This window comes from Trifolium pratense, linkage group LG4 (assembly GCF_020283565.1).
Source record: "Trifolium pratense cultivar HEN17-A07 linkage group LG4, ARS_RC_1.1, whole genome shotgun sequence".
Classification (NCBI taxonomy): domain Eukaryota; kingdom Viridiplantae; phylum Streptophyta; class Magnoliopsida; order Fabales; family Fabaceae; genus Trifolium; species Trifolium pratense.
The window spans coordinates 18,610,760-18,666,706 of NC_060062.1; the positions used below are offsets into that span (position 1 = coordinate 18,610,760).

A 55,947-nucleotide genomic window follows, 5' to 3' on the forward strand; every position below is an offset into this window, starting at 1 on the left:
ACATGTAATAATTAATAAATATGAAATCAAAGTTTAATTTTGTTTAAATTGAAATCAACCCATTTTTTTTATACAACTCCAATTTTTTTTTAATGTAATTCACATTCAATTTCTTTTTATACATTTTTTTTTTGTTTAAATAGAAATCAATTAATTTATTTCCCTCTCATTTTTTCTCCCATTTTTTACATTAATTAATTTTCCATTAGATTCTTACAATATTCAGTTCCAAACTAATTTAAATCGACACAACAAATGATTATATGTTCAATTTAATTTCTGGTGAAGAAAAAAAATATTTGAGTTATGATACTCCACTTTCACACAATGTAGATGATCGGGTAGTGGATGATGTTCACGCTCCCAAATTTTTGAACACGATTTCTACATCGGAGCTTCCAAATCACAAGTTTGAGACTTAAAATTGGAGATCCAATTATGCTATTAAGAAACTTGAATAAAAAAAAAAAGGATTTTGCAATAGAACAAGACTTATTAACAAGAATGGAAAAACGTGTTTTCGAAGTAAAAATTATTTCAGGAAGTAATTTTTGTGATCAGATTTTCATACCTAGATTGTCTCTGACACCATCTGACATAAGAATTCCTTTTAAATTTCAACGGATTCAATTTCCTTTAATCGTTTATTTTGTGATGACTATTAATAAGAGTTAAGGACAATCTCTTAAGCATGTTGGGATATATCTTCCGTCGCCAACGTTTTCACATGGTAAGTTGTATGTTGCGATTTCAAGAGTTACTTCTAGAGAAGGATTAAAAATATTGATTATCGACGAAGACGGTGAAGATACGAATAAGACTTCCAATGTACTCCCTCCGTACCACAATATATGTCACTTTGGGGGGAAAAATTGTACCACAATATATGTCATTTTATATTACCAATGCAGCATTTAATGTTATTTTTTCTATTATACCCTTAACTATTTATTACTCTATCTTCTTTCAATTCTTCATCTTCAATTTATTTTTTTCATACCATAAATGAAGGACAATTTTGTAAATCAACTCATAATCTCTCTTTTCCATACAACATTAATTACCTTTCTTAATATGTGCAAAAGTGCCAAAACGATATATATTGTGATACGGAGGGAGTAGCATATATAAAAGTATTTCGTAATATACCATGATTTCTGTTGTATGAACATTTTTTAAAATTTATTGTTGAACTAATTTTTAATGTTACAATTATTATATTTTTTTGATTAATATTAGGCTAATTAGACTCGTGCACCGCAGGGTCGAAGTTCTAGTTATATTATTAGGAAAATGCTAAACAGTGTCCACGGGACAGTAGTTAAGGATATTAATAAGAAAATTTTACCTCGAAACTTGTACATTCAATACCTTAAAAATGTAAAAAAATCATTTTTCTATCATTAATTTTGTCATTAATTTTCATTTTTAGTATGCTTAACAAGTGTTCCGCGGCACTGTTTAGAATGACCTATATTATTATACCTTTCAAAAAATATTATTATATTTTTTTAATGAATATTATTAGTATATTATTAGATAGCCGGCTATGTATTAAGACATTTTCTTGTTTGTTTGTGCAAATAAATATTATGTTAGACCATTACCTTCCATTCGCATCTTTACCATGTTTACTAATTTAACTTATATTTCCATGAGTGTGTAAATTCTATTCCTATCTCAAAGACAACGATTGATTAACTTTATAGATTAATGACACATAAGTCAAATTTCATGTGCCAAATATGTAATCCACCTGATTAATATGTTTGTTTACTACAATATTTTTTACATTCAATAAATTAAAAATTATTATTTATAAAGCTTGAAGAGGAAATACAGAGTGAGCGAAAAAAGATTGAAGGGTGAAAGATTTGTGTGTGCATGATGGAAATAGTAAAGTTATTATACAGAAATAGACTGCAGACTGCAAAAAATATTGAAAGAGTAACAAGTTCTGCAGAGGCTGCAAAAAATTACAGAGAAATCAGACATATAGACTGTTAACATAAATACATAGCTACATGGGAGAATATGGCTAAACATATGTGGCATTAATATATTATGGACTTGAGTCAGAATTTTATTCCTTATCCTTTGCAAAATCGCTAGTGTCTCAATTCTCACAGACTCGTTTTAAACAAGTATCCACAAATAATCACAAAACAAAAAAGTATCGACAATGCTAGAAAAGAATGTACAAAAATGGTTAATTGGTTGATTGGTGGACTAACAGGAGCAGAATTAAGATAACTTTATTTGCTTGCCTCATGCCAATACATTATTCAAAACTGGCGTGAAATAAAACATGTGAAACAAGAGCATATGCAATTTGCTGTATCACTAGTACATGAATTTCACCATCTGCAATATCATAAAACTGATAACTTGAAAAATAATTTGGAATTTTATAAACAAACAAACAAGTTGTTTGTTGTAAACTAATGAAAGCTATTTTGTTCACTTAAAGCAATTATATGAGCACATTCAGAAGATTTTCATTGATTTAGTGGTAAAAAGGAACATGAAGGTAGCATGATGAGGCCAAAAAAAAAAGAGAGACAAAGAGAAAATGTTAAGGAAAAATAACCAGTAGTTTTGAATTGAATTTTGAAATGGATAAGGACAAGAGCAACTAATTTGCCAAGAAATAGTTGAGAATAACCCATTCTTTTGGCTCAGCTAAGAATAGGTAAAAAGTAAACATGACCGCAAATGTCGTTTCAAAAAAACTAAAAACATCATAGACTAATAAAGTTGTGAGTGGTGAAGAAACTAACTCACAGAGGGGTCTAGAGGTCCACCGGACTGTTTGTCACCAGCTTCACTGACAACAGTGGCATTATCCATGCCGACAATAAGGGGAGACCCTGCCTATACCAAGTTCAATCAGCGTCTCATATTTACCAATTGATATACCAAATGCAGAACAGGAAAAGAAGTAAAAAAACAGGTTGAGTTGAGGACTTAAAAGTCATTCATTCATACCTCTTCAGCCACAACCAATTTTGGTGGAAAGTTAGAAGACGATAGGGAATATCTACACCGGATAAATATGCACGAGGGAAATGCTAAACCCAAAAGGAATTCACGCATTTGAAGGTATTAGTTACATTTAGAACCTGTGAATATAAAGAGTCAAAGTAAAGGCTTAAACATCACATACATTTTCTAAATCAACTGGAAGCTTATAACTTGCCACAATCAACTTTATAGAATTCCCAGTCCTCAGCATGTGGAAGATTGCCCCAAATATTTTTCTACACAATTTAAAAATATGACAAAGATTTTCCCAGTCCTCAACTCATAACACAAAGATGAAGACAATTTAATTTTTCTAACAAATACTATATTTGAATTGCAAAAAAACAAAAACAGGCCTCAAAGAGACTTTATTTCTCAACAAATTAAGTTCAAAATGAAATTAGTATATGACTAGCAGGCCAACACAACCAGCGACAACAAAGAATATCAAACTATCCTCTTAAAAAAAATTATCCAAACTATTACTTAAATAAAAACAAACACTTTGAAGTAAGTTTCAACTTTTATTAAATAGGAACAAGAATACCACCCTCAAATTCTAACATAGAGTACATTTTCTGAAATATAACAGAAAAAGTTTCGGTTATCCCACAAAAAACACCATACAAGTCATAATATATTCTGGTTTAACAAAATCATTTTGTTGGTTAGAAACATCAACAAATCACAGGTTTGTTGTCAAAGGTTTCTCTTGCTTCCAACAAGTCAGGGCAGAATCTCTTTGTCAGAACTTCAACCTGCTCCATAAATGGCTTCCTTGCATGCTCCCCAAGATGTTGAACCATTTGATCCCATCGTTTTCTGCATGCATCACCAGACCTATGCTCAAGTAGCTCGTCCCACTCTACCTCCTCCATGCAGCAAGCATCCAAAGTATATAAAGCATCTATCAAGCGGAAATCGTCAGTATCACACCATTCACCACGAGTAACCATTATTGATGTTAACTCCTCATACCACTTCTTGCAGCAATATGCACTGTTTCGGGTTTCCAATTTGTGACCAATTGCCTCCCAACAAATATTATCTCGCAACATACCATGTTGTGATTTTCTATAAGGCTCTAAAGACCTTGTGCGCAGATCCATGTTTACTAAATTAAATAAAGTTTGATACTCCTCTTGTGACCAATGTCCAAATCTTGCTTTCTCATATTTTAATCTACGCCATACATCTTTTACCTGATCTCGACTTTTACCCAAAGCATCAGCTATTAGCCTCCAATCAGGTCCATGTTGCTCATAGGACTTCCGTATAAATTCAAGCTCATCAGGTGTCCACTTACATCTCCCAACATTTTCCAACAAAGCATGAGCACGTTTATACACACTATAGTGTGGCCTATGAGGTAGGGCTCGTGCAATTTCTTTCCAACAGCCTCTAACCTCACTGTGTGATGCGGCATGAAGAACCTTATCAAGACCTTCTTCACCCAGACCATGAGAATCTATATAGGCAAAAACAGATGCTTTGAGTGTCTCATCTTCTTCAGGTGTAAACCTTTTCCCACGCACTAAGCCATCACAACAAAACGTCTCTACTTCATCAGAAAAAGTTACTCGTTTGGGTTTCCCATCATTGTTTTTAAACTTGCTAGACTCCTTATGTTTACTTTCTTCACTTAGTTTCTTTTTCTTCATCTTCTTGTCTTGCTCACCATCTTCACATTCATTGCTTCTAGAGTCATTAGACTCATTAAGTGTGTTTCCTTCCATTAGTTTCCGCTTCTTTTTCATCTTCTTCCCTTCGTCGTCTTCACATTCATTGCTTTTGAACTCATTACGCTCCTTATGTTTACTTTCTTCACTTAGTTTCTTTTTATTTTTCTTCATCTTCTTGTCTTGCTCACCGTCTTCACCTCCATTGCTTCCAAATTCATTACACTCCTTCAGTGTGTTTCCTTCAATTAGCTTATGCTTTTTTTTCATCTTCTTTCCTTGGTTATCATCTTCACATCCATTGCTTTCGAACTCCTTATGTTTTCTTTCTTCACTTAGTTTCTTCTTCTTTTTCTTCACCTTTTTGTATTGCTTGCCATCTTCATCTACATTGCTCCTAAAGTCATTACACTCCTTCGGTGTGTTTCCTTCAATTAGCATTTGCTTCTTTTTTATCTGCTTTCCTTGGTTATGATCTTCACATTCGTTGCTTTTCAACTCCTTATACTCCTTATCTTTGCTTTCTTCACTCGGTTTCTTCTTTTTATTTTTCTTCTTGCCCTGCTTGCCATCTTCACTTTTATTGCTTTCGACCAAATGTTGATTGTAATTACTTTTGGCCAAAGGAAGATCATCAACTGCATTGCTTTCAGACATATATGAATCACCTCTGTTGGTTTCACCCTCTTTGTCTTCAGTTCTTTTGTTTTTCTTGCTCGGAGTCTCCATCTTCGTTATGTGCCCCTCTCCTCCAATGACAGCAGAATAAACACCTTCATTATAGAACACAACATGGTTATAAAACATTTCTTTAAAAGTAACAGAGTAATAGCAAAAACATAAAATAATTGAGAAAATCAATAATACAAAATTAAGTTGAGTTATTATAGATGTCCATAAGTTACCATGAATCTTCTATTCTCACATTTCATCAATCACTCAAACATAGATTTTCTGTACAACTCATACTATTACTAATATCATCTTGATAGCAATAACAAACCAAGAACCATTGCCCACACCAAATTATTAATGTCCAGGATCAATCATGAGATGTTGTCTAACTTCCCAGAACTTATGAATTACATTTAATGAACCGTCTAATCTATTATATATTAAACTCAACTGTAATACAGAGTAACCCACCCTTCAAACACTAGTAACTTACTAAAGTATAAAAAAATTTAAGTTAAATTTTATGAACCATATCATATAACTATCGATCAAACTTAGGTATATCAACTATACAGATTAGTACCATACTACAAGATTAGTACCATAGCATTTTTCTGTAAATTCAAATTCCAAAAAATATAACTAAAACATCATTTATCATTCAAACACTACCAGATACAATCTAAATTCTACATCTAGCAAGTAATTTAGGTATATCAACTATACAGATTAGTACCATACTACAAGATTAGTACCATAGCATTTTTCTGTAAATTCAAATTCCAAAAAATATAACTAAAACATCATTTATCATTCAAACACTACCAGATACAATCTAAATTCTACATCTAGCAAGTAATTTAGGTATATCAACTATACAGATTAGTACCATACTACAAGATTAGTACCATAGCATTTTTCTGTAAATTCAAATTCCAAAAAATATAACTAAAACATCATTTATCATTCAAACATCTACCAGATATTAATTTTCATTCCTACATCTAGCAAGTAGCAACAAAAAAGGCCAAAATAAAAACCTAATTAAATGTAAGATTATACAAATGAAACATAAACATATCTATTTCTTAGAACTGAGAAAATCAATGAAAAAACATAACAGCAAGCATATAGTACCAAATTTAGTATCAAACAACAAAAGGGTTTGAGATTAGAAATAACCGCAACCAAAAATGGAAGAAGTCACGTGATAAAAATGATCGCGAAAAGAAAAAAAGAAAAAAAAAAGAGTTCAAGATTCTAACCAGAATCGCCGTTGTTGGAATCGGCGTTGGAGCTCTAGTGGCTGCTGGCAAGACCTATGACAATTGTGCCGCCATTCGCAAATTTTGCTTACCATAAAGAATTGTCATTCATGTACAGGGATTACTCTCCCGTCGATGAACCTTTAATTATAAAAATAAATAAATATAAGAATTAAATACAAAGTTGAAAATAGGAGAAAATAAATGACATTTTTTTTATCCGTAAAAAGAAAGACATTTTTTTAGAAATAAATTAGAATTTATTTTAGGGTAAATAGGCTTTTACCCTGCAAAATAGGCGAATTTTGCTTTATCCTGCAAATTTTTTTTTTGACATTACCCCCTGCAATTTGAAAATTTCTTGCCTTTAGCCCCTGGTTGCACAACAAGCGGGTCACATGGACAAAATCTTGACATGGCACGTACACGTGGTATTTATCTAATTTTTATTTATTTTTAATTCACACCAATTGTACAAGTGGAATTTACCTATTTTCTTTAAAAAAAAAATCAAGATAATCATATATATATATATATATATATATATATATATATATATATATATATATATATATATATATATATATATATATATATATATATATATATATTATTTTAAATAAAAACAAATTAATTGTCAAAAAAAAAAACTGCAGAAACGTTCATCTCTTTTCTCAAATCACCATAACCTTTCTTCATCTACTTCTTGAAACTCTTCACCGTCATTTTGAAACCCTTAGCCGAAACTGACAGAAACATTCATCTCCTCTCAAATAATCAGGAATTAAAACTCTTCACCGTCATCTTGAAATCCTTTACCGGCAATTGAATCTCTTCTCTCGGATCGCCTTCGTTTTTGTCATTCACAGAAGCAGCCCAGAAAATTAAATTCATCAAAATCAAACCTTCATAGGTAAACCCAGATATGGGGTTGATTTTGGAAATTTTTCTTTTAATTATGCCCTGAAAATTGTGTGAGGTTTGTGGAGATGATGAAAGTTTAGAGGTTGGGGTTGGCGTTCATAATCATGGTGATAATTTTGATGATGGAGTTACATGTTTTGATGATGATAATTCTCAGTTCTTCTCTAATCTCTCTCAATATTGCAAAACTTTTTTTTTAATTTAGAAGGAAAAAAAGTTTCTTTATCGTATATTATGATTTTGGTTTTGGTGTAGCACTATTTGATCACTTAATCGTCCCTTGAATTTCCCCTAAAACCTATAATAACTAAGTGTTAGTTGGGTTTGTTCCATGAATTTCTGGGGTTTTGTTATGATTTTTGGCTTTGTGCCATGGAACCTTTGCATTGGAAGAAGAAGGAGGATGAGGATGAAAGATGGAAGAAGATGATCAATTGGTTTTAACTTCCTGATTTTTATTGAATTGGTTTTAACTTAACTCAGATTACTATTTTTTTTAGTAAATAAAAAAGAACTAAACAAATTATATATTCGAAAAAAAAACTAAACAAATTATTTATATTATGAGGCATTAATTTTTTTAAAAAAAAATGGTAAATTCCACGTGTACAATTGACGTGGCAATTAAAAATAAACAAAAAAAATAAATAAATACCACGTGTACATGCCATGTCAAGATTTTGTCCATGTCACCCGCTTGTTGTGCAACCAGGGGCTAAAGGCAAGAAATTTTCAAATTGCAGGGGGGTAATGTCAAAAAAAATATTTGCAGGGGGTAATGCAAAATTCGCCTATTTTGCAGGGGGGTAAACACCTATTTACCCTTTATTTTATTGGAACAAAATTCATTTGTTATCGATACATTGATCATTCTTTTGGAATAGATTGGTCATCAATACATTCCGCAAAATCTCTATTTATTCTCACGGAACTTGTGTTTTTACTAATATATTATGTATCTATTTTTTTAATAATTTTACGGGTTATATTCATATTAATACGAGAACCTACTTTTTTTTGTTATATCTACTGACCTTATATTTTTACTCATATATTAATAAAGTTGTATATATTTTTAATAATGTTATACTCATTTATTAATACGGGGACATAATCTTTTGTGTGAATTCTGAGATTTTTCCTCTTATTAATAAAGTTTCCTGATCTTTAATAATTACACTTTTGGTCCCTTATTTTTATTTTAGGTTTCAAGTTGGTCTCTTATCTTTTAAAAGTTTCAAGTTGGTCTCTTATCTTTTTTGCAGGTTTCAAGTTGGTCCCTCTCGTTAAATTTTTCACTATTACTGTTAAATTTGGACACGTGGCAAACGGAAACCACACTTGGACAGATGACATGTGTTTCAGAAAGTTGCGATTTTAGCCCCCTATGTTTCAAAATAACACTTTTAATCCATATCCTTAACTCTTTTTGCAAAAGGCAAATTTTGACCAAGTCAATGTCAATGTGGCAAGTTACTTAAGTGACTCAGCTTTTTTTTTCATATAATTAAAAAAGGGAATGGAATAGCCACGTTTGATAATTTCTCAAATAAAACTTACCATACTTGCTCATTGAAGCTAGAAATTCATTCTTTGAAATGTTAGTCCTAAATAGGGTTGTCAATTTTCATATGGTGGAACGGATTCCCGCGGGGATTGCCCCGTTCAGAGTTCCGAAAACAGAGATTTTATTCTCGTGGGGATGGGGATGGAGGCACCCCCCGCAGGCACTTCAGGACGGGGATCGGGGACGAAGCATTCGTGCCCCGAATCCGTCCATATATGATTATGCATACTTTGCTATGGAATATTTTGGCTGTTAGATTTTGTATGATTATTAGTAGCCAAATGTTTTTGCAATGTTTTTTGGTTATGAATGTGTTATGTGTTGTTTTTATTTATCTAAAAAGAAAGATGCAAAATATTTATTTTTTGAAATAAGAGAGAAAAAAATAACGTCATAATACTGTCATTATTTGACCGAAAAATATAGAAATTTTGTTAATATTTGATATCCGTGGATCTCCACATGAACCGTGGGGATCTGTGGGGATGGGGTGGGGACGGGGATGGAGGCAAAATCTCCTCCGCATAAACTTTGGGGCGGGGAACGGGGAAGCTTCCCCCGCACATTCCCCGCCCCGTTGACATCCCTAGTCCTAAATATATGCTGCTTCATGACAAGATACATATCAGCTCCACAACTCAATCTTTTCCTATGGTTCCATCAAATTTTCAAAAGATTATGAATCTTAATTCACTGATCAAGTCAACTAGCAGGAGACAACGATTGCTGAGAATTAAGACACTAGCGATTTCGCAAAGGATAAGAAATAAAATTCTGACTCAAGTCCATATATTAATACCGCATACTTTTAGCCATATTCTCCAATTACATGTTTTAGATTCCAAGCTTCAAGCTTTCTAAATGTGGCTATGTAATTATGTTAAGCTTTGGTTCATAAAGTTACAAAATAAGTGCAGTTTTCTAATAGTCTTTATGTCTGATTTTTGTGTAATTTTTGGCAGCCTCTGCAGAACTTGTTACTCTTTCAATATCTTGTCGTTGTGCTTGAAAGCGATTTTCTACCTCGTAATGGTGGTATAAAGTTGAATGAAATTTCTGGCATTGCCAATTTGCCATTACTTGAACCACTTGTGAATTCTAAGTAACTGTTCTGTTGCAGCCACTATGAACTGGAGCTTGCAGAGGGAATCTTTACTCTACATGTTACTTGTAATTCACTATAAGATTCTACATGACTAACTAATCAACAATTAACCATGTTGGTCAGTTTTATGTGAATGCTAATACTCTTCTTTCCACATGTTATGTTGAGATCTTGTGCATCTTGATTCCACTGCATTGATTTTTTTTTCATTCTGTTGTTTCAGAAACATATATCTTGATCTAGTTTTTACAGGGATCTAGGAAAATAAACTACAAAAGTTTGGTGAAAGATTGCATGGAAGTTATCTGATTGAAGTAGGCAATCTTGTATTTTGGTGCATTTGGTACAGAACACCTTTGGTGGACATTATTCTGGATGATCTAGCTTACAACCAAGATAATGTCCCTCATTTTCTTAAGGTTACTCCTGAAAACTGTCTCTCCACCCTTTCCCTCCCACCTTTCATCTGGCCAATTTCTTAGTGTGTGGTTGTTGCATGTTTTTCCTTTAAAACCCTTTTCTGTCTGATCAAGATGTGAAACAAACCAATCTCCCATTAATGATATGATGGTTATGATGGTTTACCATTATTTACAAAAATGACGTAAACAAAAGATAAGGACTAAATCGTTACCTGAAATTAAGTTAAGGGACTAAAGATGTAATTTTGCCTACATTTTACCTATGCTGTTACTAGTCAACTTTCCAAATTGCAATGTTAAGTCATATTTTGAGGAAGTTATCTTGTTGCTAACAGTTTCTTCTGCATTTCATGAGAACTGATGTAGATCTTCAGCGAGCCTAAATGGAAGCTGGAAATAGTTGTGCAGTATCTTTGTAAATACATAACTAAGGTAATCAACAACTTGGCTGTTTGAAAAGGGAGACTCTCTTGGTACTAGGCCAGTAGCTTTTAATAACTTCGACCTTTTTTTAATGCAAAATTGCAGCCTTCTGCTCGCACTCGTCGATCAAATGGTTTTACTGAAGATACAACATTTGACGGGGCTTTGAAATGCTTTTCAAATAAAACCGGCACTAAGAGCATAATAAAAAAAAATTGTGCAGATGTAGTTCAGTTGCTTTTGGCTCATGGTTTTCAGGTAAACTGTCTCTATTCAACAAATCAATGCACAATATATATTGATTTGAACAACATACATAAACTTATGACAGCGACTAGGAACTCAATAATTGCTGAGGATATTTTCTTTTTTGCTCCCTATTCCTTTATTTCCACTTCTTCTACATTCAGACACTGTAATCAGTAATCACCTTGATATAGGTCTGCAATCTACATTATTACAGCGAATTTCCATTTCTATCCTTTGTTATATTTCTGTTATTTATTACTTGTCATAAACTGTATGAGGAGCTTCTAAATTTAGTTCTTTCTTTAGAAATTAGAATGGATTTTTACTGGTTTTCAGGCTCAATTGTCAATATTGTCAGAAAGAAATGCAAATGACAACATTGGTGGAGATGGAGAAGAAGGAGCTGGTGCTCTTGTAGATTTGTGTCAGGCGTTTATATCTGCGTTTGATAGTTTGAGAAAAGATGTGCTATTTACTGCTGCAACTGCTATCTCCATGCAGTCATAGGAGTGTAAATAACAGCATTGACTTTATTAGCTTTATTACTTATACTTCTTTAAATAAAGGGCTTGACTTAGATCAACTCATTCTTTATTGGAGTCTGAGGCTTTGTAGCTTTAGATTAAATGCATGAAATGCTTTTCCATAGGGAAATTTTGTATCTTTAATGTGAATAACATGGTTGTTTCATGAAAAGCAATTATGTGGAAGAACATGAAAAGGATATATAAAAGATTATCCTTAGTGAATAAATGTGAACAACTATTGCATTTACAACTCTACACTAAACAAAATCTGTGTTTCAAGATGAACTCCAGTAACAGAAAACTTGTAGTGAAGTCAATGAATCTAGTTATAAATGCAAGAATTGTGTAATCTATATCTCTCTAACTTCTCACATATGCATGCTACAATCTCTTCTTTTCTCCCCATGCATTTTCCCTCTCACAACTTTCACTAAACTCATTTTGTCTATAGCAGCTACAAAAGCTTGAAAAAACTTCTGTTTATCCTTTGCAAAATCTTGAACCAGTGACTTAGTTCGCGGGTCCAAAGCCAAAGCCTGATCAGATGCTAACAAACCCATCTTGCTTTGCAAGTTACCATAATATGCATGGTCAAATATGAAAGGAGTAGTGGCATCAAATGGTGCAACAATATCTGAGTTTCCACCAAAATTTGGACAGTACATTCTAAGAGCTTGCAATAGTTTAGGGTTCATATCCGGATCAGGTTGACCCTTTCCCCGGTAATTGTAGAGGCGGCTCACAAAGTTCTTGCAATGAGCAAACCCAATTGTATGTGCCCCAGAGAGTGCAACCATGTCCTGTGTGGTTAAGCCTTTTGAGCCGAAAAGTTTGATAAGCTCATCGACGGTTGAGTTTGCACGAGGGATGTTGGACCCTACCCTTGATGCCATTGATATCTTTCCATCCCATCTTCCCTTCTTTACTTGATAATAGGGTCCCCCTGCCTGTGTCACACGACACACTAAAATTAAACTCAGCATCACTAGCTATTCTTAACAGAACATAATATAACTCAGCATAATATTGTTTTGTTTTCAGTTTTTATTTGGTTTTTTTTTAAGAAGCTAAATTAGTCCACTCAAATTGGCACCAGAGAGAATCGAACTTGAGACCTTAAGGAGAAGCACACTCCCAGGTCCCATTGGTTTGTTTAATTTAACTTGTATTATTTTCATAGTGCTAGGCTGCTACATGTGATTATCTTTCCATCTGATATGATGTGGCATAGAAAAGGACAATAAATGAAAATTGAACCTATAAGATTAAGAAGTGAGTGTTATAATTGGTGCCTAAACAAAATTCACATGTAAAGTACAAAAGTTTGGTTGTTATAGAGCATAACATACCAAACAGTATATGACAACATTATAACAGATTCAATTTGACTTTATGCAGAATTATGCAGAACCCTTGTATGAAACAGTGACTCTGCTAAATGCCAAAACTACAATTAATATTATAGTGAGTCATATTTGTATTTTTAATGTTGGAAAATACTCTTAAAACCAAGATTAACTTGTTTGTTTCTAACCTCTAGAGATAACTTGGTTAATATAGAATCAAGACCAGCCTGTAACAATGTAATTAGCAAATGGAAAGATGGATTTATTATACAATAATTGTTAACTCTTTTGTCATGGTGTTGGAAAAAATATATTTAGCTATATTGTCTTTTTGCATTACAAAGAAATTTATTTCCAAAAACTAATAATATATCCAGTTTATTGATAAATAAATCTAGAACACCTTTTCACATTTAACAAAGGCCATGCACCTAGATCTTTTAGAACCATTTCTCTTTGTTTAATTGGTATTTTCACAAAACTTCTCTGTTATTCTGTAAAGGCGAAAACAATTCTTTTTCTCTAGAAGATTTGTTCTTCTATTTCTAAGAAACAAAGAAGATGATGTAAGAGAAAAGGGAAGAAAATTGAGCCTGCAATCAAAATATATAAAGAAAAGCATATTAATGATTTCTGGTTTTTATTTTTTATTTTTTTTGGGCATAAATTAGGTATCGTCTATGCGCAACTGCAGAGACTAATCCCATGAACCTTATGAGACCCAAATGGGTGGCAAACTCTCCCTAAGAGTTTTAACCCTGCTGCTGCTCAAGTCAGGGATCAAACACAGGACCTTGGTTAAGCTAGAAGTGACTCGTGTCATCTCATCTAAGCGCTCTTAGGCGATTTATGTTGTTTTCTGTTTTCCATTTAAGTGGACCAAATGTGATGACATAAAGAGCAGAACAATAACTTTCAAAACTAGAAATATTATGTACTTGTAATACATGTGAATAGGTATCTGTGATGTCAAAACTTAATGCACTACTGAAGGGCATTACCAAAGTGACCACATTTTACAATGTCAGGACTTAGGAGAAAGAAACCAAATATTAGGATTGTCAATAAAGGAAACAGATAATCAAATTGATAATCATTATATAAGTTGAAACAAAGAACAAATAACTTACTAGGTGCACAAAATCTCTAGCTGCAATTGCAAGAATGTCTGCACAAGACACTACATTAGGACACTTTTTTTCCACAACTTCCTTGGCCTTCTTTATAGTCTCAAAACCTTCCACCCTCAAATCTTTATTGTCCTCTGCATCTTTCTCTGCTAACTCTTTGCTCCCTGGCTTTGACGCTATTAAAATTGATGCATCACAACCCTGCACTCACACATTCAACAGCTATCAAGAACAAATAGTACACCAAACCACAAAATTCATAACCAAACATGCATTTCCAAAAGCAAAAAACATGAGAATTAAAAGGGCCTTTAGCTTCTTTCTTTTTCCGGTCAAGTAGCCTAGTGGCCAGGGTTCGAACCCCGGCCACTAGGCTACTTGTAATACATGAGAATTTCTTTTTTTTAAGGTGAATAAGTGAGAGTATCAGGGTTCGAACCCCGGTACTTGTATATTTACATGCAATCTCCCGGTCACGGGGACAAAAGGGCCTTTAGCTATTAGATAAAAAGTAGAAAATTGGGTTTAAGGAAAACAAAGCAACACTTGCATGCAAAGATAAACACATATTTGTATGTATTTTTTAGTGTGGAATTTGCTTACTTCTACAAAACAATCATGGAAAAGGAGACGAATGGTGGCAGGTCCAGAAACAGGTGATTGTTTGAATTGTTGAGAAGTGACTGAACCAACAAGTTGTTCTAACTGAGGACAAGATTTAGCATAGTAATCAACTCTAAGCTCGCGAGGAATGCGTGTAATTTTGCTACTAAACATTGCTAAGCATGATGAATTTTCAGTCAAAATGATGAAAACAAACAAAGAAAAAGTGAATTCAAATAAAGAAGAAGAAAGGACAGACATGAGTTTAGGACAAAGAAAAGAGAGAGTAATGTGTAAGATCAAAAATGATGGGAAGATAGAGAAATTTATATAATAATTAGAGGGAATCAAGTCCCGTGAGTCATATATAAGAGGAAAATGAAGATGATATATTATATTTATTTGTTTCTAATGTAGAAAGAGACAGAGATACCAAAAAAAGAATTCATAAAACTCCAAAGGTGATCATGATAACAAATTTGTAATGTGTTGAAATATGACTTGAAGTTCACTTACCTGATAACAAATTTCTGACAAGTATGTGTTTGGTTTAATCATAATTGGTTTATCTTTGGTCAAATGGAAGGAAATTAATATAGGGTCTATCAAAGAAAGAAATATCATGTTTATATCACTTTGGTTATTTGTGTTTCCCTTTATATCACTGTAGTTTATCACTAATTCATTAATCATTTTCTGTTTATGCTATTAACATTAAAAATAATAAGGTCTTGATTCTTGAACTACCCTTGTTATAGTAGTATTGTTTTGGAGTAGATTTTTTAGTCTGTCACTTCTGTCATACTATGTAAGTCTCACAAATAATCACTTATCAAAGTATATCTCATTCCTACTAATCGAGTATAATCTGCGTTATGGATTTCGGCCAAACGCGTGTGTATGTACTATTTTGTTAATGACTTTTGAAGTTGACCATCTAGCAAAAAGATATTAAACTGTCCTTTATTTTCTGCAACATATATAAATTAGACTTTCCAATTTGGATGAGGCTCCCAGTCTCATTAGTAACAATGGATAAAGGACACTAAGATAGTCAAAGAAGTGAATAATGAATAATCTTCATATAATCTAAAATTTATAGTATGATGATATTAGTACATTATTATCCTCTATACTTACTATTCTATTGCACTACTTTCAACATTTGTGCAAAATTAGTTTCAAAACCGATTTGGATTTGACGCAGTAACTGCATCACATAGCTATTCGTCCAAGACCTTTTGATCTAAAATCGATGTCTGAGATTGGTTATAGTTAATTTTATCTTTGTATAATCTAAAGCGTCTAATCTTAAAATCAATAGTTGAGATTGAAAACAGCGTTCATCTATATGGTTGAGATTGAAAACAGCGTGCATCTGTGTGAAATGCTACAACAGTCAATCTGCATCCAAAAACCATAAGCACCATAAAATGCAACAAAACAAAAAAAATAATAGAAAAGTACTAGCAAGTGAGTGACTGTCCCACAAACACCACTATGGTAAGAGTAATTAAATGCAAGGCATGTGGTATGAAAAGAAGCACTATATCATAAATAAATGAAGGAATTCAGACTAGTTAATTGAGTTCACCAACTTCACCATCCCTTTGAGTGCACTATGTAGAGTAACAAAATAACTTTTTCCTTTTTCATGTTTCTCTTAAGTGAGAGCCTTTTGTTTGTGACTGCATTAAAAAGCTGGTGGACCATTTTTGAGCAGAGCAAATTCATTCCTTCTGTAACCCTAGCATTAGAAGGTACTACTTTATCATAGCCATCAAATGTGGGCATTCAGTTAGTAATGTGAAAGTGACACACCCTTTCACTGAGTCTCCACCAGGGTTAACACTAGTTACTTTCTTTATTTTTTATCCATAAATGTAGGCCTTTGTATTTATATTTTTAGATTTATGAAAAAATTTGTTACCCTTTTACTATTACTTGTTAGTGTTGGAGTTCTAATCATGGTCCTAAATTTAGATTCTCTCATTTGTGGAAAAAGCTTGAGAGTTATATGAATGGGGAATTTAAAATGCATTGGACTCTACAACTTATAACCAATGTATTTTAATAGTGAGATTGATGTAGGAGGATTTCTTCAGTATTTTATTATTTTAGTTAGATTTAGTTTTATTATATTTTAGGTAGATTTCTTATTTTTATATTTCACCTAGATTAGTTATTTTTATATTTTAGGTAGATTTGTTATTTTTATTTAGCTAGGTTTGTTATTTTTATTTTTACAATCTTTTAGAAGATTTGTTATTTTTATTTTTCACTACTATTTAAGGTAAACTATTGTAGCCTTGAAGGCAACTTTTTCATTCAATAAAATTATAGAGAATTTTCTCAAATTTGGTGGACTCCAAATTACTCCTTCTGGTGGATTCCGGAAGTCTAGTGGATTCTAGATTAGTTACTCTTTCTGGTGGATTCCGGAAATCTGGTGGATTCCAGAACTTTATCTGACAGGTTTTGCGCTTGCAAACCTGTGTTCTATAATAGGATTAGCGCTTGCTTTTCCTTCACGCTTCCGTACTGCGTCAGTTGGTATCAGAGCAGGTTTCTCCTGTTCTTTTCCTAACGTGATCAGATGGGAGATCAACCGGTGACGAAAACAGAGTTTGATGGTGCCATAGCGGGTTTAACCGGGGCCATCACCGCTCTGACAACACAGATGACGACGTTATCCAACAACGTTAACAACAACAGAATCAATCCGAATAGGGGAGGAGAACGAATTCCGGTTATTAGGGTTCGTAATAACAACCAAACTATTGTTACCTACATAAAATCAGAACATACGCGTGGTGAATCTGATTTGGAATACTATGAGCGTAGATACTACAAAAGGTTGAAGGATGATTACTACACGTTTAAAATCTCTGATTCGACATATCGTTGTCCGTTTTGTTGCAACAAAGATTACTCCTTGTCCGACCTTTTGAGACATGCTTACAGAATGTCAGGTAACTTGCGTAAGACGATTAAAGATATTGCTAAACATTCTGTTTTGATAACGTATATTAATTGGTATGTTAAGGTTAAATTCGATGAAGCATGGAGCCTCATCAATAATTCCAACAACAACAATCATGCCAACAATTTTCAACTACGTCACATAGCTAATGAAACCCTAGATGATAACCAACCATCTCATCCCGAGAAACTTGACGATTCTGCTGATAAATCCAAACCGAAAGAAACTGAAGTAGTTGTTGAACCAGATGTTTCAGTTGAAGGTGAAGAATCCAAAGATGAAAATAAAGAGGCCGATGAAGTCGAGCAAGTTCACGATGTTATTAGAGATTCCCAACACGATGAAGTCGTGGATTTTGAAATCGATAACACCAAATCAGCTATGGTTTCAAACGTCATCAATCCCAATGTGCAATCTGCTCCTTTAATCTGTGTCCAAACAGAGGCGACGCCAGTCACAGATTGCATAGTACCAGCGTCTAAATATCACAATGAATCAATGGTTGCGTTTGAAAGGATCATGGATGCAGCAACCGAGACTCAAATAAGTGAGAATGAGCCACTTGAAGTTGATACTTGGAGTTCTCAAACTTCCCTCATTCAGCACCATTATTATTACCTAATTAGTGAACTTGATGTTAGTGACACTAACTCATACATGTTAACTAAGGTGGGTCAAACATCCTTCTGTGATAAATTTCCAACTTTGTATGCCATCTTTGAGGAATGGGACCCCGGTGGTAATTTGGATGTGTTGGCACAAGACGGGTCCTCTCACTTCACTCAATGGGATCCAGGAGGGTGGTCTCTTGTTCATTGGAGGAATCAACTTGCAAGGGAAGCTCCTTATCAAGATGAGAACTCGGGGTCGAGTTCTTTTGAGGTAGAGGAGACTGATGTAGGAGGATTTCTTCAGTATTTTATTATTTTAGTTAGATTTAGTTTTATTATATTTTAGGTAGATTTCTTATTTTTATATTTCACCTAGATTAGTTATTTTTATATTTTAGGTAGATTTGTTATTTTTATTTAGCTAGGTTTGTTATTTTTATTTTTACAATCTTTTAGAAGATTTGTTATTTTTATTTTTCACTACTATTTAAGGTAAACTATTGTAGCCTTGAAGGCAACTTTTTCATTCAATAAAATTATAGAGAATTTTCTCAAATTTGGTGGACTCCAAATTACTCCTTCTGGTGGATTCCGGAAGTCTAGTGGATTCTAGATTAGTTACTCTTTCTGGTGGATTCCGGAAATCTGGTGGATTCCAGAACTTTATCTGACAGGTTTTGCGCTTGCAAACCTGTGTTCTATAATAGGATTAGCGCTTGCTTTTCCTTCACGCTTCCGTACTGCGTCAGAGATCATCCACATCTTGATTGTAACTAAAATGTATACACAAATAAAAAATAAAAAATTACACAATGTCGAATTCAATATGGTATCTTCTAACTTTTAACTTCATTGTTGATCTTCTTCGGGCCTGAGATTTGAATGATAAGGCGGTTGAAGACATTGTGATAGAACTTTGGCTGGTGATATTGCTAGTTGTTGTTGATAGTTGAACCTATTGTAAAGGAGGATGTAGTACATGCACACACTCCGACGGTCAAGTCAGCAAGTGCCATAGAATGAGAGATATTTAGGGTTAGATATTGCATACTTGAGTAGCCTTTTGGAAGCCTTATATAAGAAAAGAATTAGGGTTGTAAAGACCTGGAATATTCTTCTGTCTCATGTGATTGTGACATGTGTTGTCTGATAGCAAGGCGGCAGTGTCAGACGGGTCCACATGTCCCTACCGAATGGTGATCACCTGAAATTAGAGTATGTCCATGGTATTGTCTACGCTGTTACTTTGTGGATCGGGTGACCTGGTCCAGCACGCGGATGAGCCTTTGGCCCAATCCAGAACAACTGTGTTGAGATATTTATCTTTGTAAGAAAATAGCATTAGGGACAAAGGGACCTAAGGCCAACTCCAGTGGGAGTTCGTCAGGCAAGTTCGCCAATTGTGTAAAACACAATTTTAACGGTAATAATTAAAACGGTCATATACTGCATATAGTCATAGTCATATACTACAAGAACCAAAATTTACTCCTCTTGCTCTCCATATTTCAAAAAATCACTTATTTTGAAGCTATTTCAAATAGATTTTCATAAAAATCACTTTTGAAATACAACTTTTTGAAAAAAAAATTGTGATTTTGACTATGTTTTGATCTTCAATAATGTATTTTTATATTATATAATGTCAAAATTAATGTTTCAATTTAGAAAAAACAAATATAAAAAACTGATAATATTTTGAAAAACAATTTTACCAAATCCATTTTTAAAAATAGAAAGAAAAAATCAATTTTTTTTTAAAGCGGAAACAAAAGTAGCTTTGAGGTAGTACAAGTTTGAGACCAAATTGCTATATAGCCCCCAAAGACACCGAAAATTCGAAATCCTCCCATTAAAAGCACCACCACCACCACTGAATCTGAACCCTGCCACTGACCACGGTGCCAATTCACAAATTCATATTGCTCTCTTCATTCTTCATTCTTCATTCTGCAATGCAAAACGTAACCTCAATCTCGAAAATTTGTAGGAGCATAGCTTCCAAGTCCAGAAAAAACCTCTTTCTCTTCAACGATCCTTGCACTCGTTCTTTCACTGCGGTTTCCGCCGGAGTAACTTCCCCTAAATTTCATCAACCGGAAATTCCCAGTCATTTTCATAAATGGGGTTCGATTGGATTCTGTAGAACCTCAAGGTTCGCTACTGGTTTCAATCCTTTGCAACGGAAACCGTTGGATTCTATTGTAGATGTTCAGAGACTCAAGGATCGTTATCCTGATGATATCACTTCTATTTGGGATGATGTAATTTCTCCTTTCTTCATTTTTTCAATTACTTGTTCTTTATTATTCTCTTCCATTCTCATATATAAGCAAAAATTCACTTTTTAGGTTCGTCCGATAACTAATATATTTGAATTATATTATAGTCCAGATACATTAATTTTGTGATGTTCGTAGGATAAGTGTTGTCAATTGCGCAAAGCAGAAAATAGTGGTTTGTTTGAATATTGTGACACAATTTTGTTAGTGTTGTTATAGCTGTTACAGTATATGACAATATTTTGTAGGCCAAATGCATGTGAGGTATAAGGTTTTAAGTTTAAATTTAATGCTTGTATTAAATTGGTCTTTTAAGTTTTAAGTATCAAATTGATCTTTAAGTTTGTAAAAGATTACATCATTACTCTTTAAGTACTTAATTGGTCGTTTAAGCTTGTAAGAGATTACATTGGTAACATTGTAATCTATTACAAACTTAAATGACCAATTTTGGTACTTAAATTTGAAGAATTTGTTATAGACGTTAAACATAAAGGATCCTAAATGCATTTGACCTATTTTGTACTAATAAAGTTTATGTTATTAGTTCTATGAGCATAACTCAATTCGTAGGCATATTGCATATAATATGCAGGAACTGAGGTTCGAACTCTGCTACACTCACTTATTCACCGTAAAAGATGAAATTTTAGTCACTAGGCTACTTGACCCAAAAAAAAACATTTCTGCTATTAATTATATGATTTGGCTGGGTTTTTTTCAGTATCACATAGGTAGAGGTCATGTTGGATTAACTATGAAAGCAAATCTTTATCACTTGCTGGAGCATAGAGCTAAAGAATGGTATTCATTTTATTAATCAATACTTGTGCTGTGAATTTGTGCTATTCTAGATTTCATGTTCTTACCTTTATTTATTCTTCACAGCCGATATTTTGTCATTCCTTTGTGGAGGGGAAATGGTTATACAACAATGTTCGTTCAAGGTTTGTTAAAACTTACCCTCTCTTGTCATTTATTCAAATTAATTCAATAGTTGTTTATGTGATTTAAATTTTGTTGCACCTGATTTCTGGTCTGTATTGTAAAAGAGAAACCCTTTTTTCCCTTTAAAAATTGGATATAGATACTCTTTTTTAATGATAAATGTTTGTATTATTATGCTGGGGGATCAAACACGCAACCTCCTTATCACTTCAGTCCTTAACCCTCCCGCCAAGTCAACCTTATATCTGTTCCTTGATTGTGTGGTAGTATATGAGAGAACGTGAAAAGTTGAAGTGAATGGGAAAAGGCAAAAGGTCATTCAGGGATATTGTTAACGTTGTAGGATTACATGGAAAAGAGAAAGCGCAATAGAGATGCAGCACAGATATGTATAATTTAAAAGAGAGTCTGGACTCTGAATTGTTGTGATATTTGCATCGACCTTATTCTCCCATTACTACTAGTAAACTTGGTCAAGTACCAGTTCAAGTGTTCAACTAGTATAAGTCCAACCTGATCACACTCACAACATACAAAGAAAATATAGCTTAGTTATTCTGTCTTGGACTTATACTAGTTGGCCACTGTGAATACTCTATTTTACATTAGCTACTTTGAATATAACTTAGTTATTCTGTCTTAGACCAGTTTTTACATTGGCCACTTTGAATAGTCTATGTTAAAACTTCAATTGATGATAGCTGGACACAGTGGCCACTTTGATTAACTTGTACAGTCCAACTATCATCAGTTGAAGTTTTAAATAGACTATTCAAATTGGCCCCTGTAAAAACTGGTCTTCCCAGAAATGGTAATTTAAAAGTACCTATAAGCCTAAAGTTGGAGTAATAGAAATCTCATGTTTTGTTAGTCCAGAAGAAAATCACTGTAGCAGAAAAAGTTGCTTCCTAGTTTTTCTTCAATATTGATAAGATAATTTCCTTCTGCTTCTCTTTTTGTTTCTGGTTATGGGTTTCCCCCAATTTTTATCGGCAACCCTAGTTTCCAAATTCTAGTTGTTTTTTTTATTTTATTATTATTTTAAGTTGTTAGATATTTCATATTTCCTAATGGTACATCCTTTTTACATATTTTAACAACTGAAATGGTTATATCTATGCGTGTAATATTTAGACCACCCCGTAGTTTTTCACATTTCTATGAAACTTTCAATATGATAGTAGGTTTCAAAATATTTAAATATATCTTGAAGCAATTGGAAATGGTTTAAAAGTGAGTGATAGATTTCCTTGATGGTTGAAAGGCAAACCAAAAACCTTCTTTACCTACAAAAACTTGAATAGAGCATGTTAAAACAAATGGTTTATTTTTATCGAGTGTTTGTATATTTTTTTTCGTTACACTTCAATTGTTATCGCACTTACACGAGTATTATTTTCTTTCAGTCCAGACGCCAATCATGCTTTTTACTGGTCTTGAAGATTACAAGGCTAGAGGAACACAAGCATCTCCCTACTTTACTGTGTCCTATTACACAGAATTAGCAGAGAGCAAGGACTTAGTACTGATCCGCGGGGATGTTGTATTTACCAGCAAGCTGACTGACTCGGAGGCGAAATGGCTTGTCGAAACTGCTCAGTCTTTTTATTTGAATGACGCGAGGTACAAACTAGTCGAGAGGTTCAACAAAGATGCACAAGATTTTGAGTTCAAGGATGTCTTGCGAGCATTGGACATGCCTATTTTGTAATCATTTTCAATTTGACAGGTGTTAAACTGATTTTTAACAATAAAGCAACATTTAATAGAGTTGTTTAGAGTGAGGATAAGTTGGGAATAAGGAAAAGGAGACAAAAAGGGATTGTGATGGGGATGTTGGGAGAGGGATTTTTCATGGAAATGGATTCAGGGCAGTCTAATTTGATGCAATTAAGATGCAGTCAGTGCATTAGAGTCGTCCGGTTAAAATCAGACGACAGATTTTAGTGCAGTTTTGATTTTTTAAAATATTAAAATCTGATCTCTAAGTCTAAACTGTCCGATCTTAATTGTACGGACTTGATTTTACTAACTGCATGCAGTCATAAGTACCTACTGCATCCAATCTAAGTCCATTTTTCATGTATATTGTATTCAAATTCTTTTGGTGGTTGTTTTTCATTCATGGTACAAGGAGTGTAGTCTTGGATTAGGTCTTGGACTGAACTTTCTATTATAGCATTAGAACCGTTCTATGTTTTCCTTTCTTGCTGAACATTCCTTTTCTAATTTCAAATATGATATCTTTGATTTCGACAAATAAATAAATAAAGAAAGAAAAGAGAAGAGATCTTTGATTCAATATTTACATGAATGATTACATTTGTACCTGACGCAGTACGGAAGCGTGAAGGAAAAGCAAGCGCTAATCCTATAATAAAATACAGGTTCGCAAGCGACAAACCTGTTAGATAAGGCTGAATCCACCAGATTTCCGGAATCCACCAGAAATAGTAACTAATCTAGAATCCACTAGACTTCCGGAATCTACCAGAAGGAGTAATTTGGAATCCACCAAATTTGAGAAAAATCTCTGTATTTTTATTAAATCAAAAGGTTGCCTTCAAGGCTACAATAATTTAGTTTAAATAGGAGTGAAAAATAAAATTAACAAATCTCCTAAAAGATTGTAAAAATAAAAACAACAAACCTAGCTAAATAAAAATTACAAATCTACCTAAAATATAAAAATAATTAACCTAAGTGAAATATAAAAATAAGAAATCAACATAAAATATAATAAAACTAAGGTCTTGCTAACGAGTGCCCTCGGGGCACTCTTTAAGCATTCCATTAAAAGAAACTTTTTATTCAAAAAATTAAACACTCCAATTTCCAATGCGTTGACTTTACGCATTTCCATAAAAATTCTATAAAAAACTTACTATTTAAGGGCTTAAAGAGTGCCCCGGGGGCACTATTTAGCATTTGCCATAAAACTAAATCTAACTAAAATAATAATATACAGAAGAAATCCTCCTACATCAGTCTCCTCTACCTCAAAAGAACTCGACCCCGAGTTCTCGTTTTGATAAAGAGCTTCCTTTGCAGGTTGACTCCTCCAATGAACAAGAGACCACCCTCCTGGATCCCATTGAATGAAGTGAGAGGACATGTCTCGTGTCAACACATCCAAATGACCACCGGGGTTCCATTGCTCAAAGATAGCACACAAAATTGGAAATTCATCACAAAAGGGTATTTGACCCAACTCAGTTAACATGCTTGAGTTAGTGCCGAAACCATAAGATTTAAGGTAAAACCCGAATGGAACCCGATCTACAAGCAAATCCTTGAGTTCAATGTCACGGCTGTGATGCGGCGGTTTTGCTGAGATGGAAGTCGCTGCATGCATCCTAGTGTCCGGAGGTTCTAGTGGCGGTGAGGTTGTTGCCGGATTTCGCACAAATACATCTGGCTTAGACGGAGCCGCCATAGGTAGGTCGACATCAAGTTGTTGATCGCCAGACTTGCACAAGACAATTTTTTTATCCTACTTGAAGTCTCTTCACCTCCCTTTTCGGACACAACTTCCTCATCCTCAGAACTCGAGTCATCAGTAGATGGGTTGTTGCGGTTGTCGTCGCCGTTTCTGTTGTTGTTATTGTTTTTATTGTTGTTGCAGTTTCGGTTGTTGTTAGCGACGTCGTCCCCCTTAGTCGTCAATGTCGTCAACTTATCCGACAGAGCTTTGACCATTATAGCTAAATCGGCAAGGTCTGCCCTCGTCACCATGGCTGATCACGTTAGGAAAAGAACAGGAGAAACCAGGCTCTGATACCAACTGACGCAGTACGGAAGCGTGAAGAAAAAGCAAGCGCTAATCCTATAATAAAACATAGGTTCTCAAGCGACAAACCTGTTAGATAAGGCTCTGAAATCCACCAGATTTCCGGAATCCACCAGAAAGAGTAACTAATCTATAATCCACTAGACTTCCGGAATCCACCAGAAGGAGTAATTTGGAATCCACCAAATTTGAGAAAAATCTCTGTATTTTTATTAAATCAAAAGGTTGTCTTCAAGGCTACAATAATTTAGTTTAAATAGGAGTGAAAAATAAAATTAACAAATCTCCTAAAAGATTGTAAAAATAAAAACAACAAACCTAGCTAAATAAAAATTACAAATCTACCTAAAATATAAAAATAACTAACCTAGGTGAAATATAAAAATAAGAAATCAACATAAAATATAATAAAACTAAATCTAACTAAAATAATAATATACAGAAGAAATCTTCCTACATCATTACCTAACAAACATAAAATAAAATTGAGGTTTATTAGAAATGTTTTTTAAAAAATAATTTTGCAGTATTTATAAACTGCCTGTACCATGTTACATAAAAAGAAACCTGCCTTTACCATCATTTAAAGTAACTCTATGGCTAGTGGCTAGCTATGGTTGAAACTTGAATAGGCGATGTTAACATGTCTTCTAGGCACATGTTAATAAGGTATCTTAATATACTACAATTTTATCTTTAATAATGCAAGAAATTTAATATTTAAAAAGTTATAAAATGCATAAGTTTCAAAAAAAAATTCTAAATTTATTTCTTAACATATCTTCTTAGAGAATCCACAATGGAGTACTTCAAGTTTTAGTACTTAAATGAGTCTCACATGGACACATCACTAATTTTTTTTTTAATAATAGTACCTAATAGGTACTCAACCCCTCCAACCTAGCACTTCTTAAAAAGTTTTTAAATAGGTTTCATCAACAACTCTACATCATTACAATAACTTATTATTTAATTATCTATTTTATAATATAAATTGATTGAATGAAATTACAAAAATTAGTATGTACTATTTTTTTTATAATTCGAAAAAATAATTAAAATTCGAACTTTAATTTAAAATAATATTGCCAAATTTTAAGAATTATATAATTAGGGTGGGTGGGGTAGCTCAGTTGGCACTTGCTGACTGAGCAGGTGTAGGCTGTTGGTCAGGGGTTCGATCCTTGGCAGCAGCAATTGTAGTATTTTCTTTGTAAATAAGTTGGTGGTACTTATAAACCATCAACTTTAAAAAAAAAAAAAAGAATTACATAATTAAAAAATAATTTAAAATAACATTACATAATTTTAAAAAATAATAATAATAATTTTGTTGATCATCATGCCCAAAACGTTGCCAAATATGTTCGACAAGATCATGTTGAAGTTGAAGATGAGCTCGCCTATCTTGAATTTGTGCTCTTCTTTGAAGGTATGGTGCGAGATTTGGATAGGACCATTATGTGTATCACTTGTTCAAACATCATCGTTGGGGGGTTGATCATAAGAATAATTAAAATGATCAGCATACGTGTGTCGTTCGTCTTCCACGATCATGTTATATAATATAATGCATGCATATAATATATGTTTAATTGTATCCAAGTGCCAATTACGCACCGGACCACGTACAATTGCGAATTGAGATTGAAGCACTTCAAATGCACGCTCCACGTCCTTTCGTGCCGCTTCTTGATGTTGGTCAAACAATTTTCTTTTATCTCCTTGTGGCATTGAAATTGTCTTGACAAGTGTAGCCCATTATTGATGTTGGGCAAACAATTTTTTTTTCTCTCGATTTTCTTTGAGTTGTATGTTCTTAGGGTACATGTTAGCATTCTTCATTGTTATTCTAACTTTATTATATAAGTGGTTTGTGTAGTTTAATTTTTGAGTCTTGCTAACGAGTGTCTCTGGACACTATTTAAAGAAAATTTTTATTTAAAAAGTTAAACACTTCAATTTTTAATACGTTACTTTACGCATTTCCATAAAAAATCTATATAAAACTTACTATTTAAGGTGTTAAAGAGTACCCCGGGGACACTCGTTAGCAGTTGCCTTAATTTTTTCATAAAATTATGCAAAAATTATCATACATTTTAACACCAAAATACTAACATAAAACACCAAAATTATCCAAAAAAAAAAAAAAAAAACATAAACAATTGAGTAGCCGCTCCACCACACTACCTCTCCTTCGGTAACAAAAGATATAATTGGCAGTCGAATAGATTTTATTCAAAGACGCCTTTACATGCGAGCCCTCTGCTAATTTCTCACTCCTTAACAACGAAGCCGCAATTGATACCCCTCTCTTAGCATCCTCCTCGATGAGAGCCTCCATCTCACATGGCCTTGGAGGATCTCCTGGCAGCAAAGGAATCATGTACGAATGTGAGATTCGAAAATACCACCTCATATACCCATACACAACGTACCAAAGATACATAGGAAGATCATATCCCTGCTCCGTAGTCAACACCCGGTCTATGTGCACGGTGTACTGTTGGGAAATCTACAGTTGGGTGGTAAACAAAGATCTACACATGACCGAACTGGCGAAGGACTCGCTCGGATAAGTACCCGACTATCATTTTTCCACATTTGATCTAGCTGAAGTAGAAGGAGATCTCCTCGAACGGCTGTGTAACCCGGTGAGAGTCATATGATGTATAGTAGATATCAAAGCCAAAGATCAGCATTCGATTTCAACGCTGATATATGTCCCTCAATAAAATTATTTACATTTTTTTGTGGATGATATTTATTTGCAGCGGCTTGATCTCAAATGTACCCATAAGGCCTTTGTATAGGCGTCAATGCAACAACGCTCTAAACATTGTTGTTCACTCAGTTTGTTATCAATTATAAGCTAATTTTACCAAACTAAGTCAAATTATCATGTGAAAATGAGAATAAACATTAGTTTATAGTACCTTTAGTCAAAAAAAGAAAAATCGTTTATACCTACAATTATTCCCTTCGTTCCTTAATATAAGAAACAATTTAATTTTTAGATTTATGGAATGATAGATGTATTTTCATTATGTAAAAAAAAAAAAAGTTTTCTTATACAAAGGAGTAGAAGGAGTACAAACTGGGCTTGTTTGACCCAACTTTTTTTTTAGAACTAATGCAAACAGCTTATGCAATTTTTATATATTATTATAAGTTTGTCAAAGTAGTTTATTGTTGGGTTTTTGAGATTGGCTAAAATTTTGCAAAAGCCAACCAGCCAGATGCTGGATCGCGATGCTGTAGCATCATCGTACAGCATCCTGATACTCTGTTTTGCGCAGAATTTCTTTTTCAAATCAAAGGAAGATTTAAGTCGTTTTTATATCCAAGCACGTGCGACTATTCAAGACGTGGCTTGTTCTACAAGTTTTCCTGAAGGCGGTTTGAGAATTATTATTGAAAACAAAAATATAACTTGTTATATTTTTGAAAATAATAATTTATGTTTTTTTTGTTTGGCCACACATGAAACAAAACAAATTATATTTCTGGAAATAATATAGGGTTGGCCGCAATTCTACAGCTGTACATGTCTGAAGACCTAACTTTGACATCAAGACAATTGAAGACTATAAATATGTGAAGCCTCAAGCCTTTACAACTCATGTATTCTAAACCGTGTTTTTTACAAAGTGTGAGTTTTTAAGGTTTAGAGTTTGTGTCTTTTGTGAGCCTTTCTTGTGTCGTTTTGATGCAAGTTTAGGACTGGGTTGTGTTGTTTATTGTAAGCTGCTCCTAAGCTTTTAAGCACGGAGTTAGTTTGTGTGATTCACTCATAAGCTTTTAAGCAAGAGTGTTGTGTAGTTTCTAGGAGAGTGTCTCCATCTTGATCGTTATTATTGACAGCAACATGGTACGTGTTGTTAGAGGGAATTTGGGACGGGGTCTCATTATCTAAGAGGTTCTTAGATAGGATTGCACGGGTAGTGTCTAGGCGATAAGTCAAGTACCGGGTGTTGGTCGAGGGCTTTGAACTAGAGCTATTATAGTGGATTCATTCCTGGATTGGTATCCCCCAGAGTAGGTGACGTTGCACTGAACTGGGTTAACAAACGATCTGTGTTATTTATTATTCTGCTATTTATCGCTTTATTTTATTCAGCGTTTGTGATGCTACACCACATGCTGTAGCATCATCTGTAGCATTGTGTCCACTGCGTGCCGGAATTTCAATTGGCATCAGAGCAGGCACCCTGCTCTATTTTGGGTGAGCTCCAGGGAAGATACTTTCTGGCAATATGGACAAGGAAGGAGGATTTGTCACCAGACCACCTCTTCTAGATGGTTCCAATTATGATTATTGGAAATCACGAATGATGGCTTTCTTGAAATCCATGGATAGCAAAACTTGGAAAGCTGTTCTGAAAGGATGGGACCCCCCTGTGATTGTAGACAAAGAAGGAAAGTCAACACTTGAATTGAAACCTGTGGAGGAATGGTCTAAAGAAGAAGATGCGCTTGCTCTAGCAAACTCAAGAGCATTGTATGCATTATACAATGGGGTGGACAAACACATCTTTAGACTCATAAAAAAATGTGTCTCTGCAAAAGAAGCTTGGAAGATTCTCGAAACTGTTCATGAAGGTACCTCTAAGGTAAAAATGTCTAGATTACAAATTCTCACTACTCAGTTTGAAAATCTTAGAATGAGGGATTATGAAACCATTCAGGAGTTTCACATGACTATACTTGACTATGATAATCAATTTGATGCCTTGGGAGAAAAGATATCTGAAGAGAAATTAGTAAGAAAAATGCTTAGGTCTCTTCCTAAGAAATTTGATATCAAAGTTACTGCAATAGAAGAAGCCAAAGATATCTCTGAGATGAAGTTGGATGAGCTGGTTGGATCATTGCAAACATACGAAGTGGCTACAAATGAAAGAACTAAAAAGAAGAACAAGAACATTGCTTTTGTCTCCAATGCTGATGATGAAGAAGTGCAGAGTGACATGGAGACTGATGAAAGTATTTTAGATGCAATTGTGCGTCTTGGTAGGGAATTCAACAAAGTCTTGAAGATGATGGACAGAAATTCAAGACCAAACAAAGGCAAAGGAGTTCAATGTCATGATTGTGAGGGTTATGGTCATGTCAAAGATGAGTGTCCTACGTTTTTAAAAATTAAAAAAGAGGGAATGTCACCCACTTATTCTGATTCTGAAAGAGAATGTGATGACGATACAGCAAAACGGGTGATGGCCTTTACAGGAAAGTATGACTGTGATAATGATTCTTGTGATGGAGAGGTAACCTACGAAGAACTTGCTGATTCCTACAGAGAACTCTATTTCAAGAGTGAAGAAATATGCAGAGTTATCGAGAAACAAAAGGTAACCATCAATCAAATGAAGGCAGAGAAAATTGAAAATATGTCAAAGATGGATGAGCTCCAGAAGAAGGTAAATTATTTAACCTCTGATCTTGATGAAGCTAAGGAAGTCATAGAAAAATTAAATGCTGACATTTGGCGTTTAAGAAAATTCTCTGATATGTTGTATAAAGATGATGATCACCTTGATAAACTTCATAAAGCTGATGGTCAACTAGAAGAAATTTTAGAGAAAAATGTTCGAAAGCCTAAACATATTGGGCTTAGTTATGAAAATGTCAACAAGCACAGAGGCTATAATCCCGATCTCATGTATACACATCCAAAAGAAACACAAAGTACAAGGATGCTTAGAAAGACGATGCAGCATCCTAAGCAGCATCATGGAACCAGGTATAAGGGTAAACGACGCTCTTGGATATGTCATCACTGTGGAAGAAAAGGGCACATAAGACCTTTCTGTTACAAACTATATGGGTATCCTGACATAAACTCTCAACCTAAACCACCTCCTATGACTATTCCAACTCGGAAAGAATGGAAACCTAAAAGTATGAATATGAAGACTAGTGATGTAATTCTACCCGAGAATAAGGTAGCTAGCTTAATTGCTCACACATCATTTAGAGCATCATCAAGAGAAAACTGGTATTTTGATAGTGGTTGTTCTAGACATATGACTGGCGTTATCAAATTTCTAGTTGACTTGAAATCCTACCCGACTACCTTTGCAACCTTTGGTGATGGAGCAAAAGGAGAGATTGTGGGTATAGGAAAGCTAAGCAACAATAGCTTGCCTAAACTTGATAATGTTTCATTAGTAAAAGGATTGACTGCTAATCTGATCAGCATCAGTCAATTATGTGATCAAGGCATGAAGGTAAAATTCACTAAGTCTGAATGTTTAGTTACAAATGACAAGGGTGACTTGTTAATGAAAGGTGTTAGATCAAAGGACAATTGTTATTTGTGGGTTCCTCAAGAAGAAGCTAATGTGTCAACCTGCTTGATAACCAAATCTATGATGAAATCAATAAATGTGGTAATAAATGATACACTAGATGGAATTGTGCTAGATGCTGCAGATGCTGCTACAACATCTCTCCCACATGATGATGCTCCTGAGATAGTTGAAGAAGGCATTGTGACTCTTGAGAATATTGCTACTAAAGAAAAATTTGCTGATAATTTTACTAAGGCTCTATATGCAGTTCAATTTGAAAAATTACGAGGCAAACTTGGTGTTTGCCTATCTGAAGAGTTATAGCAATTATTGCAAGTGTGGCGTGCAGTTTTCTCTTCAATTTATTTAGTATGCACGCTGTTATGGGTAATGTTGAAACATCTGAAGATTTGGTAAGAATTTTGTGTTTGTTGATGATAAGGATGTTTCTTGTGGTGAGAAAGTATTTGTTAGAGAAAGCTATGTGGTGTTCTCCCCTGCTGTGTTTAACATTTGTTGGTAATGATATTAGCGCTCCAACTGAGGTCAAAGATGACTCTGTGTTGGAACATGTCAAGAAGAGTGTTCCTGAGAAGGATGCTGCACATGATGCTACAACATCTGCAGCACGGGAAAATTTGGATAACATCGTGATACCCAAGTCTCCAGATGATGTTATTGTTCCTGACAAAGAAATGGGTTCTGAAGCAACTACTACTGATAATGTTTTTGTTCATGATATCTATGTGATCCCTTATGTTGATGATAGTGGTAAAACCATGTTTGTTCCTTTGAATGTTGATGAATCTGCTGAGAAAGATTCAAATGTTATTTATGTGGACAATCTCAACCTTACTGAGAGGACTCCTGCTTCTAGTACTAGGAGGTTAAGGAGCAATGCTAGTAAAGGTGTAGCTGTTTCTAATGTTCCTGTCAAGACTGCCAAGGAAAAGAAAATCTATGGTCTTAAAAGACAGTGGAGTAAGATTACTGGGCCCTCTGAGCTAAAGAAGAAGCTTTTGAGGAGGAAGACTATTTCCTCTAGTGATTCAGAGTTTGAGGAAGACCAACATGCTACTGCATCGCCTGCAGCATCCTCAAAGAAGTCTGTGAAGGAAAAGAGGATCCCTCAAGATGTATCCCCTGTACCCATTGACAACATTTCCTTTCATCGTTTTAAAAATGTTGACAGGTGGAAATTTGTGATAAAAAGAAGGCTTGATGTGGAAAGGAATTTAAGTGAAGATTTTTTACAATGCCAAAAGCTTGTTGATTTGATTAAAGCAGAAAACTACAACCGGCTTCAACTACTCATTCCAATACTCTAACTACAGGTTTGGCTCGGTTTATAAATGTTGCAGGGACCAGATCACCTCTTGACCTTGGTTTCCATATTCTTAATGAAACTGTTCTGCATGGTAAGTCATGTGCTGTGAAAATGCCTATAGTTTTCCCTACACTGATGTGTGATTTTATTCTAGCTCAACATCCTGGCATTTGTACTGAGGCTGGTGTTTCTAGTAAGAGAGGTTGTGATTTGTCTTTTGATTTTAGACTGTTTGAGGGTACACATGTTGCAGACTGTGCTGCATCATCTGTCAATCAGTCAACTGATGTTTTGTCTAGGAAGCAAATGATTGTTAACCTCAAGGTGTTCTCCAATGTTAATCCTGGTGTTCAGATGATAATGCAGGCTGTGATACTGAGGTAGAGGAGGAGGAGGACTCTGATGCAAGTCCTTCTATGTGACCTGCTTATGCTTTATTTGCATGTCCTTTTGGATTTTAATTTTGTGGGCTACGCCCTGATGCTCTCTGGGTTGTAACATGTACAATCCATGTCTTTTGGCTCCGATACTCCAGATTTTCTATGCCCTGATGGTCTGTCATATGCACTTTATGAGTTCATATGCTCTGATTCTCTCTGCACTCTATGTTTCTCTATGATCTGATAACTCTGTGGAAGTTCTGCTCCTACTGTGTGATACTGACTTTATTTGTCAGAATTTATGGCTAAAAAGGGGGAGTAATATCTGTTGTGCATGATGTGATGAAGAATGATATAGCATCTAGTATAGCATGATGGTTTTATGTTATATGCATGTTTTGAGGGGGAGTGAAGATTATGCATGTGTTGAGGGGGAGTAGGTAGAATTTATTTTTCTACTACTTTTAATATGCATGCTTATATAGGAATTTATTTTTCCTATTCTCTGTGGCGTTGCTTAAATTTTAAGGAGTTTATTTCTCCGATCTTGAATCCACTATGTGAGAGTTTATTTCTCTCTATCTGTACTTTGAGGCTAGATGTGTTATGTTCCGCTGTTGCATGCCTCTGATGCTTACGTGCTAGCTATCCTTTCATCTGATGAACTTTTTACTTTCTTTCTTAGTTGTGTGCTTATGTTGACTCGAAGGAAAGTTTAAATAGCTTAGCATTGTTCTACTTTCTTTCCTAGTTGTGTGCTTATGTTGACTCGAAGGAAAGTATAGACTGTATCTCTCTATGCACTGGCCTAAGGTTGTTTTAGCCAAAATTTGCCAAAGGGGGAGATTGTTGGGTTTTTGAGATTGGCTAAAATTTTGCAAAAGCCAACCAGCCAGATGCTGGATCGCGATGCTGTAGCATCATCGTACAACATCCTGATACTCTGTTTTGCGCAGAATTTCTTTTTCAAATCAAAGGAAGATTTAAGTCGTTTTTATATCCAAGCACGTGCGACTATTCAAGACGTGGCTTGTTCTACAAGTTTTCCTGAAGGCGGTTTGAGAATTATTATTGAAAACAAAAATATAACTTGTTATATTTTTGAAAATAATAATTTATGTTTTTTTTGTTTGGCCACACATGAAACAAAACAAATTATATTTCTGGAAATAATATAGGGTTGGCCGCAATTCTACAGCTGTACATGTCTGAAGACCTAACTTGGACATCAAGACAATTGAAGACTATAAATATGTGAAGCCTCAAGCCTTTACAACTCATGTATTCTAAACCGTGTTTTTTACAAAGTGTGAGTTTTTAAGGTTTAGAGTTTGTGTCTTTTGTGAGCCTTTCTTGTGTCGTTTTGATGCAAGTTTAGGACTGGGTTGTGTTGTTTATTGTAAGCTGCTCCTAAGCTTTTAAGCACGGAGTTAGTTTGTGTGATTCACTCATAAGCTTTTAAGCAAGAGTGTTGTGTAGTTTCTAGGAGAGTGTCTCCATCTTGATCGTTATTATTGACAGCAACATGGTACGTGTTGTTAGAGGGAATTTGGGACGGGGTCTCATTATCTAAGAGGTTCTTAGATAGGATTGCACGGGTAGTGTCTAGGCGATAAGTCAAGTACCGGGTGTTGGTCGAGGGCTTTGAACTAGAGCTATTATAGTGGATTCATTCCTGGATTGGTATCCCCCAGAGTAGGTGACGTTGCACTGAACTGGGTTAACAAACGATCTGTGTTATTTATTATTCTGCTATTTATCGCTTTATTTTATTCAGCGTTTGTGATGCTACACCACATGCTGTAGCATCATCTGTAGCATTGTGTCCACTGCGTGCCGGAATTTCATTTATGATAAAATAGCTTATAAAATTAAAATTTTACTAGTGTGAACTTATAAAATAACATAAAACCTAATTTATATTGCATAAGCTGTTTGCATAAGCTCTAAAAAAAAGCTGGGTCAAACGAGCCCTAATTCCTGCTAAAATTTTAAAGATTTTTTAAAAATACCAATCCAATGAATCCATAATGGACCAAAATTGTGATGTTGATCCATCTTCCAAATTACCAAATTGGGTAGGGTAGAGTGTGAAACTCGTCCCATGTAAATGTAATAGTAACAAGTTGAGGCTACATCATTGAATCCTAGCTCAACTAAACACTCTCTCTCTCTCTCTCTCTCTCTCTCTCTCTCTCTCTTAGGTAACCCTCTCCTCAAAATCAAACGAGAAACCCTTGTATTGTTCAATTCAGGTCAGTAGTTACTCTTTCTTCTTCTTCTTCTTCCTTCAAATCAAAAACACTATACTCTCTATTTTGAACTTCCGAATCGCAATTCCAGAACTTTCTCCAATGACTGACCCTTCCGAAGAAGCTACCATTGAGAAGCTATACCAATACGGCGAGCAACTCAACAGCGCCAAAGACAAATCTCAGGTTTTGTTTACTATCTTCATCTTTTATATTTAGGGTTTTTTTTTTCTTTCTTTCAATTAGGGTTTTTGATTTGATTTGTGTATTTTGCAGAACGTGAAGGATTATCAAGGAATCATAGCTGTAGCCAAAACCAGTGTCAAGGCTAAACAACTCTCTGCACAGCTCATTCCTAAGTTCTTCAAATTTTTTCCTGAACAAGCTGGTGCCGCACTCGAAACTCATCTTGATTTGGTTGAAGCTGATGAACTTGGGGTATGTCATTAATCACCTGTTTCAATTGCCTTGTTTTTCAGGATATTTGCAAAACAGCTTATGCAAATAAATTAGCTTTTTTATATATTATTCATAAGTTTTATGATAAAAACATACAATTTTCCTTAGCTAATTTTTTTTGCTAACTTATTTATCTGCATAAGCTAAAAAATAAGCCAATCCAAATAATTTTTTATGTATTATTATAAGTTTGTCAAGGTAGTTTATGATAAAATAGTTTATAAAAATACAATTTTCACTAGTGGAAACTTATAAAATAGCATAAAACCTAATTTATAGTATTGCATAAGCTCAAAAATAAGCTAATCCAAACGGTCCCTAAAAACAGCCATTTATGCTATAATTTTTAGTTGTGTCTCATGTTCCTTTCGATGTAGTTTTTCTTTTTCATGAATTTTATATTTGCTGAGGTTTGTATTTTTTACAATTTTTTTTTATCTGTTGCTGTACAGGTTCGGGTGCAAGCGATAAGAGGACTGCCTCTTTTCTGCAAGGATACACCGGAGAATATTGGAAAAATGGTAGATATTCTTGTGCAACTTCTTGGGACTGGTAAGTTAGTTGTGGTTTATTAATATATTGCATTCTTTGAGAATATGGTTTCCATTTTGATAGTTTTTTTTTTTTATTCAATTCTTTTAGAGGAATTTGTGGAGCGTGATGCTGTGCACAAGGCTCTTATGTCTCTGCTGAGGCAGGATGTGAAAGGTAATTTGATGTCTTTATGTCAAAGTATAACTGACTTGTTAGAATATTGTGGTAGTTAAATGCCATAGTTTAAGTTTACTTAAGGATCTTCAGAAGCATAAATGCTGTGTTGCGTGTTGTATATATATATTCGGGTAACAAAAATATACTAGTACTGCATCAATATTAACTACATACTTGTATTTGTTATCTGATAGTAAACTACATAAACATGAATCTGGAGTCGCAGTCTTCTTGATTGTAAAATATTTTTATTTTATTAAGTTAATGGTACATCTTGTTTACCTATACTATTACTGGCACGGAGCACTGGACCCCAAAACTGCTAAAGTGGATTGCAGAATAACAGCTATGCAAAAACTACAAAACAATATACAAACTAAACAAAAACGGTGTACATAAATACTCAAAAATACCAAAATACAAACTTAAAGGGACTTTTCTGCTGCAGTTCCAAACAGGCTATATAGAAATGGCCAATCTAAGAATGGTCTTATCAAGTACCTATTCAGTGTGCATAACATTTTCCTTTTTAAAAAATGTTTTTCGTTGAAGATATTGGTTTTTTGCAATGGGCTGAGCCTTCTTGATATATATATCTAGGATTGAATAGTTTTCCATATGTTAAATTATATAATATAATTATATTTTTGAAGTTTTTTTTTATGATTCCAGTAAAGATGATCTCCTGCAGCTTGTTAATGTGGTGACTGCTGAGGAGCCTTTAGGTGGTAGTAAAACTTGAAACATTTGAACCTTGGTAGCAAGGATGAGATTAAGTGTGAAGTCCAACAATTTTGTAACTGTTACTTGCACAGTTAGGCTTAAACCTTGGAAACTTGATTTTTCTGTTAGTAATCACAAAACATGCTTTCCAGATTCTGGACATTCATAATTAGCGTTGCATTTTGGGTGTTTCCTTATAGTAAATTTGTGAATGCAGCTTCTTTGACATCTTTGTTTAAGCACATTAGAGGTGTTGAAGAGCCAAGCACAGAGCCAAGCACGGATGATGTTATTCGTGAAAAGGTTATAAACTTTGTTAGAGATAAGGTGAGAAAACATGTATTTTGTTCTGATTTTCAATTATCATGATCTCTTTATTTTTTCGCATGTTTAAAATAAGAATGAATACCAAATTCTTAATATCTTCAATATAGGTTTTCCCTATTAAAGCTGAACTGTTAAAGCCCCAAGAGGAAATGGAAAGACACATAACCGATTTAATTAAAACGGTATTCGCAATTGCTCTGACTCAATTTTTATGAGTTTTTTTGTCAATTTATTCGTGTTTAATTTTTTTATTATAACATAATTGGAGTTGATGTATGTTTTGGTTGCATTTCATTACAGAGTTTAGACGATGTAACTGGTGTAGAATTTAGAATGTTTATGGATTTCCTGAAGAGTTTGAGCCTATTTGGAGAAAAGTGTCCTCATGAGCGGATAAAAGAGCTGATTGGAGTCGTTGAAGAACAAGCTGAATTAGAATTAGAATTCAAAGTGATTACTTTTTTTTCTTCTCTCTATTGATCACATACAGTTATTTTATATGTTAAAATAACCTGTTCTATATTAATGAAAGATTCACTTGATTTTAGACTTCTATTCAGGCAGATATAAGTCAAAACTGTGTAAATAATTATTTTGTCTAACTGGTGATTTGTAGGTTGCAGATGCAGATCATAATGATAGGTTGATATCATGCCTTCACATGGCACTACCAATTGTTGTGGTAAGTACTGCTTATACTGTTTATCTTTTTCCATATTCGTTTTTGTTTAGTTTTTCTTTAACCAACTCAATTTTTTTCTTACAGAGGGGTGCATCCAGCAGCAATTTTATGAACTTCATAAACAAAAAGATAATACCTGTTTTTGACCAGGTAACTAGATCATTTAGCATATGAATGAATGGGTTGTTCCAGAATATCTTGTTTAGTTGTTTTGGGTTTACCAAGGGTTTGTTTCCTTCACATGTAGATTTTTTTAGAATAAAAAATTGATTTGGGTACTTAATAAGCATTAGTTGAGTATCCAAAAATATTGGTATTGTATATTGTGTGTGTATATATATCCGAATCCAAAGCAAATGACTTCCGTAAAAACATATAAGCTGATATATATGATATATCCTACACAAACTTCAAAGTAATTCCATTTTCAAGTCATGAATCAAATGACAAAGAAAGTGGCTGGTTAGACAAAGTTCAACTGTACAACCCTTCCAAAAAACATAATCTAACTACACTGTGGCCTCTTATTTGATTAAATGAGCATCTGACTCAGATCTGATGTCATTAAACCAGCCTAAATCAATCAGAAACAGTAGACTAGGTGATCTTGTGTGACTCTTATACTTTCCCACGGTTTTGTTGACATATTTGTTTGAGGCTGATTCTGGTCCTTCAAAAAAATGAAGGGAAAAGAACGTAACAAGCTTTTTTGAATTTGGGTTGCATTACTTTGTCTGTTTTAATGCTCGTGTGATTCAAGGGCAAGTTGTGAATCATGCAATACTTGAGATTCATGCTTTGTCATGTTCGAAATAGATACATACACAACAATTTCTATTGGTTCGGCTCTTTTTTGTTGAGTCGAGATATGACTTGTATGGATTGTAAGATACTAATAATCATGTATCCAATACAATAGTTAAGAAAATTCAGGCATTGTTACTTCATGGGTTTCTGTGACTATGTCCATAATCATCAGCTGACAAAGAGGTGGTTTTAAGGCTTAAGCTTTTGTTTACCCTGTAGGGTGTAGTTTGCTTCATATAACTTAACACCTGTGATAATTTCCTCAGATTAGGTTAATTATTTTTAAAATAATTTTGCAGTATTTATAAACTGCATATACCATCATTTAAAGTAACTCTATCGCTAGTAACTGTTGAATTGACGTCTGATATTTAGAAAAACACTTTTGATTTGGCTATTTTTATCAAGACAGAGTTCCAAATTCTTCCCTTCTGAACTCGGTATATTATGTTATTCTAACTTCATTATATAAGTGGTCACCTGTGTCGTGTAATTTTTTTCTGATAAATATGAATAACGAATCATATCCATGCTATTTTTCTGGTTAACTTCATAGATGGATTTGCTAGTTAAGGTTTTTTGTGAAGAATTTTCTTAGGTGAGGTCTTTGTGTTGAAAAACTGATTTTATTCATGTCAGCTACCGGGAGAACGAAAAGTAGATTTGCTCAGAAGCCTTGCAGAGTTTTCACCTTTCACAACACCACAAGATTCACGGCAAATGCTTCCTTCTATTGTTCAGTTGCTGAAGGTAAACATTTCTTGAGTAATGGCATGATTGGTAGATTTACTAGCAGTTATGCTATGACTATATCAATTTTGCTTACTTTGTTCTAGTTTATGCTGTTATTTGGATATTGAACATTGTTATCTGGCTAAAGTAGGATTTTCATGTGGCCAACTTGGTTTAGTCTTACTCTTGACTACATTTTTTTAATGAAGTGAATGTTATTAAGGCGTGAGGATCTATCTTGTAAAGTGAGTTATAAATTTGTCATCAAATTCCGGCTATCTTGCATAATATCGAGTGGATCAATGTTCAATCACCGAAATATTTGGATTTACATTGATACAGTCCTTCAAATTCTTTTGAATCAATTGATTACATGAATATCCAAATTTTAAATTCAGAAATATATTGCTTCCAAAAAATGGTCAATTCCTGTATTAAATTGTTATTGTTATGAACCCTGTTTTTGAGGGCAATATTCAATATTAATTAAGTTAAATTTAAAGAGTATATAATATAATTAAATGTTAATATTCATTGGAGAATTAAATCAAATTTAAACATAATATCTCAGGGTTCAATATACAATTTGCTTATACTTCCTTTGAGCCGTGTGCTTTGCTCTTTTCAGAAATACATGACATGGAAGAAGACTGGAGAAGAGATGAACTTTACATACGTTGAGTGCTTGTTGTACACATTTCATCACCTAGCTCACAAGGTAAACCATTGCCCGAGCAGCATCAAAATCTCAAGCTGTCGTGCGTCACTTATAATGCAGTGTATAATTGAACTTGGTTGTTATGTAGGTTCCTAATGCCACAAATAGTTTATGTGGTTACAAAATTGTTACTGGCCAGCCATCTGATAGGCTTGGAGAAGACTTTTCAGAGCAATATAATGATTTTACTGAGAGGTATTGACTTTCTTTTGATATGTTACATAAATAAAGAATAAACCTAGTCTTTGGTTTGTATATTTTTGATAATTTTGTTTGTAGTGTGTGTGCACATGTCATTTTGGATGCAAAATGTTTATGGGCGGTGTTGCAATTCCAAAATTAGGTCATGAAGAAGCCTTTGTGCAGGCTTACGGTTCTTATACAGACCTTTGAGTTTAGGGGAAAACTAGAATATGACCAGTGCGTTGGCGGGTTTAATTTAAAATAATATTTGAAGATGATATTTATATTTTTATAAATGCATTACATATTTGTGCCAATGAAGGTTGGTTCAGTTGGTAAGGAGTTGGCTCATGCTCCGCAAGGGTGTGGGTTCAACTCCCGTTGTCGGTGTAAGGACCTCTTTGGTGGGTGATATGTAAGTACCTGTACCTCCGTAAGTGCTCTTTGAGCCTTGAAGCCTTCCCGACGACCCCCGGAACACAACTACCTAAACTTTTTGTAAAACAAAATACGTATTACTTTTTGTAAATTTATTTATAAGTCTTAAAAAGAATAATTTTGATGCAAAAAGTTTATATATTTGAAATTAAAGATTAATGATTTCACTAATAATAAAACAGATCGATAACTGGTACAAAAAACTGATCATTAACTGGCTAAGTTATGTAGAAATTTAAAAAAATTACAATTTAATACATATTTTTAATTGTTGTTGGTATATTATGCATGGTAAATACATGCGTCGACGACACACTAATAAGAGCAAAATATTTAAGTTATATATTAGATTGACTACTTTCAATAATTAAGTTAGCAATAGTCATAAAAACTATTTTAGTTTTGTATATAATTGTATTATTACATATTTTTAAATATTGATATTGGTATATTACATGCATGGTAAATACATGTGTATACACACTTTTCATTGTTTTTCCTTTGTTGCCTCTTTTGAATCCATCTCTCTGGGATTTGTTGGTCGTTTTGGCTATCATGGTTAAGTTTTGGGTTCATTTTCTTTTTGCAGGTTGAAAAACGTTGAGGAGTTCACCCGGGCTACAATCAAGAAATTAACTCAAGGAATGTCTGAAAACAACAAATCTTTGGCAGATGCTAAAACTGATGAAGAAAAGGAAAAAATTGTGAGTTTTATCCCGTGGTGGACTGGTGGTTTGTTCATTTTGTGCTGTACCTTGTTATGGGTGTATAAAACTTACATTTTTACATGATGTTACAGAAAACGAAGAAACAGAATGCTACAACTGGGTTGCGTACGTGCAATAATATTTTGACGATGACAAAGGTAAAAGGGATCTTTTTACTTTAACAAATGAATTATTGCATGTATGAGCTTGATTTTTTGTTGTCTTTCATCTCTCGCATCTTTTAATTATTGAATTGTTCGATTTGTATGTTCAGCCATTGCACGCTAAAGCACCTTCTTTTATTGGAGACAAGAGAATCAACCTTTCTTGGAAAGAAGCAACCAAAACTGCATCAACTACCACACCAGCTGTTGGGTATTGATCCGTCTTTACTTTTGAAGATATTTTATTTTTGAGAGTACCTTGTCATTGTGTCTTATCCTTAGTACTAATTATCAATTTAATACGAAGTTCAATTTCTTAAAAGATCTATTGTGAATTTGGACAACAGAAGTAATTAAGAGTTAAGTGATCTAACTTGAGACATTTTACTTCTGCAGAGCAAAACGGCCTGCTACTGCCGGCAATGGGTCTAACAATATTGCATTAAAGAAGGGTCGAGGTTCTGGTGCTATGCAAAATCAACTTGTCAATAGAGCAATAGGCGGCTTATCTGGTGCAGGAAGAGGCGGAGTATCTGGTGGAGGGAGAGGCAGAGTATCTGGTGGAGGGAGAGGTGGAACAAGGGGCCGAGGCTGGGGTGGCCGCGGAGGTAGAGGAAGTGGAAGAGGTAGAGGTAGAGGGTATTGGTGATTCTGTTGCAGTTCTGATATAGATAACAGAATTTCACCGAGACTGTACCAGAATACAAATAGGACTTGTTGATGTACTAAAATTCTTTGGCAGAGGAAGTTTTGATTATAGAGGATGCTGACATTTTTCATTAAGTTGTACTTTCTCCAAAGCTTGTTTCTGTAGAATGGAGTTATTAATTATTTTCCTATTCCTTTGATGCAAGTGGGAAACATTTGACTGAACATTTTATGCCCCTTGGTTATGTATGCATGTAATTTATTGACAAGTAAATTTATATGAAGGCCATTTCTGATTTGTAGAATGTCGCCCACATAAAGAATTACGAAATGAAATAGTGTTTCAAAATAGAAAAAGCAATATGAAGTTGACAGAGTAATTTCTTTATACAAGTGTACCCTAACAGCGTTAAGCTTAATGCGTTCGCGCTCTACTATTACAGTAAGCAATTTACAGGAGTCACAAGAATTGGTGATGATTTCCTAATGATTTTGAATCCTTAAAAAGACTTGTCCAAGGATTAGAAGCAGGATAATAAATAAAATAATACTATTTACACACATGCTTCCTTTTTTAGTTTTCATCCTAGATCTATTATTGGATGAAAAACTCATTGTTGGTTATCTTTTCCTAGTTGATCAGGTATTGTTATTTACAACTGTGTTGGTGGGGAAGAGACTGTTATGATTTCTGGTAATTGAAGAGCCATTTCCTGCTGATGCTCAGGAGTACTCATGCAATCACAACTGGAGGAAGAATCAGTAACATCTTCCTTTACTTTGCTTGTTTTATGCTTTCTGCTACAAATCTTCCTAGTTAATTTAACCACCCTTTTCCATCTGCTCACATCATTTGGGGAGCCATTACTTTCTTGTGCATCATCATTTAGTGTTTGACTAGATTTTAGGGAATGGATAGTAGAGACTAGAAAACAAATAGTAGATGTGGCACCAGAAATCACATAGAGAATCCAGAAACTTCCCAGCTTCAAACTTTCTGTAGTATTGGAATTCAAATTGTTGGAGCACACATCTTTGGGATTCAACCATATATCTTCTAATTTCTTCAATTCTCCCTTTTGTAAGAGCTCCAAAATAGCTTTAGAAACATCTCTGGCCAAGGGGGAGCCTTTCTGGAACATCTGTTTCATGAGAATGAAAAGAAATTAAGGGATACAGATTAAATATATGCAAAGAATGCAAAGATGTTGCAAGAGTCAAAACTCCAAAGTTTTAAAGATTTTCCTTTGTAGCCAGAATTTCAGGTTATTATGTTGTAGAAATGACATTTGGTTTAGTCAACTTTATAGAAAACTTTCAAAACAGTGAGTTAGACAGATAATCATAGGTTGTATAATTCTAGTGACTTACAAATCCAAGTCCTCCAAATCTGGTGGTAGGTGTAGAAGCAGTGTACCCCTTGCAGTATTTACTGATGTATACTTTTTCATAAGGGAGTTCGAGAAAAGCTGCAGCAATCGAGTAATTTTTGAATTCAGGGTCATAATTGTTTTCATTACTAATGTTGACAATGTTCCCTGGTTTGAATTTTTCTACTTCCTCTAGGTATGTCCTAACAAACGAATCTCCATCACAACCAATTTTCATGTCGTTCTTCTTCAGCCACTCAATGTCGGTGACATTTGCATGCAGCTGTTGAACTGTGAGCATTGAAGAAAGACTCGCAGTGTAGCTTGAATTAAGAATCAAAACTAGAAACAGCCACGATACCATCACTATGCGAGATAAATTGCTATGCATTTTCTCCCCTACAATATGAAATAATTGGCATCAGTTAAATTTGGTACACATTTTGTAAATCATTAGTTGAACTTTTAAGTATGAGATGAATACTCACTATGAGCAAAGAATAGTGAGGAGAAAGTAAACCAAAAAGAAGTGGTGATTTGGTTTTTCCAATTGCCTTGAAACTCTTCATTGTCTTCCTTCTCCAGGTACCACACTACTAACATTGTATAAGTCAAGATGGCCCCGGTTACCGCCCACATTTGCCAGGTGAAGGGCTTCATAAACATCCATGCTGATTCTAGGGACTTTTCAGTAACTATCATGGACAATCCTGATTCTGCATATGGCACGGTAAAATCTACAAATTCCATTCTCTCTGCCAGTACGGTCATGTCGCCAACAACACCGTCATAAGTCTACATTAACCACAATCATAGAAGTATCATGGTCAGTGAAGCAAAAGATAAAGCAAACAGATTGTATAAAAAATTCAGAATCAAGCAAAATTCAAAGTAAAATTAGCAAGTTGTTACCTTGTTATAAACAAGTTGAACCAGATCAGGATATGTTCCATTGACGGGACAATATTCATAAGGAAGATCATACCCCAAAATTTCCAACACCTTGTCAAAAATATCAATGCAAAATCCACTATATTTTGGATTTCCTTGAGCATCATAATCAACCTTGACAAATTTGGAAAATGCAGTTCTTCCAGGGACTGCAATTCTCAATGGTTTTTGTTTAGTTGGTAGGTTCCATCCCTTTGGAACTCTAAGCAACTTTCCTGGCCAAATTACTGGACCACTTAAACTTTCTGAGTTCCTAGAAGCACCATTTTTAGCTTCTTTTGTGGAGATGTTAGTGAAGAATCCATTTTCAAGAGTCCATAAGTCTAATTCTCTGTAACTCTTCCCATCTACATTTACAATCCTCAAGGTAGGATTCTGCAAAAGCTGTTTTGATTCAAATTTAATTTTTCCACTTAAACCAAGAAAATTGCTGGACACTATTTCCTGTAGTAAAGTCTTTTTGTCACTAGCTATCCTGTCTATTGCATTTCCAATTATTTGAATGCTATCATATGCTTGCAAAGAGTAAAATCCTGGGTCGCGGTTATCTTCCTCGGGATTCTTGTCGCGAAAAGCTCTTCTGAACTGATCCTCAAATTTTGTATACTCATTGCTGTTTTCTGAGTAGTAGGTTTTGATTCCTAAAGCTCCCTCCATATAAGAAATACTTGACTTATTGACAGAATCCAACAAATTAGTTATGCTCTCGGGGATCATCCAAACCGAATCTCTATCCACTAGTCCCATTTGTGAAGCTTCCTTAAACAAATGAATCCCCAATTCTAATGATGATTGCAATACAATGAATACTCGAGATTGTGTGTTTTCTGTTATCTTAAACAGCTCTTTACGAATAAACTCTCCTGGATTAGGCAGATATGCTAATGACGGCAAAGCTAAATGATATTCAACCATCGAACCAACATCTTGGAGAGCCTCGGATAGAAGTGCTAGCATCCCAGAATCACCACCATAGGCATCATCTTCATAGATGGCTATTACACTATGCCAATTGTAAACATGAACCAAATCAGCAATGCATTTTACATATGCTGTTCCATTGTTAGCGAGTCTCACTAAAGACGGCCATCGAATCTCCATCAATGGTGGAGTAATTGCAGGTGCTACAAACGATATAATCGGAACTTCAACTTGAGTTTCATGTACTAATTCAGCCACCGAAGCTGCTTCTGTCCATGTTTGCATTCCTACAATCACTTCCACTTTCTGCTTTTTGATCATCTCTTCAGCTGCAAGAAAAAGGTTCACTTTCATTACTTTACATATTTAACCGAACAAAACAAGAACTAGCTTTGATAAAATTTTCAACATAGAAAATAAAAAGTTTAAATGATCTCGCAATAACCATGAGTACGTAATTAATAACTTATCCAGATTCAATTTATTTGAAACAGTTACTAGTCAGACTTTACTTACCTCCTGACCGTAACTGGAGGGTTAAAAAGACGTGTTTGAGTTGCAAAATTTCTCTAAGCTAAAAGCTAATCTAAATTGGTCTAAAAAATTCATGAATTTTTTTATTTCTTAGATGTTACTAACCAAGAGAAGTGGCTTTGAAGGAATCCTTTGTTGGTTCCTGAAAATAGAGAGCAAGCTTGGAGGTATTTGAAATATCATTGTAATTTTGAGCAGCAATATCCATGGCTACTCTTTGTTCTTTCCCAACTCTAGAATTAATATCAATTATTGCACCTATAGGTATAACTTTGGTGTCTCCACTCATAACCTCAGCTTTGTAGCCATTGATGAAAACCAAAGAGATTAATAAAAAGGAGAACCAAGTTCTTGCTTGTGCTAGAAGATTAATGAAAGGGAAATGCATTTATTGAAAATTTTGTGTATGAAATATGCTTCCTATGGCAAAGTTTCAACTTTCATGTAATGAAAGCAATATGTGATTAAACTTTTGAGGGAATATGATTAGAAAGAGAAAATTTATATAGTGATGGATCCCAAGGATTCTGTGGGGTAGGAGCAAGGAACTTTGATTGTTGATCTGGTCAATTATGTAAGTTTGAGTTTTGACTTCTCAACGAAGACAATGTTGTGTTTGAAAATAAGTGCTTATGACTACAACTAGACAGTTGGCAAGACAAAAGGTTTGTTTGTCTTGTAACTATAAGTTAATTGTTTTAAAAATCGGATCGAAAATAGAACCGGTGAAATCTCTCGACCTTAGTCCAATCGATTGATTATGGTTGAATCACATGACAAGTAAATGAAATTTTTTTTAGTTATTCTTTTTTTGTCAAATAGTTTATTGATTAGTATGAAGAAATAAGAAATTCAGAATTTGAATCCAGATTCCTCCAATAATATCTCATGTAACTAACAACTTAGCTATACTTACATGATATCTATTAATTTTTACTTGTGGTCTTATGACATTTTACATATACCAAGACAACAAATAAATTTTATTACTTTTAATATAATTATATATCTTTTGCTACAATATCCTTATTCATTTATATATTTTTCTCTCTATATTAAATATTTCCTCCGTTCCAAATTGTGAGTCACTTTGACAAAAAAATTTATACCAAATTATAAGTCACTTTTCATTACTAATAAAATATTTAATGCTAGTTTTCCTATTATAGCCTTAACTATTTATTACTCTCTCTTCTTTCAATTCTTCAATTTATCTTTCCTATATCATTAATGAAGAATAATTTTGTAAACTAACTCATAATTTCTCTTTTCCATACAACATTAATTACGTTTCTTAATTTGTGTAATTTGCTCAAAGTGACTTACATTTTGGAACGGAACCTGAGAGTAAAATTGACAAAACAATAATTAACATTGCATTGAATCTTGAAAATTGACAAGTAAATAAGAACAATTTTTTTCTCCTGCAAATGCGATATGTATTAAGAAATAGAAAGTAACAATAATTAAAAGTAAAAAAATGATAACTGTAAAAATCGTTGGCTGGACCAAATGTGGTTCAGTCGATTTAACACAATTTTATTCCGGTTCAATCAAACTACAATACAATAGTAGCAAGTTGGAACCAAATCAAGTTGATTCTGGAAATAGAGCACATAACAACAAATAATTTGCAAAAACTGGTATGAACCTTCGGTTGTTGTAGACTTGGTAGGCAAACTGAAAATTGCTGTGAAACTTCACATATTGGAGACTTTGAGCACTAAGTTGAACATCGGGTTATCACTTATGAGATATTAATCACTTAAAATTTTGATACAGTCTACAGACCCGTTCAAAATTACGTCATAGAAGTAAAATGTAAATATAAATTATAGTACAAAAATCCAAATACATCAAAATTAATTTTACGAAAAAAATAAGACTTAACTACACATTTGGTCCCATACGTTTATTTTAGGTTTCAATTTGGTCCTTACGTTTAAAAAATATCAATTTTAGGTTTCAACCAAACCTACACTTTATGTCAATTTTTTTGGGTTACCATGATATAGATACGAAGTTTCCATCATCGTTAGCGATGATTAATTTCCGTCGAGAAACATGTTGAGCACGCAAGGTGGATTTCCCCCTCCCAACCGATTTTTTTTCGTATATATGAGCCAAAAATCAAACCCCCGAGAACTAAATTTTTTATCAATTGGACTAATTCATTAAATATCAATTTTTAATTACTCTTGCAAGTATCTTCTTAATAAAAAATATGTGGAGTAATTAAATGCAATTATTTTATTGCAAAATCCAAAATAGCTAAAAGAATGCAACTTTTTTTTTTTTTTTTTGATTAACAAAGAATGCAACTTTTGTTTACGTAAGAACATATTTTTTTATTGTTTTTTTTCTGTTACGGTAACAGATTCCTTTGTCCACGTATACGCGGTTATGAAGTTGGAACTTGGAAAAGCAATATTAACAACGACAGTATTTGATAGAATAATATTCCAAGGTGATTTAAAATTCGAAATATTAGTTTGAGTTTAATTGTTACAGGTAGAGATGTCAAAATTGGCTAGTCCGAATGAGCCGGCCTGCCAAGTTCAATTTTTTCCCGAGTTCGGGCTTTGAAAATTCTTGCCCGAATTATTTCCGAGCTATTTAGCCCGGCCCGATAAAGCTCGATTAAAATATGGGCTAGTCCGAATGGGCTGCGGGCGGCCCGCAAGCCCGAAAAAAGTATAATAAAAAAATTAAAATTAAAAATAAATATAAATAATTTATTTTTGATGATTTGAACTTAGTTTGTAATATAAATTATAAAACACCGTTCGATACTTAAGTAGCGGATGAATAAAAATATGGCACCCAAGAAACTCATAGGTAGAGGATGAGTAAAAATAGGACGTGCGAGAAACTCGTACGTAGTGGATGAATAAAAATAGGGCGTGCGAGAAACTCGTACGTAGCAATTTGTAAAAATAGGGCGCGCAAGAAACTCATAAGTAGCGGATGACTAAAAATAAGGCGCGCGAGAAAGTCGTAGGTAGCGAATGAGTAAAAATATGACGCATGAGAAACTTGTAAGTAGAGGATGCGTAAAAATAGGACGCGAGAAAGTCGTAGGTAGCGGATGGGTAAAAATATGGCGCGCGCGAGAAACTCGTAGATAGTGGATGAGTAAAAATACGGCGCGTGAGAATTATTTTATATATATATATATATATATATATATATATATATATATATATATATATATATATATATATATATATATAATAGGCAAAATTACATCAAGGGTCCTTTATCTTATTTATTTGTAACACTTTGGTCCTTTATCTTTTATTTGTAACATATAGGTCCTTTATCTTGTATATTTGTAACATTTCGGTCCTTTTTTTCATTTTTTATTAAAAAAATACTGATGTGGCTTGCCACATCAGATAATTCTATTTTTCTTTTTGACAAAAAGATAATTCTATTTTTTCAAAATCTATTTTTATTAAAAAAAAATTAAGAAATTTTTAAAAAAAATGAAGATCTTCATCATCTCCATCATGTTCTTTTGAATCTTCATCTCTAATTTTCAAAGCATTTTCTTTCCTCTCCATTTAATATAGATCTGTGTTATGTTCTTCTAAACTAAAAAATCTCCAAATTATCATTAAACCTATAAATGATTTGTCTGTCAACAAATTTGGGATTTTTAATAAAAAAAAATTCTGGAAATTAATTCCATAAATTTTCAATTTCCAATCTTAACAATTTTTAGGGTTAATGATATATTTAGGGATTTTTGAGTTTAGAAGAAAATAATATATAGATCTATATTATATGGAGGTGTATTGAGTTTCTTATTTTTTTTTATATAAGGAAGAATATGAAGATTTGAAAATATGAAGAAATTGATGAAGATAACGAAGATCTTCATCTTTTTCTGAAAATTTTTATTTTTTTAATAGAAATATTTTTAAAAAATAAAATTATCTGATGTGGCAAGCCACATCAACATTTTTTTAATAAAAAATGAGAAAAATGACTGAAATGTTACAAATATACAAGATAAAAGGACTTATATGTTACAAATAAAAGATAAAGGATCAAAGTGTTACAAATAAATAAGATAAAGGACTACTGGTGTAATTTTGCCTATATAATATAAGTAGTGGATGAGTAAAAATAAGACGCGCGAGAATTATTAATCCTATTTATAATGTTGAGTTTGAACACTAAAAGTAAAATAAAAAATAAAACAATAAACCGGGCCGGGCCGGCCCGAAAGCCCGACAACCCTTACCGGGCTGGGCTCGGGCACTAATTTTAGTAGCCCATTTTTTATCCGGGCTTTTTAGCCCGGCCCGACGAAGCCCGAAGTCCGACCGGGCCGGCCCGAAATGAGCGGGCTGCCCGTTTTGACAGCTCTAGTTATATGCATTCAATAATATGATCACATCATTAGTAAAAAAAATATCACATCGATTGATACGTTATGTATTTTAAAACAGATTATGTGTTGTATTGATATATTATTAAATACATATATAAAATAATTTTACATAATGTATATAAATTAAATTTTTAGTTGGGTATCTATGAAGGTCAGATATTTTAAAATTGAAGATATATTTGTATCCGATACTGAGATACTATATACCGTTTCTTTTCAAATACTCACATATATGCATTTTAGAGCATCTCCAATAAAAATATTTAAATGAGTTTTATAGGCTAATGATCAAGTATCTTATTTAAGGTATCGTATCATCAATTTTTTTTGTTTACAATGGAGTTGGGGATCTAATCCAGAACTTCTAACATGCTACCCAAACTCATCATCATTAGATCAAACCTAATGGTTTACTATTTCATCAATTTAATATTGACTTATGATCATATTGAATATTTTCCATATCTATATGAGTTGCATAATTTTGTATCACTCAAGCAAAATATGTATGATAAGTCAAAAAAAAAATGTATGAGTGTCGCAAAAGTATTACATGACATTGTAAGGACCACTTATTAGTAATATATGAAACTCAAAGTGGTATCACTATTGAGGATGCTCTTAGAAGTATTTAAATTAGGCTTATTTAGTATTTTGGTCCCTTAAGGAATTTTTTTGTTTCATATTACTACCTTAATGGTTAAATGTTGCTCTTTGGTCCCATAAAAATATCTCTTTTGCCACATTGATATATTCTGTTAATATTTTGCATAAAACGTTAACTTTGGTTTAATATTAGCTGACAAAAGACCAATATGAAACCTATTAAACTAGATAAGAGACCGATATAAAACATATTAAACTAAATAGGAGAATCATATGAAATCTATTAAACTTGATAAGTTACCAATATGAAATTAAAGGTAACATTTTTTGCAAAAAATATTAGAAGGGACAATGTGACAAACAAATATATGTTTAAAGACCAAAGAAGAACGTTTAATCATTAAGGAATTAAGGTAAAACCAAAAAATACTTTAAAGAACCAAAATACTAATTAAGCCTTTAAATTGTTTATTTTTATTTTTAAAAAATATTTTACCAAATACTCCCTCCATCCTTAATTATAAGCAAAAATCAATTTTTTATATTCATTGAATAACTGATGTATCTGGACTATATTATAGACTAGATACATCAATTATTCAATGAATCTGAAAAGTGAATTTTTGCTTATAATTAAGGACAGAGAGTACATCGGTGGACTGGGGGTATCTTGATGACGTTATGGGGAGAATGTCGTTCCCAACTTTGTGGAGGAAGTGGATTAGAGAGTGTGTTTGCACGGCTACAGCTTCAGTGTTAGTTAATGGTAGTCCGACTGATGAATTTCCTCTTAGGCGAGGGCTTCGGCAGGGTGATCCGCTTTCACCTTTCCTTTTTCTTCTGGCGGCTGAGGGTCTTCATGTGCTTATGGAAGCTATGGTAGCGCGTAATTTGTTTACAGGGTACAGTATTGGTGGACAAGAGTCGATTATGGTATCGCATCTTCAGTTTGCCGATGATACTTTATTGATGGGGGTTAAAAGCTGGGCGAATGTTCGGGCTCTTCGGGCTGTGTTAGTGCTTTTTGAGTCTATGTCAGGCTTGAAGGTGAATTTTAATAAGAGCATGTTGGTTGGCGTTAATATTCCTGAGTCCTGGTTAGACGAAGCTGCGTCTGCCCTGTGTTGCAAAGTGGGAAAAATTCCTTTTCTTTACCTGGGTCTTCAGATTGGGGGTGATCCGCGGCGTTTGGTGTTTTGGGAACCGGTGTTGTCTCGCATAAAGAATAGATCGTCTGGGTGGAAAAGTCGCTTCTTGTCGTTTGGTGGTCGTCTGGTTCTGTTAAAGTCTGTCTTGACATATTTACCTGTCTACGCTCTTTCTTTCTTCAAAGCTCCCTCAGGTATCATTTCCTCTATTGAATCTCTTTTCATTAAATTTTTTTGGGGGGGGTGTGAGGATTCTAGGAAAATCTGTTGGGTTAATTGGAAATCCATTTGTTTGCGTAAGGAGTTTGGAGGTTTGGGGGTTAGACAGTTGAGGGAGTTTAACCTAGCATTGTTGGGTAAGTGGTGTTGGAGGTTGTTGGTGGACAGAGAGGGTTTGTGGTATAGAGTTTTGGTAGCGCGGTATGGGGTTGAGGGCGGTAGACTTCGGGAGGGTGGTCAGAGAGGTTCGGTGTGGTGGAGGGAGTTAACGCGTATTAGGGAGGGTGTGAGTGAGTCAGGAGGCAGTTGGTTCGGGGATCATGTTTTGAGGAGGGTGGGGGACGGTTCTGACACTTTGTTTTGGACCGAACCCTGGTTGGATGGGATCTCGTTGAGGGAGCGGTTTGGGCGTCTTTTTGAGTTGGCAGAGACCAAAACTCTTTTGGTTGCAGAGATGTTTGCTTTAGGTTGGGGGATAGGTGGAGAGGCGTGGAGATGGCAGAGGCAGTTGAGGGCGTGGGAGGAGGAGTTGCTGGGGGAGTGTCAGTCTTTACTTCTTGACATTTCTTTGCAGGATCAGACTTTGGATAGGTGGCAGTGGCGCCCAGATCCAGACACAGGTTATACTGTCAGGGGAGCTTATCAGATTTTGACTTCTCAGGATTCAGTTACTTTGCATACTGCGGAGACCCTTATATGGCACCCTCAGGTTCCGTTGAAGGTGTCTATTTTTGCTTGGCGTTTATTGCGGGATAGACTGCCCACGAGAGCCAATCTGGTCAATCGTGGTGTTTTGTCTTCTACAGCCGATACTTGTGTTTTTGGTTGTGGAGTGGCTGAGTCGGCCCACCATTTATTTCTTTCATGTAGCTTCGCTGGATCTCTTTGGGACTTAGTTCGCGATTGGGTTGACGTTTCTCCGGTGGTTTCTACTACTTTGCGTGATCATTTTGCACAGTTTACAGCTTCTGCAGGTGTATCTCGAGCGCGGCGATCCTTTATGCAGCTTCTTTGGCTCGTTTGTGCTTGGGTGATATGGACAGAGAGAAATCATCGTTTGTTCAAAGGCTCAACAGACACACCTCTTCTTTTATTGGATAAGATCAAGCTTTTCTCTTTTAGGTGGTTGAGGATGACGAGTATCACGTTAGCTTTAAACTACCATAGCTGGTTGTCTAGTCCATTGTTGTGTTTGGGCTTTGCTTTGATTTAATTGTGGTTGTATCTCTTTAACTCTATTGTAAACTTATGTAGTCTACCTCGGTACGCCTTGTGCTGGGGAGGCTGTTTGTGTTAATATATTCCATTTTAGTTTCTTAAAAAAAAATCTTTCAAAAGATAATTGTGAGTTGCAATAACATATCTTGAATATATATCTATCACACACGTAAAAATTAGTGGACATGTACACAAATAATAGTAATGACTAATGAGAGAGAGAAAAAAATGATGTTTGTGTTGATGTTTTTTTTTTGGTACAAGTTTGTGTCGATGTTTTTAATTCAAACAATAGTAAATTTTGGATTTGAATATTAATTATATTGCAGTAATTTTAGCCATTAATTTTTTTTTCTTTCTCTTTTTAGTATTTTTTTGGTTTGTGGTTTCTGTAGCACTTACAAATAGTGATAGTAACAAAAAACAAAGAAAAAGTATCTTCTTTTAATTTCATTTGTTCAAAAATAAAATTAACTTCTTTTTATTTAATTAATAATTCAAACTTCAAAGAAACGTGCATGCAAAGCTATAAAATCTTGCCGTATGGTAAAAGTTCTATAAGCAGTGGACTCTCAATCTCTCATGAATATTGTTTGTTAATTAATTAATTAATTAATTAATTAATATAATTAAGAATACTTTGCAAGAGAATAGACCAAGTAAAACAACACTTTCCATATATGGAGATCCTCCATAAATCTCATACTAACCAAAAAACCAGGTTGCATGTGCTGCAACTCTAATATGATATGTCTTTCGTATCTTCCTATTGACTCATTCTAACGGGTTTTTGTTTACTTTTGATATATTAAAGTCAAAAATATAAAGTCCTGTATAATTTCTTAACCGCTAATTAAGCGTCAAATTTTTTTTATATGCTTTGTCTAAATAATGGTTTAAATGGTGCATGTTGCTGAACTCGTCGAATAACATTATAACGCATATGAATTTTATAAAATTCACCGTTTGATCGAAAGTTTATATAATATATATCATCTATAAATATTTTTAGAGAAATTGAAAAATCATTTAATTAATATGTTATTGAGAGTTGAGACCCATCAAGATCAACGGTATACAATAAAATAATTATGGATGATCTATATGATATAAACTTTCAATATAACGGTGAATTTTATAAACTTTGTATTCGTTATAATGTTATTCATGACGTGTGCACCATATGCACCACTTGAACCACTCTTTCATGCTAAACAGACCTAATTTATATCGCACAACCACAGATGGAGTTGTCATATGAGCTGGTCCAATCTAGTGGGCTAGCGGCATAAATGGGCCGGATTAATCTGACATACTTGCTATTAATTTTTCTCTTTAGGCACCTCAAGTTGTTCTGAGGCTCTCTAAAGGTGTGTTTGATTTATGTGAAATAGAGAAGAGAGAAATGAGGGAGAGAAGTCATTTCTTTACTTTATTCCATTTTTACCCTTACATTGTTCCTTTAAAATGA

General features: G+C 34.0%; 6 protein-coding genes across 7 annotated transcripts; 3 read left to right on the forward strand and 3 right to left on the reverse strand.

The window, feature by feature from the left end:
* Positions 1 to 3,528: 3,528 nt before the first annotated feature.
* Positions 3,529 to 6,792, reverse strand: LOC123924208 (RNA polymerase I termination factor-like). Its single transcript, XM_045977022.1, has 2 exons — positions 6,644 to 6,792; positions 3,529 to 5,476 (listed from the first exon to the last, which is right to left on the reverse strand). The coding sequence occupies exon 2, from the start codon at positions 5,430 to 5,432 to the stop codon at positions 3,702 to 3,704; it is 1,731 nt and encodes a 576-aa protein (XP_045832978.1). The 5' UTR covers positions 5,433 to 5,476; positions 6,644 to 6,792; the 3' UTR covers positions 3,529 to 3,701.
* A 1,191-nt stretch (positions 6,793 to 7,983) lies between these two features.
* LOC123922219 (negative regulator of systemic acquired resistance SNI1-like) lies at positions 7,984 to 11,922 on the forward strand. Its single transcript, XM_045974960.1, has 8 exons — positions 7,984 to 8,004; positions 10,097 to 10,166; positions 10,255 to 10,304; positions 10,492 to 10,521; positions 10,554 to 10,658; positions 11,028 to 11,093; positions 11,190 to 11,342; positions 11,670 to 11,922. The coding sequence occupies exons 1-8, from the start codon at positions 7,984 to 7,986 to the stop codon at positions 11,838 to 11,840; spliced, it is 666 nt and encodes a 221-aa protein (XP_045830916.1). The 3' UTR covers positions 11,841 to 11,922.
* A 135-nt stretch (positions 11,923 to 12,057) lies between these two features.
* On the reverse strand, positions 12,058 to 15,248 carry LOC123924209 (peroxidase 19). The gene is made up of 3 exons (XM_045977023.1): positions 14,940 to 15,248; positions 14,337 to 14,537; positions 12,058 to 12,807 (listed from the first exon to the last, which is right to left on the reverse strand). The coding sequence occupies exons 1-3, from the start codon at positions 15,198 to 15,200 to the stop codon at positions 12,229 to 12,231; spliced, it is 1,041 nt and encodes a 346-aa protein (XP_045832979.1). The 5' UTR covers positions 15,201 to 15,248; the 3' UTR covers positions 12,058 to 12,228.
* A 5,088-nt stretch (positions 15,249 to 20,336) lies between these two features.
* LOC123924210 (ATP synthase mitochondrial F1 complex assembly factor 1) lies at positions 20,337 to 24,065 on the forward strand. The gene is made up of 4 exons (XM_045977025.1): positions 20,337 to 20,797; positions 21,540 to 21,619; positions 21,704 to 21,762; positions 23,170 to 24,065. The coding sequence occupies exons 1-4, from the start codon at positions 20,489 to 20,491 to the stop codon at positions 23,472 to 23,474; spliced, it is 753 nt and encodes a 250-aa protein (XP_045832981.1). The 5' UTR covers positions 20,337 to 20,488; the 3' UTR covers positions 23,475 to 24,065.
* An 11,547-nt stretch (positions 24,066 to 35,612) lies between these two features.
* Positions 35,613 to 43,409, forward strand: LOC123924212 (apoptosis inhibitor 5-like protein API5). Of its 2 annotated transcripts, XM_045977028.1 has the most exons (17): positions 35,613 to 35,811; positions 35,900 to 35,994; positions 36,085 to 36,246; positions 36,720 to 36,819; positions 36,910 to 36,975; positions 37,919 to 38,028; positions 38,136 to 38,210; positions 38,329 to 38,478; positions 38,645 to 38,710; positions 38,795 to 38,860; positions 40,157 to 40,267; positions 40,878 to 40,967; positions 41,056 to 41,162; positions 42,178 to 42,292; positions 42,388 to 42,453; positions 42,570 to 42,670; positions 42,856 to 43,409. In XM_045977028.1, exons 2-17 carry the CDS (start codon positions 35,911 to 35,913, stop codon positions 43,106 to 43,108), a joined length of 1,722 nt encoding a protein of 573 aa, XP_045832984.1. In that variant the 5' UTR covers positions 35,613 to 35,811; positions 35,900 to 35,910; the 3' UTR covers positions 43,109 to 43,409. The 2 variants fall into 2 exon arrangements, with proteins under 2 accessions (XP_045832984.1, XP_045832983.1); XM_045977027.1 differs by having other exon boundaries at positions 35,690 to 35,994.
* Positions 43,378 to 47,357, reverse strand: LOC123924211 (glutamate receptor 2.7-like). Its single transcript, XM_045977026.1, has 5 exons — positions 46,989 to 47,357; positions 45,390 to 46,678; positions 44,966 to 45,272; positions 44,479 to 44,876; positions 43,378 to 44,249 (listed from the first exon to the last, which is right to left on the reverse strand). Exons 1-5 carry the CDS (start codon positions 47,269 to 47,271, stop codon positions 43,761 to 43,763), a joined length of 2,766 nt encoding a protein of 921 aa, XP_045832982.1. The 5' UTR covers positions 47,272 to 47,357; the 3' UTR covers positions 43,378 to 43,760.
* Positions 47,358 to 55,947: the final 8,590 nt, after the last annotated feature.

Coding starts and splice junctions, on each gene's coding strand:
- LOC123924210 (XM_045977025.1), top strand. CDS start 20,489: ATGCAAAACGTAACCTCAATCTCGAAAATTTGTAGGAGCATAGCTTCC. Junction 21,620..21,703: donor GAGCATAGAGCTAAAGAATG/GTATTCATTTTA, acceptor TATTCTTCACAG/CCGATATTTTGTCATTCCTT. Junction 21,763..23,169: donor TACAACAATGTTCGTTCAAG/GTTTGTTAAAAC, acceptor ATTTTCTTTCAG/TCCAGACGCCAATCATGCTT.
- LOC123924211 (XM_045977026.1), bottom strand. CDS start 47,271: ATGCATTTCCCTTTCATTAATCTTCTAGCACAAGCAAGAACTTGGTTC. Junction 46,679..46,988: donor CTTCAAAGCCACTTCTCTTG/GTTAGTAACATC, acceptor TTTTTCTTGCAG/CTGAAGAGATGATCAAAAAG. Junction 44,250..44,478: donor GATTTGGAGGACTTGGATTT/GTAAGTCACTAG, acceptor CTCATGAAACAG/ATGTTCCAGAAAGGCTCCCC.
- LOC123922219 (XM_045974960.1), top strand. CDS start 7,984: ATGGAAGAAGATGATCAATTG. Junction 11,094..11,189: donor TTTGTAAATACATAACTAAG/GTAATCAACAAC, acceptor GCAAAATTGCAG/CCTTCTGCTCGCACTCGTCG. Junction 11,343..11,669: donor TTTTGGCTCATGGTTTTCAG/GTAAACTGTCTC, acceptor ACTGGTTTTCAG/GCTCAATTGTCAATATTGTC.
- LOC123924212 (XM_045977028.1), top strand. CDS start 35,911: ATGACTGACCCTTCCGAAGAAGCTACCATTGAGAAGCTATACCAATAC. Junction 38,479..38,644: donor AATTAGAATTAGAATTCAAA/GTGATTACTTTT, acceptor GGTGATTTGTAG/GTTGCAGATGCAGATCATAA. Junction 40,968..41,055: donor TTCATCACCTAGCTCACAAG/GTAAACCATTGC, acceptor GTTGTTATGTAG/GTTCCTAATGCCACAAATAG.
- LOC123924209 (XM_045977023.1), bottom strand. CDS start 15,200: ATGTCTGTCCTTTCTTCTTCTTTATTTGAATTCACTTTTTCTTTGTTT. Junction 14,538..14,939: donor TCCATGATTGTTTTGTAGAA/GTAAGCAAATTC, acceptor GTGTGAGTGCAG/GGTTGTGATGCATCAATTTT. Junction 12,808..14,336: donor CTAGAGATTTTGTGCACCTA/GTAAGTTATTTG, acceptor CGTGTGACACAG/GCAGGGGGACCCTATTATCA.
- LOC123924208 (XM_045977022.1), bottom strand. CDS start 5,432: ATGGAGACTCCGAGCAAGAAAAACAAAAGAACTGAAGACAAAGAGGGT.